Source organism: Mesoplodon mirus (assembly GCF_964341445.2).
Source record: "Mesoplodon mirus genome assembly, chromosome: 7".
NCBI classification, from domain to species: Eukaryota; Metazoa; Chordata; class Mammalia; order Artiodactyla; family Ziphiidae; genus Mesoplodon; species Mesoplodon mirus.
Window position 1 is genome coordinate 94911122 of NC_138983.1, and position 72089 is coordinate 94983210.

Sequence of the window (72089 nt, forward strand, 5' to 3'; positions counted from 1 at the left end):
GTGTATAGACTACACCTCGTTCCATACTGTGCCAGTGTCACTGCCCTTGTGCAGGGTGACCACATACCCCAAGCCGCCTTGGGCTGTTCCAGTTTATACCTGTTGTCCTGATGTTACAGCATTCGAGTGCCTCCTTACACTATTGAAGTGTAAGGAGTTTGGACAAGTTCTGGTTTGGACAACAAATTAGATACGTGGTCATTACCCCTGTGTGTCACTGAAAAGGGGGACATCTATAGTGTCACGTTGAAGTGGATTCTTCCTTTCCTCACCAATACTAGGTTAAAAATCAACCATAGTTTAGTTGGCTTTATGTTTATGTCCGTATAGCCTTTTCTCCTCTGGAGTTCAAGTTCCTTCTCCTCTTCCTCTCCCTCCTCCCTTCCAACAGTGCCTAATACCTAGTAAGTACAATATGCCTCAAGGTGTTTCTATGCTCTCAATCACACAATCAATAGAAGCCTCTCCACTCTAGACTAGCTGCAATCTGCACTGAATGCCCTATTACCTTCCTTCTTGGTTTATTGCCTCATTTTGCTGGATTATTTCTATAAATAGCTTAAGGTGTAGCACAGGAGGTCAATTTTTCAAATTTCTTTCTGTACAAAATATCTTCTTCAGCCTCCACTTATGACTCATAGTTTGGCTGGATACAAACCCCTAGGGTGAAAAGTATGTGCCTGAAAAACTTTGGAGGTATCTTTCTAATGCCTTCCAGGATCCATGGTGCTCATGACAAGTATGATAAAGTCAGATTTTAAATTTTCTTTTTAGGTAGCCAGTATTTTTCTCTCTGGAATGGATGTATCCTCTCAGTATTTTATTCTATTTTAATTTATTTTTTCAGTATTTTAAAGTTTCACAAGGAAGGGTGCCTAGGTATGAGGCTATTCTTGCTCGTCTTGTATAACTATTTTCAGTCTGAGGCCTGATGTCTACTTTCAGCTGTGGGGAATGTTGTTGCCCTTTGATAGCTTCCCTCCATTTTTTTTCTGGGTCTGGAGTTTCTAATAGTAACATGTGGGATCTCCCAGATGCAGCCTCTCTAACATATTTCTATCACATTTTCCATTGTGTCTTTCTTTTTTATACACTGAGAAATTTTTAAAATTCCTACTGAATTTATTTCAGCAACCATATTTTCATTTCCAGGAGACCTCTCTTGATTTCTGACCATTCTCTTTTTAATTAACTCCCTAGTCTTATTTTATAGTTTCTAGCTGTTTTTAAACCTCTCTCAGGATATTAATTAAGGTTTTTCCTTAAATTATTTTGTTCCCTAAATTGTCCCTGGTCCTACTAGGATATGTTTTCACTCTTTTTCCCCCTCTCTGATGCTGTAAGTTTTACTCAGCTATCAGGCAAATGACAGTTATTTTCTATTTAAGAATGAGTGCAGAGAGCTTCCCTGGTGGCGCAGTGGTTGAGAGTCCGCCTGCCGATGCAGGGGACACGGGTTCGTTCCCCGGTCTGGGAGGATCCCACATGCCGCGGAGCGGCTGGGTCCGTGCGCCATGGCCGCTGAGCCTGCGCATCCGGAGCCTGTGCTCCGCGAAGGGAGAGGCCACAGCAGTGAGAAGCCCGCGGACAGCAAAAAAAAAAAAAAAAAGAATGAGTGCAGAAAGCTCCCTGAAGTCAACGATTGATTGGCTTCTTATGCAGGAAGAAGCGGGGAGTAACTGTAACAGGATCCCCCCAAACACAATTTTCTCGGGTGTAAAAACTCACACTAGCTGCCCTAGATCTCGCCAGTTTCACTGTTTTCAAAATGAAATCATCTCATTTCAGGAGGGTGAGGGTGGGGCTGGGTGTCCACTCCTCCAAACACAACCCTTCAATGAGCTCCCCTATTTCAGTCACACTTTTAACTAACTCCACCCTCTCTCATACATGCGCATCAAAGCACGGAGCTACTTCTGCAGGTGGGGTCAGAATCCTCCTCAGTTGCACGTGGTCCCTGTGCATATTCTAGGTGATGCTTTTCCTCTGTTCTACTGCTTCAGTTTCACACTCTTCCACCTGTCTTCCGTCTTTCCAAACTATGTTGAAATCTCTTGATTGTTGTGGGCTTATATACTTAAACACTTTGATACCATCATTTTTGTGTCTTGTCAAAATGGAGAAGAGCTAAAAGGGTTCTCAGTGCATTCTGAATCTGCTGTTCTGTGGTCCCAGTGTTTAAACTTCTTGGTCTTCCCCAGTGTCTATCATTGTTTTTAGAAATACAATCTCCTGGTCTACTCGTGAAGGAAATGAATACACCACATCTAAAATGACAAGGAATGCGGGTTACATGCTCTAGGGTCTTGTCGTACTCTGCCATTTACTAATAAACCACTTACGTGCTACAAATTGTAGGTGCTCATTTATAAAACGAAAGGGGGTAACTCTACATGAACTAAAGATTTCTCCTGCTCTAAATCATAATTTTCTAAGTTCTTTTCTTAAAATTTCTCTATATTATCATTAATTTTCATTAAAAAAATAAAAATCGGGCTTCCCTGGTGGCACAGTGGTTGAGAGTCTGCCTGCCAATGCACGGGACACGGGTTCGTGCCCTGGTCCAGGAGGATCCCACATGCGGTTGAGCGGCTGGGCCCATGAGCCATGGCTGCTGAGCCTGTGTGTCCGGAGCCTGTGCTCCGCAACGGGAGAGGCCACAACAATGAGAGGCCCGTGTACTGCAAAAAAAAATAAAACAAAATAAAAAAATAAAAATCTAACTTTCTCTTTTGAAAATCAAAGAGTAATTCCCATAGTCCTACAATAATGGGATAATTAGTTCTGAAACCTGTCAAGTTTCATGTTTCATATGAAAAGAAAATCACATTAAATAATTTTTAAATTTAAATAATTAAATTTAAATAATTTTTAAAAATTAAACATGGACTTTGTAGCACAAAGACAAGGTCCCCCCAAATGGTATTGCTTTATTTACTAGAAGTGTTCAGCTCTGCATTGAAGTTGAAATAAAATAAATATATTAATTTTGAGGTGCAAAAATTTCTTATGAAAATCCATTTTTCTTTTCTGTCTATACAAACAAAAGTATGGAATGACATTAGAGGTCAGGTTTATTTGGTAATAGAATGTAGCTTCTTGGGGCTTCCCTGGTGGTGCAGCGGTTGAGAGTCTGCCTGCTAATGCAGGGGACGCGGGTTCGAGCCCTGGTCTGGGAAGATCCCACATGCCACGGAGCGACTGGACCCGTGAGCCACAACTGCTGAGCCTGTGCATCTGGAGCCTGTGCTCCGCAACAGGAGAGGCCACAACACTGAGAGGCCTGCACACTGCGATGAAGAGTGGACCCCACTCGCCACAACTAGAGAAAGCCCTCACACAGAAACAAAGACCCAACACAGCCGAAGATAATAAATAAAATGTGACACCTTTATAAAAAAAAAAAAAAAAAAAGAATGTAGCTTCTTGATATTTTTGATTTTAGGAAAGGAGAGTATCAACATCAAAACGTTTTTCAACTTTACTTTTATTTAAAATGAGGCCATATTTTCCTCTTACAAAAAGAGAGTTCAACTAGAACTGTCCATTTTCTCATCTGTAAAACAAGAGAACTGAATCAGCTGACTGTATTCATTCAGAACTCAATTTCCTTATCTTATGATCACTAAGCTTCTCCCTAAATCTAATATACTAAGGTTCTAAGGAAAGGAAAATATATTACTAACGACATGTTTTGATTTTAGTTTCTTAGAGTTCAAATGTCCACCATTCACCTTGGTCTAAGCTTAAGGAACCATTCAAGGGGATACAATGCAGGTGGGAGGAGAAAACAGAACCCTCACACAAGCTGTGCTGTGTTGCGATCAGCCTTCCGTTTGAAAAATAATCTTCTCTATAGCTTTAAAGTGATAACTTTGTACCTGCAATGCTTCTTGTTTCAAACGGATTTTCTCTGGCTCCTCCTGAACACGTTCTGAGGAATCATCGACCTCTTCGATTTCTGAGGAGGAAGGACTCTCTACTGCCACAGTCACAGGAAATTCTGATGGACCTGAGTGTCTGAGGAAGAAGATACGAAATCACAGAGTTGTTACACTAAAGTGCAAAGAAAGAAGACAAGATTGTATAAAAGACAACACAAGCCAGATACCAAATATCCAAATATTAGAGGACATTTAACAAAAGTGATCTGAGGTATCATTATTCATAAATGTCTCTCACTGCTCTTTAGTGTAAAACAGGCAATGACTAAGTAAAAGTACAGGAACTTATTTTTGCTATGTTACTGTACAGACCTCTGTTGTACGTGGTTAGGATTAGTAATGGGAATTGCCCATATTATTTTATTAAGCTTCTTTCACAGAAGCCAAGTGAAGATCCAAGGTAAACATTTCTTCTCAGATCAACTTTATACTGCAAATGAAAAATTTATTCTTCACCATCAGACAAAAACAGTCTGGAAGAAAATGTAGTTTTTCAGAGGAAAATACATCAGTAAAGGGACTGATGAATAATCAGGAAGTCAACATATCTAAGCTGTGAATAATAGACATTAGAATTTTAAAAGATAAATCACATACACACACACAACTAAAACTGACCCATCAAAAATTTCATCTTCTCACCACCCTTAAGCCAAAACTAGGGCAACAATTCTCCCAGCAAGCTTCACTGCCACTTCAATGTTGTTCAGTAGGACATTTCCAAACATTTAAAACTGACCTGGCCACAACCCCATAAAAGTCTACAGATCATAAAGAACTGTGCTGGGATTATATAACCACGCAGAGGACAAGTCACTAGGACATCATGTTGACAACAAGCAGCAAACCCTGCAGCCTAGGAAAACCCTAAAGGAGAACGAGGTGCACATCCCTCTCTCCGGGAACGCAAGGCCAGGACTGACACCCAAGATGCTCTTCTCTCAACCTCAGCAGTGGTGCCTTTCACAGAGCAACTAGGCAGTCTCCCAAGACCACTGGGAAGGAGAATCTGATACTGACAGTATTCGCTTGCCACGAGGCCATAAGCGAGGGAACGTGTGTGGCCTTGGTGAGAGAGCAGAGGTTTGGGAGGTGTTGCTTTATATTGGCTTTCAGATCAGGAATTTGTACATATAGCCCTCAAACAACGTTTCTTGAAAACATGCGAATATTCTTGAGTATGACAGCTCCATGTGAGGGGTCAGAAATGGCAGTCAAGTTCGTTTCACTGGGTAACAGCTGATTTGCGGACTGGAAAACAGGCTTCCTTGTTTACAGACATAGCCACAAGGCTGCCCGTTGTGTGCCAAATCCACACAACTACACAGTTGCATTGGGAGAGCGACCAAACATGTTTTACATGGATTTATTTCAGAGAGGGAAACGCTTCATGTAAGGCTCTGTCAATTTAAAAAGCAAGAAGAATGACCATCCACCTTTCCCAATTCAAGCCCTGTATATCATAAATATGATAGCTACACACCACCAACTGATTACATACATCACGAGCTTTGATGAATGGAAAGGCCCTAAAAAGATAGCAACAAAACGAAGTTAGATCTTCATGTAAATACATGACCAGTTAAACCCAGTTAATACAACTATTTAGTAGTATGAACAGTATCCATACAGAATTGTGTATAAAAATAAATAAGCTCAAAACAAGGACCTGGAGGGCTCTGCTACGGAGAAAACAGAACAGAATTCAGCCTACTGGCTTGGTAATAACTCTCTGAACTGCTGAGAGGCCCCTTCAGCTCCTATGTTCAGGATGGTTGAGATTTGTCTCTCTTCTTTAAATGGTGATATTAATCGTTCTCTAATTTACCACCCTGTGTGACGAGGATGGACCTGCGATTAAGTGTCTCAGGAAGAAGACAGGAAACCACAGAGCTGTGAAACTCAAGTGCAAACACTGGGGATTCAGCACTATAGTTTATGCAACAGCAATTCACATTACCATTTGCAAAAAAGTAGTCGGTTGTCCAGTGGGGAGTAGAAACATCCATTTAACATGAGCAACTGAACAGATATTTTACACAGGAACTACTTCAAGTACTATTTAAAATCAATTCTCTTTGTTTTCTTAAGCAATTGTTAATCCCCAATTTCCTGATTACTACCAAGTAAGTCACCTGAAGATCATCTAGAGCCATCTATTTCACTTAGCAAGCCTAAAGCTATAATTCAACCATTTTATTTACTGTTCTGTGACAAAAATTACTATGAACAGCTATCCCCTGGATAAGAAATCAGGTAATGCTAGTTTGACTCACTAAATCTGATTTACTGAGTTAATAAGCCAGTTCATTTAGAATAGCTCTAATGCATATTTTTCATCCATTCTGCATTAAACTATTTCCCATGCCTAAAATGTCTTTTTTCCCATTCGTACGTATCCAAATTCCTACTTCTGTGCTGTAGGGCTTCGCTCAACTACACCTGCCTTTAATCAAACTTTTCTCACATGCACAATTGGTGATCATTTTAGTCTCCTCAAGACTCCCACGGAGTTACCTCTGTTGTGACACTTGAGAAACAACTTGAAACTCCCAATTACTTTAAATTTTTCTTCCTTAGAGGGCTCATTAGGCAGAAGCCAAGCCATGTGTGAGTTACCTTTTTTCCTCTACACAAAGCACCAGAGACCACCCACATAATACAAGTTCCAAAATAAAGAACTCTAAATGACTGAAAAAGACAGGGAATGCAAACAGCTTACCTGTTGCTTTTTGCACTTTCTGCAGGACACAATGGCCGGAAACCAGACACTCCAGGTGGTAGCGCTTCAGGAGGGTAGCATTCTTTACCAGCAGAGTGTTTCCTTCCATTACTTACAGGCTTCTTTGCGGCCAAGACTATGTTTGACAAAGCATGAAAAGAAGGAATCAAGATGCACCAAAGGTCTACAGAGCAACTGTCACACGTGCACACGTCGAAAGGAATCAAAAAGGCACTTGACAATGATGCCAAGCCCATTAAAAAGAGGATCGGTTTTGTACAAAGGTTTTACATAAGCCAGCATTTTTTAAAATATAAGTTCTCTACAGTAACAAGTTATTTTAACTAAAACAAAAGTATTGAGATGTGCAGAAATGCAAAAATAAAGTTTAAAAAAAGATCCCAAAGTATGATACATTTTATGTATCATGCAGAAACACTCAAGTTTCCTGAATCGTAGAACACCTTTGGCATTTCTGAATCTCAAGGACACAGAAACACAGATATACCCATGACTTCTGCCAAACAGAATCTTCAGAAGTAGACCAAAAGTTAAATTTAAGACGAATTTTTCTATGTAAAAACAATACAAGTTATAAGGCTGCAAGTTGCTGGGGGGTAGGTGAGTCAATTTTACCCTCCTATAAGCCTGTCAACCTTCACTGCTCCTTTGATTTCATATAGAAAACAGAAAAAAAAACAAATGAAACCCACTGGATGAAAGAGTGAAATGTGGAGACTTACCCTATATTTCAGTAGTAAAGAGGCAAGTATCTTTATATGAAACATTTGGTTGCAGAAACTAGACCTACGTGTTAATATTTTACTTAGAACAAGCCATATATTAAAATTCACATTTAAATATTTAACTTGAATTTACTGAAAACAAACATCATAGGTTAAAATGGTTATATTTATCCTTCACAGCTACTGTATTTTATGTTATTTTATTTATTTATTTTAATAGATCTTGATTGGAGTATAATTGCTTCACAATTCTGTGTTAGTTTCTGTTACACAACAAAGCGAATCAGCCATATGCATATACATGTCCCCATATCCCACCCTCTTGAGCCTCCCTCCCACCCTCCATTCCCACCCCTCTAGGTCATCGCAAAGCACCAAGCTGATCTCCCTGTGCTATGCTGCTGCTTTCTACTATATTTTAGCAGCATTAGGATGCAGGGTAAAATGGAGTGTATGTGGTAATATAGGACAAATATTTCATAGAGTGTAGCTTATTGATAATCACCACACGATCCTGTGTGATTTACATGCCTCTTAAAAATATATAGGAGCTCAGTTCATTTTGTGCTATGTTGTTGTGTTTTTTAACTTCATTGCCATCAAAAAAAATGTTTGTATGCATATGGTTTGTATGTGTATACCCTTCCTTTACTTTCAGAAACTAATGCAAATATATTTGTATTAAAATTTTTTTAAATTACACTTTTCTTGTTAGGAGATTAAAAAATTTCTAATAAAAGTTCCCATCTTTTATTAGGCATACATAAGTACAATATAAATGTGACACAATTCACACCATTATTTCACTCCTATACTCACCTGGATCTAGGTATATACCCAGATACTGATTTGGCTTACCTCTATGTCTCCAAATAACTGAGGCAAATACAAAAAAAAGCCCAAGAAATAAAATTACTCTTAAAAGAGCTCAATGAGCTTGTATACTTCAGTTACATTTCCACTTTGTTTAATCATGCTAACTAAAAAAAAATGTTTAACTGTTCTCATTCCATGATGCCCTATTATTCTGTACTAATTTTACAGAATTCCTAATATGTTTTACATATACATGTTTTATTTATATATCTTTCCATTTCTAATATCATAGCAAAAGTCAATGTAGCTATTTTAAGAATGCTTTACATATGATATAAATTTTTAATAATAATATCTAATTAGTGTGATATCACAAATCTTAACTTCTTTGAATGTACTATTTGATTATTAAAATATCACTCTCTTGAAATAACAATGGGCAGACGATCATAAGCTTTTTTTTGACTTCATAAACACTCTTAACAACTTATTTAATACACTATTGTCCAAGCAAGTTGATTAATAGAGAATCAAAAACATACAACTTTAAGTAGAAAAAAAAAAGCTGTATTTATGAAGGTGTTTACAATAGTTTATTTGAGGTTATTTCCAATTTTTCACCAATTTAAAAAATTGACCTACTCAATGAAACCTTGTGAATGCAATGGTAAAAAGTATAACTATGAATCACAGAATTTAAATTTAGTATGAAAACATAAGAATGGCAAATTATATTGAAGCTATGTGGAATTATGTTTATAGACAGCAGGAAGAGAAAATAAAAATGTAAATATTGCTTGATAGGATAATGGGATTAGAGGTGGTCTTTTAAATTTTTCATTTTTATGCTAATACAATACCGTTATAAAACCCCAAAATCTTCAAACAACACATTTTTTAAAAATTGTGGTAAACTACACAAAACAGAAAATTTATAATTTTAACCATTTTAAAGTGGACCGTTCAGTGATATGAAGTCAACAAAGTTTTAAAACTTTCAGAGGGCACCTGAATAAAAAATGTGTTGTCCACTGGTGATTTTAATGTATCTGGTATATAACTAAAGTCGCCACAAAACTCTTTCTGGGAAATTGGCAGATCATAAACATAAAAAATTTATTTTGCTTTTTATTAAACCTTATTGTTTTGCTGTTTCAAAATTCAAATTTACTCACAAGAAAGGGTCAGTTTCATATTAGATTTGGTTTCACAAATGCTGCTCCTGCTATTCATTCTTATCACCAAAAAAAAAAGACTATTTGTGACTAACGATAATATGTTACAGAAAATAAAAAGTTAAAAGGTTTTCAATCTGCATATCTGGGAACCTAAATTAAAGCATCACACAACATTTTCAAAAACAGAAAAGCCATTTGATTTGACTCAAATCTTAGTTTTAAGATGGCAGAAAGTACCTTGATAATTTTCTTTTAAGAAAGAAAGAAAACCAAGCCATTAAAGAGAAATTCTTCCGAAAGAACTGAAACATGTTATATACCTCTGACTTGGCACTCCTTCCATCTGGAGAACTTTTTTGGTAACTGTTTTCATCACAGAATGATCTAAAGTAAAATGAATTGAAATTAGAGTAATTATTTTCCAATGAGTGGCTATTTCCATTTAAAACCAAAAGCCAACTAATTATTGCTTTTCCCATACATTTAAATATGAAATCTACATTATATAATTATACACTTATTTCCCCCTTTGTGTATTCTAATTTCTTCCTCAGAAACCTAAGATGCCATCTTGCAGACTGCCCACAGTGGCTACTATTTTGGCAGCAGCAAAGGTCAACTTGAAACATTTTGCATCTAAAGTGGCTTTGGATACCTTTGGATACAAAGTACAGTCTGAGCACCGTCCAGACGCTTAGATACCTAAAGAGCATCTAAGATATCAAACCAGGGCATCCAAGATAACAAACCAAGTCCTGATATTCCCTCAAAAGCTGCTCCTCCCATCAGCCCCCTTCTTCTAAGGGATACTACCCAGTTGCACACATAATCATCAACGACTTGTCTCCTTGGTACTATTTCCTTCATACCTCACATCTATCTGCAGGTCTTGATAGCTACACCCTCAAAACACAACCTGAATTCAACCACTTTTCACTTGCTGCAAACTTCCAACCTAACCTAGGCCATAAACATCTCTTATTTGGAGCACTGTGATAGTCTCCTAACTGGTCTCCCTGTTCCTCTTTTTTTTTTTTTTTTTTTTTTTTGCGGTACGCGGGCCTCTCACTGTTGTGGCCTCTCCCGTTGCGGAGCACAGGCTCCGGACGCGCAGGCTCAGCGGCCATGGCTCACGGGCCCAGTCGCTCCGCGGCATGTGGGATCTTCCCGGACCGGGGCACGAACCCGCGTCCCCTGCATCGGCAGGCGGATTCTCAACCGCTGCGCCACCAGGGAAGCCCCCTGTTCCTCTTCTTTATCCTCCCAAGTCCCTTCTCTATACCAGGTCACCTTATTCAGATACGATTTGGATCATGCCTTTTTCCAGTTCAAACCCCTCTACTCATTTAGAATAATCCGTATCTTTACTCTGGCCTTCAAGAATTTACAAGAGCAGACCCCTGCCTAGCTCCTTGACCTCATGTCCTACCACACTCTTCTTCACCCGGTACTCTGCCCAGATTGGCCTCCTTGCTTTTCCTTAAATACTCCACCCACCTACATGCCTACATACTCATTGCCTCCTTGTCCTGGAATGTGCTTACTCCACATCTTCCATGGCTTGCTCCTCTCTTCATTCAGGTCTCCGTTCAAATGCCACTTCTCCAGTGAAGCTGTCCCCTAACAAACCTATCCAATGGAGTCCTACCTGCTCTCCCTCACTCTCCTTACATTAAGATAGTTTTGCACTTCCTACTCTCTAAAATTATATGACTTATCTGTTTACTCATTTCTATCTGATCTCCTTCACTAGAATGTAAGCTCCATGAGGGCAAGACTTTTGTCTGTCTGGTTCACTGCTTTATCCCTAGTCCCTAAACCCGTCTCTGGCACACAGAAGATGATTACAAAATTACTTGTGAATCTGACAAATGAATAAAGTACTCCTGGCAAGAATTCAGAGGTTGCACAGGAAAGAAAGAATGCTCTTGGTGGAAGCAGGCTTAGTATCTAGGTTCACCTCTATTCAGAGTAGAGATAAGAAAAATTTACAAGTATAATTCACTTTAATTAGTACAGTAGCTGCTAAAATCTTAAGGGAAGTGCAACACTAGAAAAGTACAGTTGAAGCTTGAACAACATGGGTTTGAACCTCGCGGGTCCAGTGACACACGCATAGTTTTCAATACATATGTACTATCGTCCTACATGATCCAAGGTTGGTTGAATCCACAGATGTGGAACCACTGACTATAAACTTATACCCAGATCTTCAACTGCATAGGGGTCGACACCCCTAACCCCACGTTGTTCAAGGGCCAACTGTATATGATGAGGAAAGTTAAACACATTAAGTTTTAAAAAACTGTCAATACCTTAACAAATTCTTTTTGTTTTGCTATGTGTTTATCAATTTAAAAAAAGTGACCACATACCAACAAGCAGATTTTTTCTTATATCCAGAACGAGCAGAGTTCTGTTGGTTTCAAGGGCCTTTAGGAAAGCCTTTGCTCCTTCACTGGTGAGGCCGCACTGCTGCAGGTCAAGTGCTTTCGATGAAAGACAAAAGGTCACTTGCTAACTCTACAGATTTAACATATAGACAACTCTCGTTTTCTCACGTGTGGAAGAGTCCTGCACAAGACAAGTCATGGCAGGTTTGTAATTTTGGCTATGGAAAAAAACAGAGACATATACGCACACACATAATGCATAATCCAATTTAAAAACCTCTTCTTGGATGTGCAATAACCCTGGCTTTAGTACCAATAAATCAGACAACAGATTTTACAATTACAGAACTGAAGAATAACTGTGTATAACCTATGAGCAAAAAGCATCACAAAATGAATCTCAGTTCATAATTAGCAAGGGCGGCAGGGGCATGTAAACCTCACAAGCAAAACCTGGTGGAGCTCAGAAATGCACTGCATTCTTTTGATCATGATCTTCAGCTCCAAATCACACTTGAAACTAGTTCAAAGGGGAAAACAAAATAGAAGAAATGTAATAACTGTTAGTTTTAGAGGAAAAAAAGACAAGTCTAAGAGGATACAAATAATAAAAACTTTCAACAATGTGTGAATAGAGAATACATACTAAAAACCTATCATGAAAGTATGATGGTCAAGAACCCTCGCAGTAAAAGGTCAGACAAAAGCCAGAAAAACTGATCATGAATTCTAGTAGTTCTGGGGCTGAACAACCTACTCATTTAAACCAAAGGGATCATCACTAAAGCACAGGGATTAAAAACTATTACATGAAAGGAAACTATCAGGAGTCTTTTGTTTAAGTGTTGTGTGGACCATCACATTAAAATAACTGGAGTCTTTCAACACCCCCATGACACACAGAAATAGCAAGTCAGACATACGGATCTGACAGGATATGATACAACCCTTACAAACTCTCACTACAGAAGAATGGACACAGGGTATAATTAACCAAATAGCCAAATTAATACAAACAGCCAGTAAACCTCACCAGCCAATCAAATGAATACAAAATAAAACAAAGTGTGGTTATTCTCCTATCAGATGAAGCCAAGATTCTGTAAGAAAAGCCTTTAAATAATGTCTATACCCTTTGGATCCAACAACTCTCTTCTAAGAATTTAACCAAAAGAAACAGTCAGAGATATAGGTAAGGATATATATCAGAGTACTATTTGTAACTGAAAAACTGGATAAAGCTTATATACAAGAATGGATAAGCTATGTGCACTGTGGCATATTCATATAATGGAATACTGAACAATCACAAAAAATGATGTAGGAGATGCAAATTTACTGACTTGCTAAAATGCTCATACTAAATTAATTGAAAAAAGTTATAAAATTGGGAGTAATCCCACTTGCATAGAAAATGGAGAGGTACTCATTTTTGTAGTTTTACATTTTTTTACAAGTGCTACAGGCCAGTGTTTGTGAGAGGCAGGCTTCACATCTACTGTTGGGGTGGACTACAAATTGGCATAGCCTTTCTGGGTGGTAATTTGGCCATGTGTATCAAATGTCTTAAAAATAGGTCACACTTAGTCATTCCACTTGTAGTACCTTATTCTACAGAAGTAATCCCGATGGACACAGAGATGTATATACAACGTATTCACATTGTTTCTGACAGGGAAAAGCAAACTGTCTAAATAGAATTGCAAAGAATTGATTAAACTATGGGACATCAATACGACGCAATACTACATGATACATCATTAAGTGAAAAAAGCAGGAATATGAAATAGCAAGTATACTACAATTCTATTTTTGTAATCCCTAAGTGTACATATATATTTGTAGAAAAAAAAAAGACTGAAAGTATATACACCAAAATGAACAGTGATTATATCTGGGTATTAAAATGATAGGTAATTGTTCTCTTGTTACTCTGTATTTTCTATAAAGGATATATGCAACTCTTAGAGAAAGTGTAAAAGCAAAATAAAAGCTATCAGTAAAATGAGGCTTAAAAAAACCTATCACAATAGTATCATGCCAAAAGCTAAGCATATTAAAAATTCAATATTTTCAATTTTAGAATTTCCCTCTAAGCCATAAATCCTCACTAAGAGATTCTGCCAAAGCACTTGCACCCAGGTCACCAATGAGCGGGTTGCAGTTCAGAGTGATGCGCCTCAAACCAGCCATGCAGTCAAGATCACGTCTCCTGGAATGAAGACTCTCAGCCCAGGTTTCTTCATGCCTTCTGGTAGTCTGATACTTCAAAGATTTAATGGGATGAAATTAAGATGCTTGAATAAGGAAACAGGGTGTGCCTGAGTATGGCTTATTCTGTCAGAGATTTACACACACACACAGATCAAGCATATATGCCAGGAGCATCAACCTGAGAAATTCAACAGTCACTTCTGGTTTACGAGTCCAGTGACCCAGATTCTGCTCGGTCAGTGATTAGATTCTAGCCACTGCATTTCCTGTTTCTGAACACTTACGTAAAGTTGGACAACTCAATTACAGTCTATGAATTATTTTCCTTATCTTCTAAGTCAGGGAATTGGTTCTAAATTCTATCTTTGCTGAGGCCCTATATTTCATCATCCTGTCCTCCAATGGCCTCCAAACACCTCACTGGGCAAACCATAAGAAAACTTTTTAATATGCATCTTATTTATTAACAAATTATATACACAAAGTTCCATACATATAATTTATGTACATGATAAACTACACAGATTTTTAAAAATAATACAAAGGTAAAAATGTTCTCATATTTTCTTTTCCTAACTCCTAAGGCATTATTTTGTTTTACTTATTTTTTATAAAGATTTATTTATTTATTTGCTTGTTTGTTTGTTTGGCTGTGCCGGGTCTTTAGTTGCAGCATGCCGGATCTTTTAGTTGTGGCATGTGGGCTCTTAGTTATGGCAGGCACGTGGGATCTAGTTCCTTGAGCAGGGATCGAACCCAAGCCCCCTACATTGGGAGCACATAGTGTTAACTGCTGGACCGCCAGGGAAGTCTCAAGCATTATTTAAAAAACTATATTTACAAAATGTAGCTCACATGCTACCTAGGGTGTGCACACAAGCTTTAGAGGCCTGGACTATGCAGAGCCAGTTTGATGTGCCTTGGGGAAATAATGGTTTGACATTTAAGCAAAAGTACTGTCTTGAAGACATTCAATTCTTTATATTCATAAAGTAAATTTTGGTAACAGGGAACACTGACTGTAAATGAAAAAAGTCTTATTACATTCCTGAAAAAGTAAAAGACTCAAAGTGCCTTTGTTACTCTAAAAGGAAAATCATTAGTGTCATTTTTCTATTAACAATAACTTATTAAAGCTCCAAGCAGAAACAACAGCAATCACTTACACAGTGCTTAGTATGTGCCAGGCACTATTTATACAAATAAGTGCATTTAAACCTCATAATGAGGCATAGAGGTTAAGTGATTTGCCCATGGTCACTAGCTATGAAATGGGAGAAAGGGACTTTGAACCTAGGCCATTTGGCTTCCGCACCCAAGTTCCTGACTGTTTTCTACCTCAGGGGTCAATGGACTTGCCCTGTACAGGCTCAAAGAATTTTTCAATTTTTAAAATCTAAATTTAAACATTTCCAGATTTGTGGGCTATACAGTTTCTGTTGCAACTACTCTGCCCCACTGGTGTAGGGTGAAAGGAGCCACAACTACCATGTAAACAATGGGTGCGACTCTGTTCCAGAAAAACTTCCTTTACAAAGCCAGGCGACGGGCTGGATCTGGCCCACCAGCCAGAGTTTACCTATCCCTGATCTGCACCATCAAACTATTAAAAAGCCTTCATGTCAAATTATTAACTAACTTTAGGCCTAAATACAGTCATTATAACCACTGTAAAGTTGTTAAGGCATTATTTTAAAAACTGTATTTACAAATTGCTGATGTACTGACTTTTATTAGTTTAAAAACTACAACAGCTAATAAACACTTGATTCATTTAAGTCTTGAAGACTAGAATGGCATAGTTTCTTCACAGTATTACAATAAAAGTTTTCAGTAAAAAAACATACATAAAAGTATTATTAGGTATTATATATTAAATCTCTTATTTCTAAAATTAAGTGGACTATCTTTACTAAATGGTAGAATCCCAAACTGAAAACTGGTCATATTCTTTCAGCAAAATGAAAGCTACGCTCACATGTATCAAAAGACAAAAATTAGGGCTTCCCTGGTGGCACAGTGGTTGAGAGTCCGCCTGCCAATGCAGGGGACATGGGTTCGTGCCCCGGTCCGGGAAGATCCCACATGCCGCGGAGCGGCTAGGCCCGTGAGCCATGGCCACTGAGCCTGCGCGTCCAGAGCCTGTGCTCCGCAACGGGAGAGGCCACAACAGTACCACACACACACACACAAAAGACAAAAATTAACTGCCCTCTGTATCAATATATTAATGTGTTTCAATCACATATGTTTTCATGAAAGTTTAAACATAAAATCACCTTTAAGATCTAGGCCATGGGATCTGCTCCATGCCATGTCAGAACACACCCCGTTAAGTTTACTTAACTTGTCTTAAGTGTGATAGAATTCTTTATACCTTGACAAATAACTAAAAGGAAAAAAAAAAAAAACCCACACACACAATAAGATGAAGAGCCTATACATTTGTCAATCTTGACTTATTTGTTTTTCTTGAGTCAGTTGGAGGTTTATAGCCACATTCTCAAAATCATTAACTACAATCTTCCCAAACAGGTAATTGACGAACAGATGCATTCTAAAACTTGTCCGTAACAAAGCGCTATTCCAGTTTACAGCAACAGTTTAATTCTACTTAGATACTAAAACTGAATACACTGAATACTGCAAACATTATTCCCAACCACTCAGCAAGGTACTACATACCTTTTCAGATATAGGGAAAAAAAGAAAAAGCATACGATTCTTCCTATTTTCATTTCCAAAGATACATCCCAATCTTAATGATCAATCAGCGATTTAAACGTCAACTGTAAACCCAGTATACTGCTGCTATGCAGTGTACTAGAGCAAGAGAAGAGAGAGGACCTCAAACCCTCTGTTCCCTCAAATTCAAAGGCAGGCTTCCTGACCCCTCCAGACCACTACTGGACACAGGGAAGGCACACTAATGTTTCAGGACCCCAACCAACAGTCACCTGCTTTGTGATTACTTCCATGACACACCCTCACCAACACCACTGAGTTTGCTTCTCCTACGGGACGTTACATGTATTTACTATTTTAACACATACCACAGTGCATCATAATTATGATTGCAGATAGATGTTCTAACAATTGAAAGAGAATGATGACTTTTTTGCTCTTTACATCTTGCTATTTCCCGTCCCATAATATTTCTTGAAGCGAAACCATAAAATATAGACAAACACAAAAAACAGAAAATATACAAAACGTGTGCTTTGCACCTTAACGCAAACTTAAGTAAAATTAGTTCTGACAGTATCCAGCATGACAAACTTCCATGGTACAAACGAGAATGGACCAAGGTTTGAGCAGGTACAGGAGACAATCCAGGCATGAACAACACCAAGGCAAGGTAGACAGGAAGTAACATGGTGTGTAGGAAATCAAGAGACCAGTCTGATGGGAAGAGACTTAAACAAGACTGAAACTCACTTTCTAAACCTCCATCTCCAACTGGACAATTCGCAGGACACAGGTGCACCAAAGTGGCCAATTTATTCAATCCCTTTAATATGGAGGAAGAGTTTAAAATTTTACTGGTTTAATTTGCCCCAAAAGCAACTCTCAACAGTTATGGCCTCTGTCGTCGGAGCTTTGTATGAAATTAAGTCAAAGTGTGGAGCTCCTTTGCCTTTTTTTTTTCTCCTTAAAAAAGAAAAGAAACAATTGTTCCGAGTAAAAACAAACATATTCCGAAGCATGTGTACATTGAAAAGTAAAGAAACTTTATTAACAACTTCATAAAAACTGACTTAAAATTTTAAAAAGAAAAAAACATGTTTTGAAGTCCTTCCGACTGGAGTCGTGTCTCATAGTGTCCTTTCTTTACAGAAATAGTCGTATTAGGACACATACGCACAAGGATTAACACCATGACACACTGTACACGGCGGGCCCCGGCGAGCTCACCAGTCGTCGTCTGAGTCCAGGTCTCTGGGGAGGATCCACTCCACGGATGAGCCCAGCAGAGTCTGAAGCTCGTTCGTGAACTCCACCAGATCTAAGAGCTCCTTACTTTCTGGATTACAGGACTCCAGGTCTTTGGGGCAAGAGAATAAGAGACTTGCTGACACTTGCCGGCAGAACTCGGCCTCCGCGATGGTGACGATTTTCACATTTGGGAAATTGCAGCGGAATATGCAGGAGGACATTTGCAGTTTCTTGAGCAGGTCTGAGAGCAACAGCCAGTTACGAGGCCTACACAAGAGAAAGGACAGTGGTTTGAGTTTCCGGCAAAATTAGAGGCGCTCCCAACTACGAACTACCCGTCTCCTGGCGGTGAAAGGGCCTGCTACTTCCACTTTGATTACCCCACCCCCACCCCACTTCTCACTGTCCTTAGAAGGCCTACTTCTTCTTCTTTTTCTTTTTTAATTTTATTTATTTATTTATTTTTGGCTGCGTTGGGCCTGTTGCTGCGCACGGGCTTTCTCTAGTTGTGGCTCGCGGGCTCTAGAGCGCAGGCTCAGTAGCTGTGGCGCATGGGCTTAGTTGCTCCGTGGCATGTGGGATCTTCCAAGATCAGGGCTCGAACCTGTGTCCCCTGCACTGGCAGGCGGATTCTTAACCACTGTGCCACCAGGGAAGCCCGGAAGATCTACTTCTAGCGGGGGAACTCTGGACTCATGTGCATGTGTTAAGAGGCCACCTAGGGAGTTCGGGGGTAAGATGGCGGAAGAGTAAGACGCGGAGATCACCTTCCTCCCCACGGATACACCAGAAATACAGCTACACGTGGAACAACTCCTACAGAACACCTACTGAACGCTGGCAGAAGACCCCAGACCTCCCAAAAGGCTCGCCCCGCACTCCGTGCCCCTCCCTCCCGCCCGGCCTGAGTGAGCCAGAGTCCCCGAAGAGGCTGCTCCTTTAACCCTGTCCTGCCTGAGCGAAGAACAGACGCCCTCCGGCGACCTACACGCAGAGGCGGGGCCAAATCCAAAGCTGAGACCCGGGAGCTGTGAGAACAAAGAAGAGAAAGGGAAACCTCTCCCAGCAGCCTCAGAAGCAGCGGATTAAAGCTCCACAATCAACTTGATGTACCCTGCATCTGTGGAATACATGAATAGACAACACATCATCCCAAATTGAGGAGCCCGGAGTCAGTGCTGTGCCTCTGAGGTGGGAGAGCCAACTTCAGGACACTGGTCCACAAGAGACCTCCCAGCTCCACATAATATCAAACGGCAAAAATCTTCCAGAGATCTCCATCTCAACACCAGCACCCAGCTTCACTCAACGACCAGCAAGCTACAGTGCTGGACACCCTATGCCAAACAACTAGCAAGACAGGAACACAACGCCACCCATTAGCAGAGAGGTGGCCTAAAATCATAAAAAGTCCGCAGACACCCCAAAACACACCACCAGACGTGGACCTGCCCACCAGAAAGACAAGATCCAGCCTCATCCACCAGAACACAGGCACTAGTCCCCTGCACCAGGAAGCCTACACAACCCACTAAACCAACCTTAGCCACTGGGGACAGACACCAAAAACAACGGGAACTACGAACCTGCAGCCTGCAAAAAGGAGGCCCCAAACACAGTAACATAAGCAAAATGAGAAGACAGAAAAACACACAGCAGGAGAAGGAGCAAGATAAAAACCCACCAGATCTAACAAATGAAGAGGTAATAGGCAGTCTACCTGAAAAAGAATTCAGAATAATGATGGTAAAGATGATCCAAGATTCTATTTCCCAGATCCAAAATCTTGGAAATAGAATAGACAAAATGCAAGAAACAGTTAACAAGGACCTAGAAGAACTAAAGATGAATCAAGCATCGATTAAAAACACAATACATGAAATAAAAAATACTCTAGACGGGATCAATAGCAGAATAACTGAGGCAGAAGAACGGATAAGTGAGGTGGAAGATAAAATAGTGGAAATAACTGCTGCAGAGCAAAATAAAGAAAAAAGAATGAAAAGAACAGAGGACAGTCTCAGAGACCTCTGGGACAACATTAAACGCACCAACATTCGAATTATAGGGGTTCCAGAAGAAGAAGAGAAAAAGAAAGGGACTGAGAAAATATTTGAAGAGATTATAGTTGAAAACTTCCCTAATATGGGAAAGGAAATAGTTAATCAAGTCCAGGAGGCACAGAGAGTCCCATACAGAATAAATCCAAGGAGAAATACGCCAAGACACATATTAATCAAACTGTCAAAAATTAAACACAAAGAAATCATATTAAAAGCAGCAAGGCAAAAACAACAAATAACACACAAGGGAATCCCCATCAGGATAACAGCTGATCTCTCAGCAGAAACTCTACAAGCCAGAAGGGAGTGGCAGGACATACTTAAAGTGATGAAGGAGAAAAACCTGCAACCAAGATTACTCTACCCAGCAAGGATCTCATTCAGATTTGATGGAGAAATTAAAACGTTTACAGACAAGCAAAAGCTGAGAGAATTCAGCACCACCAAACCAGCTTTACAACAAATGCTAAAGGAACTTCTCTAGGCAAGAAACACAACAGAAGGAATATACCTACAATAATGAACCCAAAACAATTAAGAAAATGGGAACAGGAACATACATATCAATAATTACCTTAAATGTAAATGGACTAAATGCTCCCACCAAAAGACACAGATTGGCTGAATGGATACAAAAACAAGACCCATATATATGCTGTCTACAAGAGACCCACTTCAGACCTAGAGACACATACAGACTGAAAGTAAGGGGATGGAAAAAGATATTCCATGCAAATGGAAACCAAAAGAAAGCTGGAGTAGCAATTCTCATATCAGACAAAATAGACTTTAAAATAAAGACTACTAGAAGAGACAAAGAAGGACACTACCTAATGATCAAGGGATTGATCCAAGAAGAAGATATAACAATTGTAAATATTTATGCACCCAACATAGGAGCACCTCAATACATAAGGCAAATACTAACAGCCATAAAAGGAGAAATTGACAGTAACACACTCATAGTAGGGGACTTTAACACCCCACTTTCACCAATGGACAGATCATCCAAAATGAAAATAAATAAGGAAACACAAGCTTTAAATGATACATTAAACAAGATGGACTTAATTGATATTTATAGGACATTCCATCCAAAAACAACAGAATACACATTTTTCTCAAGTGCTCATGGAACATTCTCCAGGATAGATCATATCTTGGGTCACAAATCAAGCCTTGGTAAATTTAAGAAAATTGAAATTGTATCAAGTATCTTTTCTGACCACAATGCTATGAGACTAGATATCAATTACAGGAAAAGATCTGTAAAAAATACAAACACATGGAGGCTAAACAATACACTACTTAATAACGAAGTGATCACTGAAGAAATCAAAGAGGAAATTAAAAAATACCTAGAAACAAATGACAATGGAGACACGACGACCCAAAACCTATGGGATGCAGCAAAAGCAGTTCTAAGAGGGAAGTTTATAGCAATACAATCCCACCTTAAGAAACAGGAAACATCTCGAATAAACAACCTAACCTTGCACCTAAAGCAATTAGAGAAAGAAGAACAAAAACATCCCAAAGTTAGCAGAAGGAAAGAAATCATAAAAATCAGATCAGAAATAAATGAAAAAGAAATGAAGGAAACGATAGCAAAGATCAATAAAACTAAAAGCTGGTTCTTTGAGAAGATAAACAAAATTGATAAACCATTAGCCAGACTCATCAAGAAAAAAAGGGAGAAGACTCAAATCAATAGAATTAGAAATGAAAAAGGAGAAGTAACAACTGACACTGCAGAAATACAAAAGATCATGAGAGATTACTATAAGCAACTCTATGCCAATAAAATGGACAACCTGGAAGAAATGGACAAATTCTTAGAAATGCACAACCTGCCGAGACTGAACCAGGAAGAAATAGAAAATATGAACAGACCAATCACAAGCACTGAAATTGAAACTGTGATAAAAAATCTTCCAACAAACAAAAGCCCAGGACCAGATGGCTTCACAGGCGAATTCTATCAAGCATTTAGAGAAGAGCTAACACCTATCCTTCTGAAACTCTTCCAAAATATAGCAGAGGGAGGAACACTCCCAAACTCATTCTACGAGGCCACCATCACCTTGATACCAAAACCAGACAAGGATGTCACAAAGAAAGAAAACTACAGGCCAATATCACTGATGAACATAGATGCAAAAATCCTCAACAAAATACTAGCAAACAGAATCCAACAGCACATTAAAAGGATCATACACCATGATCAAGTGGGGTTTATTCCAGGAATGCAAGGATTCTTCAATATACGCAAATCAATCAACGTGATACACCATATTAACAAATTGAAGGAGAAAAACCATATGATCATCTCAATAGATGCAGAGAAAGCTTTCGACAAAATTCAACACCCATTTATGATAAAAACCCTGCAGAAAGTAGGCATAGAGGGAACTTTCCTCAACATAATAAAGGCCATATATGACAAACCCACAGCCAGCATCGTCCTCAATGGTGAAAAACTGAAACCATTTCCACTAAGATCAGGAACAAGACAAGGTTGCCCACTCTCACCACTCTTATTCAACCTAGTTTTGGAAGTTTTAGCCACAGCAATCAGAGAAGAAAAGGAAATAAAAGGAATCCAAATTGGAAAAGAAGAAGTAAAGCTGTCACTGTTTGCAGATGACATGATACTATACATAGAGAATCCTAAAGATGCTACCAGAAAACTACTAGAGTTAATCAATGAATTTGGTAAAGTTGCAGGATACAAAATTAATGCACAGAAATCTCTGGCATTCCTATATACTAATGATGAAAAATCTGAAAGTGAAATCAAGGAAACACTCCCATTTACCATTGCAACAAAAAGAATAAAATATCTAGGAATAAACCTACCTAAGGAGACAAAAGACCTGTATGCAGAAAATTATAAGACACTGATGAAAGAAATTAAAGATGATACAAATAGATGGAGAGATGTACCATGTTCTTGGATTGGAAGAATCAACATTGTGAAAATGACTCTACTACCCAAAGCAATCTACAGATTCAATGCAAGCCCTATCAAACTACCACTGGCATTTTTCACAGAACTAGAACAAAAAATTTCAAAATTTGTTTGGAAACACAAAAGACCCCGAATAGCCAAAGCAATCTTGAGAACGAAAAATGGAGCTGGAGGAATCAGGCTCCCTGACTTCAGGCTATACTACAAAGCTACAGTAATCAAGACAGTATGGTACTGGCACAAAAACAGAAAGATAGATCAATGGAACAGGATAGAAAGCCCAGAGATAAACCCACGGACATATGGTCACCTTATCTTTGATAAAGGAGGCAGGAATGTACAGTGGAGAAAGGACAGTCTCTTCAATAAGTGGTGTTGGGAAAACTGGACAGGTACATGTAAAAGTATGAGATTAGATCACTCCCTAACACCATACACAAAAATAAGCTCAAAATGGATTAAAGACCTAAATGTAAGGCCAGACACTATCAAACTCTTAGAGGAAAACATAGGCAGAACACTCTATGACATAAATCACAGCAAGATCCTTTTGGACCCACCTCCTAGAGAAATGGAAATAAAGACAAAAATAAACACATGGGACCTAATGAAACTTCAAAGCTTTTGCACAGCAAAGGAAACCATAAACAAGACCAAAAGACAACCCTCAGAATGGGAGAAAATATTTGCAAATGAAGCAACGGACAAGGGATTAATCTCCAAAATTTATAAGGAGCTCATGCAGCTCAATAGCAAAAAAACAAACAACCCAATCCAAAAATGGGCAGAAGACCTAAATAGACATTTCTCCACAGAAGATATACAGACTGCCAACAAACACATGAAAGGATGCTCAACATCTTTACTCATTAGAGAAATGCAAATCAAAACTACAATGAGATATCATCTCACACCAGTCAGAATGGCCATCATCAAAAAATCTAGAAACAATAAATGCTGGAGAGGGTGTGGAGAAAAGGGAACCCTCTTGCACTGCTGGTGGGAATGTGAATTGGTACAGCCGCTATGGAGAACGGTATGGAGGTTCCTTAAAAAACTACAAATAGAACTACCATATGACCCAGCAATCCCACTACTGGGCATATACCCTGAGAAAACCATAATTCAAAAAGAGACATGTACCAAAATGTTCATAGCAGCCCTATTTACAATAGCCTGGAGATGGAAACAACCTAAGTGTCCATCATCGGATGAATGGATAAAGAAGATGTGGCACATATATACAATGGAATATTACTCAGCCTTAAAAAGAAATGAAATTGAGCTATTTGTAATGAGGTGGATAGACCTAGAGTCTGTCATACAGAGTGAAGTAAGTCAGAAAGAGAAAGACAAATACCGTATGCTAACACATATATATGGAATTTAAGAAAAAAAATGTCATGAAGAACATAGGGGTAAGACAGGAATAAAGACACAGACCTACTAGAGAATGGACTTGAGGATATGGGGAGGGGGAAGGGTAAGCTGTGACAAAGTGAAAGAGCGGCATGGACATATATACACTACCAAACGTGAGGTAGATAGATAGTGGGAAGCAGCCGCATAGCACAGGGAGATCAGCTCGGTGCTTTGTGACCGCCTGGAGGGGTGGGATAGGGAGGGTGGGAGGGAGACGCAAAAGGGAGGGGATATGGAAACATATGTATATGTATAACTGATTAAATTTGTTATAAGGCAAAAAAAAAAAAAAAAAAAAAAAAAGAGGCCACCTAGGGCGGATCAGCCAACTTAGACAAAAGCAGGAGCAGCGCCCCTGAACGAGCCTCGTTGCAGGCCACCCCAGTGCTGCCTTGGCTCTGGTCACAACTCAGGTCACCCCTCTCCAAGTAAGTGCACCCCGTTCTAGTCACTAGGGAAAACCAGTCTGTATGCCAACCCAAGGGAGATGGCAAACACCTCTTGGACCTCTCCTCTCCTCCGGCCCTCACGGAGAGAGCATGAGAAACACTCGAGGTCACCTGGCTTTCCTTTCCTTTCCCACACCTCCAACCCGCCCCTCAATGCTGCCGGGAGTGAGGATTTTTCGAGAAGGGAGGTGGTACAATCCTTCCTGATATCCTGCCACGCTTTATCATCTCTATCCCGAATAGAATGTCACCACAAAGGCAGACACGTTCCCAGCCTCAGAGTCCAAGGAGGATGCTACTCCTTAAGCACCGGGGTCAACACACAGCAGAGCAAGGTCTCCTGATGTGTTCACTCCGAAGGGTTGGTCATGGGGCACAGTGGCCCGACCGTGGGGACAAGACTCGATCTAAGCAAATCTGAAGACACATAAGATCCCAGGTGCCACATACGGCTTTCTCTAATCTTATACAAGAAGAGGGTACACATCAGTATCGTCCCGTGGACCTCACGCGCCTTGGAAGGCCCCTATGGTAGCCGTTTGGGGAGGATCCCTTCCCCAAGAGTTTACTGACTGAAACTGCAATTGCAGTCGCTGACTCCCGTGTCCTTTGGGCTCTAGGGGTGTGTTCCAATGAGGGCAGTTGGCTGGGGAGCCCTCCCACCCCCCAAACTTTTCTGGAAAAGTTCCACTGCATTATGTGAGGTCGGTGGACACTTGGTGAGGAATTCACTCACCCCCCAACCCAGCCACCCTCATCTGCTGAAGGGGATTTCTAACTCCTGCCACCCCACAGAGCAGCTGGGCTGGCTCTCGACCACACGCTGGCCACGCTCACCCCTGAGCGACGGACACCTGGACGTTATAACACGGCAAAAGGGGGTCTTGGGAAAATTCAGATTCCAATAGGTCACCATAGGCCTCGTTGCTGTCATCCTGGTCCTCTGGTCGTGGGGGATTTGCTAAAACATCGTAACCACTTTCATCATCTGGTTCTAACCGGGGGGGCAAACAAGAGAGAGGTCAGTAAGCTGGAGCAAGATTCCAGCTGTTCGCCAAAAAGGACCCTGGAAAAATTCTTTCCCAAGCAAGTCCTGCTCACAGCACCACCCCCACCCCCACCCCCACAAGCCCAACTGAAACGAACAAGCCTGCTCACCACACACAGAGCTGCCAGAGAACTCCGAAGAGCAACCGGGGCTACCATCGTCAGGAGCCTGCAGGTTATTTAAACAGTCTGGAGAGAGAGGGGGAGAGAGAGAGAGAAAGAGAAACAAGATAACGCCTGCTGGTAAGAGGCAGATGCTGCTGGAGTTCGGGAACATCTCACGCTGGGGCTGGTGTCACCTCCTGACAAGTCCCACTGCACACGCCTCCAGGTATCTGACTGAAACCTCCCCACGCGTCCACCCGCCTTCCTGAGGGACTGCCCGCCTCACCGCCCCAGCCTGCCAAACAAAAGCTAGCCTGGCTAGCTAAGAGTTTTCCAGCCCCCCACCTCGCAAAACTCAAAGTATGTATCTCTTCTTTGACAGACTAACGTTGGGCCGCTTTTCCCAGTAAAGGGTCACTTAGAGTAAACGGGGGGTGGGGGTAGGGGGAACCCAGGTGAAAGGCTGTGAAGTCACCGTCTAGATGCTTCAACAAGACCGTGTCTTGACCTCTGCCGTACCTGTTAAGAACTTCTCCAGAAGTTCGCTGTGGTTCACTTTCTTGATGGTTCTACCTGAGTACGTAGCCAGGGTAGGATCAGCACCGTAGGAGAGGAGCAAGCGGACAATTTCGAGATGATCATTCTTGACAGCATCGTGGAGAGGCCTAGGAGAGGTGCGGGGGATTACACCTGTGCACGCGACGCTTGCTTCTAAGGACACGGGGCAAAATCGAGCGTGTGTGGCCAAGCCTCGTAGGCGCGCTATTTCACCGAGGAGGTGAGTGTACGGTCGCTGCGACAAATTACTCTGTTATTTCAACACATAACCCTTTACGGGACAGGTGAAGGGACCATCTCAGGCCTAATTCTTCAATGCAAATCTCTCTTAATGCATGGCCCAAGGAGGAACTCAGGCCACGATGAAAACGTTTCCAATGAACTTAAATAGTGACAGACTGTAAGAAGGTAACATACGGCGGGCTGGGGGGAAGAACCCCAGCACCACGGAAGCAGATACGACAAGCCATTGTTACACCATTACAAACAAAACCCAAAAAGTGCAGTTTGTAAAAGAAACTAGGGGCAAAGTGGAACCTCTCCTGAAACCAATTTGGAGATGAGTGATCAACCCTTTCGCCCAGAAGCAGTCGACAGGCAGGGCGAGTTCTCAGGAGGATACAGAGTCCTCCTGCTCGTGTCCGCTGGGGTCAGGAACACTGTCCACAGTCCCATCCAGAAAGGATGCTATTTGGAAACCATGAACCACCAAATACCTTACAGTTTTGCTCATTTTATGACCGTCAGGAAAGCCCCAGTGCCCTGCCTCGTGGTGGCATCCCAGGTACAACCAGAAGATGCTTGGGCTGACTCAGACCTGGGCCTCTGGCCAATAAACCGAGGTCAAGGACAGAGTGGGGGCCAGGCCCGGGGATGTGGGTGGACACGGCAGGTCCTATCAAGCCAGTTGCCACTGGACCTGTCTGTACTCCTGCAACTTTCAACTCACATATATGTTCAAGATTGAGATTCAACAGACGCTGGTGGAGAGTCCAGGGTCTTAAAAGAGAACACCCCTGATTATTCATGCAGGCTCAACATTTTCAGGGACTTCTGTCCATAAGAGCGTCACAGACTTTTAAAGTTCTATGTAAATTCGCCAGAAAGATCTGTCTGATTCCATTCTAGAGGACTCCGCCATCAGTGTGCTTACATGGCACTCACTCTCCATCTTTCCTTCTGGGGTTCCCTGCACACCCTAAGAACCACTGCCTATGCCCCAACAGGGCCAGGCCAAGAGCAAGACCGCCACTGACCCGGTTCCATCCTGGGCACTGCAGTTGACATCGGCGCCATATTCAAGGAGGTGTCGTACGATGTTGAGCCAACCTCTTGCACAAGCCTCGTGCAGGGCACAGTAACCCGCGTTGTCGCGGTGGTTCACATCACAAATCTTGTTCTCCAGGCAGTACAAGACCACTTCCTACGGGGAGAGGAGAGGAGAGGAGAGGAGATACCATCAGACCACGATACAGTGAACCTTGTAAGCGTGACCTCCCCATAGCTTGGCGGTGCCCACTTTCAAAGGCATACATCCTCGGGGCCAAAAGCCCACCATGGCGCAGGCAGGCGGCAGGCATCCTGGTGGGGGGCGAGAGTGCGTGAGAAGGGCTTGGAGATGCAGACAGTGTTGTCTAAGGCTCTGCTGCACCAGTGGCCTGGCCATGGGCAAGTTACCCTTGAACTTCTCCAAGCTTCCACAGGGCTGCTGAGAGGACGCATTCGGATAGCGATGAAAGCCCTCAGCCCAGGGGCCGACGTGACCAGTACAGAGGTGTCACGGCTGCTAACATCTTAGATGACACATTGCCAAGCACAGACCATTCTCACTTGATGGGTCTGTTCGGTCAGTGGCAGTGGACGATAACACAAGTTTAGATAAAAGTATGGATGACCAACACTTAAAGAGAGCTTAAATCAGCCGGAGAACATTCCCCAGCTTAGAGAAGCAGGGACACCCAGGTCAGCTACATCCTCGCGCCCCTTGTTAAGACCCCAAATCAGAACCTGGGCCTCAGATGCTCTTGTCTGTACGTTAAGTAGAGTTAAAGAGAAGCTCTCTCCCTCCATCCTCGAGGAATGACACAAAATGCCTCCAATAACCCCACCCTCTATTTTGCCTCACTCCACCCTCTCGAGTAAATATGAAAATTTTAGACTGATTCTGCCCCAAGTTAATGACAGGAACCTGATACACCACAGGCTGCAACCTCCACATTTCAAGAATCAAATAAAACGTTCACCGCCCCACCCCCCACCCCGGAGATGTTCTGTGTCAACACTGTGCATTAGAATCACTGTTATTAACCTTCTTTCTTTGGCTTGTTAAAATATTAATATGAACCACTCCCAGTAAGCAGAGCAGGAACTTATTCAATGTTTTATTACCTTAAGAAAGTTTTCAGACACATCGAAAGCATTTGCCACCAGAAAACACGTTATACTGTTTATACTGGGTAAGTCGTGCCCAGCAGAGAGCCGGCAGGTTCTGAGAGCTGGGAGTAGGCAGAACGTGCATGTGGCCCAACACATGGTCTGCAGGGTAAGGGGGGATGCGATGGGGTCAGAACAGGCCTCCTTGTGACATCTCTCAGGTAACTCATCTGTTAAACCCAAAAAGGGCGTCATTCTAGCCGCCCATAAGTGCGAGATGGGTTCTGTAAAACCTTTTATGCCCTTTGGAGGACACGCCAATCAAAGGTGACCACTCACTTGGGAGCGAACTAGAATGTTCCATTTGCTTACCACGTGAACCCAATGGGGCATGCTGGTAAACCTGGCCATCGGTGCCCTGTTACTTCAGGTCACTGCAGCAGCTCCCTTCCAAAACAAGAGGAGGAAGAGAAAAGGCACGCCCACGAATGCGTTTCTCCGTTTACATCCCAACCTGCCAGAAAGCCCACAATCCTCTGGGCTCCCAGGCCACCTGCCCCGAGCCCTGGTATCCAGGATACCGCATGAAGCTGCTGCGCTTTTAGCAGGCCCTCACTAGCCAGACTTGAGTGGACGGCTGCAAGCTAATGAGTTGTGTGCCCCAGCCAGGGAGAGGCCCTGTCACGTGGCTCTGGGATCAGTTCTGAACGCCACCAACTGCTGTGCACACATCAATTTACTCAACCCAGGGTTTATTTGCTGTGACAATCATGGCCTTCGCCTGGAAACCTTCATCACTACTAGGGCAGATTCAAGGGTACCTAGAAATGAAAGGCCGTCCAAGCTGGTGGGTAAGTCAACTCTCTTCTCCTGGAAGATGGCAGCAAAGGCAGCAGTAGCCCCACGGCCAGGTCAGACTTTTGGCCACGGGCTGTCCTAACTCAACCACGTTGATCCCACTATTTACACAGTGGTTCCCATTCCCCCAGATGAGGACGTCTTCTGTCACCCACAGGAACCCAGGAGATAGCAGGAAAGGAAGGTAGTACTATCCTCATTCAACACTTGGAAACTGAGGCCCAGAGATATTAAACCCCAAGTTCAATTAACATGAAGTACTAGACCTATAACTCAGGTCTTTGGTACCTGGTCAGCTGGGAAGATTCAAAAGGCCCAAGAGGGCCCCAGTTAGAGGGATGCAATCCAGCTGTGACGAGCATCCCACAGGCCTTCTCTGTTGGGGGTCAAGTGGGCTAACTACACTCTCCTAGCTAGGAGGGTGATGGCCTCTAAATGGATGGCGACCATCGCCACCGACACTTTCTCTAACTGAAAGGTGAAGAGGCGGGGCGAGTCTGTCGACGCAACACATTCCTTGGTTTTATTTTCTCCGCTAGAAATAAACGGGAGTGTCCGAAGGGCAGCCCAGCCATTCCCAAGCAAAGTCAAACTGCTTTTGTCGGACAGCTCTCTGTTCAGCGGCTATAAGCCGAATGCCATTACCTGCAAAATGTAACCATAAAGGCCATAAGCCCGACGTTGTTAGTTAATTAAATGCCTCATTAACTTTTTAAAAAAACATGACTTATTCAATTCATAGAAAATTTAATCATCACCGCTAAAGGCACAAGCATGTGGTTGCACACGGGCGCTTTAGCCTAAGAAATAGAAGCCTTTTTCCCAGGAGGGAATGGTTTGAGGTCTTTGGCCACGCAAGTGATCTATTTAACGCGGATCTGAAGCCAGAGTGTGTTTCTAAACTTTCAGAACCAGATTATCATGACATGAAGCTCAGACAGCCTTTATACTGCACATGGTATCTTTGGCTAAGCAGAAGAAAATAACCAAGAATGCTGAAGACAAAACTTCAGGAAAACCCTCCCAAACCACACCCTTATCTGCTTAAGCAAACTGTCCTTCAATTTTAAAAGGTTTAAGCTGCCACATCTCCCAACTGGGCCATCATCCCAACATTTAAAATTCTGCCCAGAGAAATCCCAGAAAGTTGGATTCAAAGTTGAAAGCGTTCATCTACTTGTCACAATGTTCAGCATCAACACTGGTGATCTGTGGAATCTACATATTGAAATTTACATTTGAAGAAAAAAACAAATCCCACTGTAAACATTCCCAAGGCTTCCTGTGCAATCAAAGGCCAGGTAGCCTAAAAAAGTATGGATCAAGTGCCCCTTGGTCCAGGCCTCAGAGCCACCAAACCAAAATGGAAACTGTCTTAGAGGACCAACGAGGGTCTTTTGACGTCTCTGGTCCCAAAGGGAGGCTGCTGGAAATGATGCCAAGTTCACAGGTGGGGCTCGGAGCCCCGCCCTCCACGGCGGGTGCAGCAGCACCCCGCCACCCCCATCTCCAGCATTTGCTGGAAGCGGGAGTCTACTTTCTCAACCCTAACACAAAAGTTGGGGTTAGGGGTCTCCCCCCCACCTCCAGCGTTTGCTGGAAGCAAGGAGACTATTTTCTCAACCACAGGGGGTCTAGCTCAACACTATGTGCAACATCTGCTCTGTCCTCCCAGGCGCCCGCTCTCAGCTCTTGGGAAACCAACTGGGTGCTCCTTGGACTTCACCTGCAAGTAACTGCGCTAACTACCACAAAGTGCTCTCTAGCTAATGGAGAGGTCTCCAAGAGACGTGTAGATATACACAAGAGCACATTCAACGCACAACAACAACAAAACACCCCCAAACTAAGCATAGCCCTAGTGCTTCCAACTTCCCACCCACAGTCAGGCCTTAGGGCCAAGGCAGGCACACTTCCAAGGGCTCACGGCACTATGGACCGGGGTGGGGGGACACGACGGGAGACGGGGGACAGGGGCACAGAGCTGGCTGAGGGTGTGGGCGCCAGGGCTCCGGGCCAGCCTGGGTCCTGCCACCCCAGTGCTCAGCCACACCTCCACGCTCAGCCTGCTGAACCGCGTTTTACTGTCACCATTCAACTCCCAGAGGGCTGATGCCAGCACAGAAAAATGCCTTTGCCCTGTGGGCTATCACATCACAATTGCTACTGACAAGTATGGTGGGGGAACTGCACAGGGCATGGAGAGGCATCTGTCTCACAGAGGTTTTGAACTGTAAAAAGGGCAATTCCAGTGTGAGCCAGTCTTGCTGAGGAGCGTGGTGGGCTGTGGAGCACTGCTGGATTGCTACCTGTACGGGGATCAGCTAACCCCTCTGAGGCTCAGTTTCCTCATCCGAGAGTGGGCTAGTACTCGTTACTCCCAAGTGAAGATGTTAACAGGGTGAAAGGAGTTACTACAGATCACACGGGCTTAGGCAGATATCAGCTCTCTTTCTATGTTGCTCTAGCAATAGAGGCTGTCACTGTCATCAGCCGTGCTGGGTTGGGATACAGCAGTGTGGACAGGGAGTTTTGTGCAAGGCTCAACCCCTGCTCCCCGCCCATCAGCCCTCGGCTCCCGTGCCCTCTCAGAAAGAGACTGCTCAGGTCTGCCCCACTCCCACCCCTACTCTGCACAGACACGTCCCACCCGCTACCCCACAGGGGCATCACTCTGCCCCAAACAGCACAAGTTAGTAGAGCTAATAACTACTCTCCTTCTTGCTATTCAGAATCCAAAAGGCTCATTAAAATTCCCCTGGTCGCCAAGCCCTGGGTTAGGTCAGATTTTGTATCAGAGATAAGTGAGCCGGACTGGCCGAAGCAGCCTACCTGCCTGAACGGGAACGGAACATCAGAGAGGCCTGCCTTTCTTTTCACACCACGACTGAACAAGCCACCAAAGAGCCCGCAGTGTGAGCGGGGCCAACGCAAACACCCTGCTGGAACACCCAGCCCAGTCCGCCACATGGAGGGGGCTGGGCTCTGAGACCCGCCCCCCATCCCCAGCCAGTGTGTCCCCCACCCAAGGAGCAGCAGCCGGCGGATCCTAATCCGGGGCACCCACAAGGATGCTCACCTCGTAGCCAAGCCGGGAGGCCTGCTGTAGGAGGGTCTCGCCTGCGTTCTTATTGACAATAAGTCTCCGCGCTTCCGGTGGCATCGGGCGGGACTGGGTGGTCTCTGGAGGGGAGCTTGAGCATGTCAGCTGCGAGACCTGGGAAGATGGTGACAATTGCTGCAAACGGTCCAAGGGCTTCTGGTCCTGCTTGGCCGGCGAAAGATCATAGTCGGAACTGGGCTCAGGCCGCTCCTGAGTGGAGGAAAGCACTTTTCCTCCTCTCTGTCTGAGGGAGGCGGGGCGCGAGGAAGGGGCTGCATTTTTACTCGCTGGAAACTTCACCGCCACCCAGGAGACAGGTCCCCTAGGAAGGGGCAGTGACATTTTTGGGGGAGGGGTTCAGGAAAAGGAAAGCTTTGTCCCCAGAAGCAGAGAAGTAGGCAGGCGGGATGTGCCTGCACAGGCCCGGGGGGCGGGGGAGAGCCAGGGGCAAGAGGTACCTTGCCATCCGCATTGTCCACGTAGGAGTCCCCTGGCAGCGACAAGCCCCGCCTGGGCTCCTGAGGGATCAAATGCTTGGTTTTGCACGGTCGCTTCGCGGATGGTTTCTCGCTGTTGTCGGTGTATTTCTGCGGCAGGGGCGAAGGCTGCCGATCCATTTCTCCGTCCATGCACAGCACATCTGTCAGGGGGAGAAGCAGCGGGCGTTACACAGTTGTAGCCGGTGAGGAAAGAAAAGCCCATTGTTAGCACTGATCGTTGGAGAAGATTCAGTTTTTAAAGATATACCAATTATGTTTTCAAAGCACTAATATTTTAATTATCCCACATTCAACCGGCAAATAGGCTAACCCACGAAACGCCAAATGGCAAGTCGCTTCAAAGGGCCGCAAGACAGGGCAGAAGCCAGCCCTTCGTGCGCTCCCGTCCCCACCCGTGGGGGGCCTGGGTGCTCAGGACAGGGCGACTGGGGACAGCCTGAGGCTGGAATGAGGGCACTGACAAGCGCCCGGGGTCACCCAAGACTTCCCTTCCTGCCCAGCTGCGGGCTGGGTGATGAGGAGCAGCCCAGGAAGTCGAGCTCCCGCCTCACTGTCCATTCCATAAGGAAGTGTGCAGGCTGAAAGGACCTCATGAAGAAAACTCCCTGCTCGCCACACGCTACTCTTGTCAACTTGGATGGCGCTCAGGTCCCCTCCAGGGCCGTTTCCCACAGAGGGCGGGTGATCCACCCTCCAGGAGCGCCCCCCGCCCCATGCGTACCTTGTTCATTGTCACTGCATTTAAGGGACTCCTCCAACCAGCTTCTGTTGCTTTTGGCCTCTGCCCTTTTCCTGCCAGGTTTCTCTTCGGAGATACTATTGCCCTGGGGGGTGACCGCAGGCTGGACCGCCTGAGTCACTTCCGTCCTGCCCTGCCGGCCAGGTTTGCTCTCTGCTGCCGACACCTGCTGCTCCCGCTGTTCTCTAAGGTGCAGCAAGCGGCGCTGCTTTCTGGGATGGAGCCCTGTTAATTCAATGCACACCTCAGGTTGGTCAGCTCACTATAATGTGGCTCTTCTAAACGGTTAGAGGAACTGTTTGTCATTTCCCTCTCAGGCCAGTCAGCTAATGGAGAAATAACTACAAATTAATGAAGAAGCCCCCCGGGGCGGGGAACAAACTGTCGTACACATCACTAACAGGAGTGGGGGAGGGGAGGGGTGTGGTCACTGTGTTGGCTGGAACTTGTCACCAAGTCTCGGGAGGGGGCCTATTTGCCTTTGGCCACCTTTGGGCTCCAGCCCTGGCACCTGGCTTTGGGGGGGTGGGGGTGGGATGGGGGTGGGGGGTGGGGAGGTGTGAGTGGCTCCCCCCAGGGATCCAGGGTGGGACTGGAACTTTCCACTGCTCCGCTCCAGGACTTCCATAGGGTGCCCTGCGGGCCCGAAGCGAAACCAAGCCCACCTTTGGAGACCCGTCTCGGCTTGGCTTTCAGCAGAGTGTCCTCCGGGAGCACAGTGGTCTCAGTGTGGTTCCTATTGCCAGACACCTTGCGCTTTCTGTTCAGCCTGAGGGTGGGGCTGCGTGACGCGTCCGGGGCCGCCTGGTCGGTGGGGGACTCTCTGGGGGGCTCCGTGTCCATGTCCTCAGGAAGATCACTGTCTTCTGGGGCTTCGAAGGGGTCAGGTTTGCTTCCATCATAACACTCCCCTAGGGGAGGGGAGACAACCCGGAAAGGAGGGAACAAAGGTCACCAGGAGCAGGCAGGACCCCCATGCCCAAGGCAATCTGCTACCAACAGACCACCCCCCTTTGGAGACCCGGGGCCTCACACGCCGGAAGCACAAAACCCTCAGAAAGACGTCCCAAAGGAAGGACAGCTGAACACAACCAGCAAAGAAAGCAGAAAATGAGGCGCGTAGCCCACTCACAATCCATCCTTCAAGGGTCAAGGTGAGGCATCTACACCATCCGTCTATAGGCATGTGAGATCACTCCCTAACTGCTTAACTCTCCAAGGTGGCTTACTGTTAAAGGGGGGGTGAGTGACCTCACAGTAAGAGCCAACCAATCAGGGCAGAGCTACAAATGACTATGGAAACAGCTGCTAGTCAACAAAAAAGGCTGATGTCATCAAGAGACCAAATAGCCCCCAACTGCCATCTACACAGACATAGCACCAATGTTCACTTGGGTCAGCAGGGGCGAGGGTGAAGAAAAAGGGTAGGGAAAGAATGGTGGGAGGCTGGGAAGCTGGGGAGACCAAGGCAAGAGGAGCCTGGCAAAGGGAAAGGAAAGGCTTCCTGGTGCACACACAAGGGTCAAGGGCAATTTCAAAGAACTCAACCAGATTGCTACAAGTCCGTCTGTCCTCTTTCCACACCCGTGGGGGAAAAGCATTTCACTGCCATCGAGGGGCTGCTCCTATTTCCTGTCTAGGAAGAAGGCCCTCAGTGACACCAGTCACCCACCTGGCACGTCTCCACGCCTTCCTTCCCAGGCAACAAGCATCTAAGGACATTTCAAAGACAAGACTCCAACCCCCTTCATGGGGGTGGGGTGGGGGGATGTGGCGGGCAGGGCTGAACTGCTCACACCCCAGCTCCGCCTGTGTTGCTCCTGCCCCCTCTGCTCAATCTAGCATCCACTTGGGGCTTTTCCTCCAATTACCCCAGCCTAACATCACTCCTCACTTTTGCTCTAGCCAAAGCAACAGTTCAACTGCTTTGCTAGTCACATTGTTTCTAACACACAAATAATTCCATAATGATCACTGTGCTGTTAAAGAGTTCCCCGAAGATGACCCTGTGTCCATCACCGGCCGGGGGTGGGGGTGGGTGTATGAGTTTGGTATTTCGTTAACACCTGAGCTAAGCTCCCACAGCCCGTTTTTCTAGATGAAATCATGGACACACCCCTCACATGCTGCTCGCATTCCTCCTCTCCCTAGACCACTTCAAGTATCACTCCCACTTCTGCCCAGCCGGCTGGTCCCCTGATCAGCCTCTCTTGGGGGCATTCCCAGCATTTAATGGCAGCCAGTTGTGGGGATGAACCTCACCCTGGCCTGGGCTAGCCTGACCTGTGCTCTCAATGGTGGAACACACTTAGCTTTTCTCCAAGGGTATCCCAAGGTGGGGCAGATCCCCATCTACTCTTGCCGGAATGGTGGAATCACCCCAACCGCGAGGGTCTCCTGCCATGGCAGCAGGAGAAACCCCAAACTCCTGGCCTGTGCTTACGGGTGATGCAGCCCAGGCTACCGCAGGCCCGGTGAAGACGGCGTGCTGCAACTCTCACTCCGGCTGCTCTGTGACCCTCTTAAACACTCGGGCAGGAATGGCGCCGCTTTACAACTCAGCCCCCTTCACTTGTAAAGTGGGAATGTTACTGCTAGCCTCCCTCCAGGGTGGGCTTCATCATCACGGGCCGGGCTCAGCACAGAGAAAGGCTGGAAAAATCCCTTTAACCAAAAGGTGCCAAGACTTTCAGACCAGCCTGAATCTCAGGCCTGAAATGTAGGAAATTTTAAGAGGTGAGCCCTGCTGGTTACACCATTGGACTTCTCGGGTCCAATCTGGTCCAATCAGCCTTCCCTAAAAGTTCCGTGGGAGGGCATCCATGGAGGAATGGAAGGGCTACCTTAAGAACCCCCATGTCCAATTTGAAAGTTTCTTTTTCCAAACTAGGTCCATCCACCCTTCCCCCAACCCCGGAGCCTTTTAGGGCAAAGATCTCAATTCCCCTCAGCTAAGGCCCCCCAAGACCTTACGCTAGTGTGACCTTACCCAGGCCACTAATAACCCTGAAGGACACCCACCCCGACTGCCCAAGATGCCCATGGCCACCAGCTATGGGGTAGAGGCTCCGTGTCACTTGGAGCTTCTCAAAGACTGTTCTAACCACGACCCACAGGAGGATGACTGACCCTTGAGGGCAAAGGAGATGGGGAGGTAAATAGATACACGGGGATCCTAACCATCAGGCTTTGCCATCATTGCTACTTTTGGCCCTTCTAAAAGTGGGAAGCCATGTGCCCTTGGTCACCCAGTCTAAGCAAGATGTGAACGTGGTCCCTGCAGCATGGTCCTATGACTCACAGCACCTATATCCCAAATGCATTATGGTTGTACCACAGCATCACCTCACAGAAGCATCACCACAGCAACATTTACAAGTCACTGTGGCAGCAAAGCACCCTCACCACTGTTGAGCCATGCCCAGTGAGGCCTAAACGAGGTGAGAGGGTTCTGAGTCGCTGGAAGGCTCCCCAGGATTAAAATCCCCTTCTCTGTAGCTTAACTATAGTAGCACCTCCAGTCAGGGCTAACCTTGTTCAAAGTTACACCCGCTACACAAGGGGTGCAGGGGACCTCTGTTCCAAAGTAGTTTACACACGTGCAGGTGCTCAGCTGGAAGAGAAGTTCCCTGAGCAAAGAAGTTTCATGAAGCCCCTCGACTGAGGCTTCCTCCAGCTCCTGGCCAGGCACTGCCACTGAGCAGGTCCTAGGCCTGTCCCAGCCAAGTGGTTGGCAAGGGAGATGGTTACTCCAAGTTTGAGAAGGAAGGGACCAATGCCTCCTTGCCCCGCCCCATCTTCAAATGCCACTGAGGGTTCCTAGTGATGAACTTCCAAGTCTGAGGAACCTCCCAACTCATTTGGTGAACTTCCAAAATAAAAATTTCACTCAGCCACCCATGTGATCATAAAGAATAAATGAGTATCTCGGCCACTGTGTTTTCAAGTTAATTCCTTTCTTTAAACAAGCCCCTAGCAACAAGATGCACCCGCACCAGGACAACCAGGGCCACGCAAACAGCACCCACCACCTTGGAAGCTCCTGGTCCCTCCATGGGTAGGGGCTGCCTCAGAAGGGGGAAGGCATCTTGAAGGCATCCTGGACCCTCTCTGGGACCCCTGCCCGCCCCAAATCCCCGCCCCAGCTCCCATGTGCTCACAGCTCGGCTCTCGGCCACACCGACACCCATGAGAAGGACCTGAGCCCATATCAGCTCAAGACATGATGGCCCGAGAACAAGAAGGCCCGTTCATATCCAGCTGAATGGAGTGAACACCTGCTGGGCCTTGGACGTGGAGGCCGCAGTAAGAACAGTGGCCCCTTCAGGTGACCTTTCCTGACCAGCTATTTACAAACCCCACGTCTCTACAAGACAGAGGGTGGGTGGGGAACCCACCTCCGTTGCCCCAACCTTTCAAACAGAGCCCCTCACCTTCCCCAACCCTACTCCTGCCCTGCCATGGTGGCGATTCATGGCTCACTGGGCCATGTCCCGGGTGCTCCAGGAAGAGACCCGTCGGTCGGTCTGAGATTGGAGGCAGGCGGTGGGGGGAGGGGGCTTTCGGAATCATCTGGGGCTCAGGCCCTGCTCCCCATCAGCCACACCGAGTTCTCGTCTCCAAGCTCAGCAGGAAAGACTGGGAAGGACGCACACAAACATCTCTGGGAAGAAGGGCGGGTGAGGCCACTGAGACGTGAAGGGCAGCGGCCACCCTGGGTTTGGCCACGTTGCTAGAGAAAAGGGCGAGAAGACTCGAGGCCGGTTAACTGCCCGCTCCCTTCCTCCAGCCTCCCTCACCGTCCACCCACAACACGCAGATCCCCTCCTCAGAAAAGTGCAGCCCTGTGAACTTGGCCTTGCCCACTTTTATCACATCTCTCTGAGAAACTTCCCCAAGAGCTGAGTTATGAGGCCACTCGGGAGGGTAAGGGCTGCGTGTCAGCTGTGAGCACAGGCAAGGAGGGAGGCCTGGACCCTCCGTTTTTCATTCCAATCCCGAGGGGGAGGAGCTCGGAATCGGCTACTCCAGGCACATCAAGAGCCCCATCCCTCGGGTAAGGCCGCCACTGACTAGCCCCAGAAATCCCCTTCTACGGGAGCCACGTAGGACAAACCGGTCCCGGTGTGGCTTACCCAGAACCCTGGCCACAGGCCTTTGTCTGACCCCAAAGATGAGCTGGGGGAGGGCAGTGCTCCAAGCAGCAGAGAGAAGCACACGCTGTGGCTGACCACAATTTTCCCAAACTGCATCAGGCACCCACGACCCAAGCGTGCGGGCGAACGCTGACCCTACGACTGGGTCCAAGGGCCTGGGCCTCCCAAACGTGCCCACCACCCCCGACTGTCCTGTCTCAGGAGGATTTCACGCCCACCCTGTCCTCGACGTTCACCTAGGTGCCCTCACTCACCATCACCGGTGAGGTTTCTGGGGTCCGGAGCAGGCTGCAGGCCACAGGCCACAAGCACGCACACTGAAGAAAGCGGGAGAAAGACCTCCACTTGCTGCCAACACATCTCATTAGCCCAGGAAGTCTCGAGGGCAAAGCCCGAAGTCAACCCCAGTGGGGGAGCAGCTGATGGGACCGCAGAGTGTGACTCGAGGCAAACACTAGCTTTCTCTCCAATTTGGCCTCCAAAACAGAATACACCCCGTCTGGTAGGAAGAACGCCCTCGTTGATCCCACGCCCTTGGAGCGTACTGTCAACTCCTAATGACTGCAAACAAGCCTGCCACAGAAAATAATTATGCTCGTCTTTCTGGTGCCTTCATCAGCCCTCATCTCACTTTAACGAAACCTCTGCCTTTGGAGGGAGAATCCGAGTACTCTCCACTCCCTCCCACAGGAGACTGTCACTCTGGAGGGTCTGGCTCTGGCTGCAAGTGTCATTCCACTGCTACCAAAAACCCGTATCCGTACCTGCTACAAAACAGAACACATACCTGCTACGCTGGAGGTCTTGCACCGCCATTCCTCTGCTCTACTGTATCAGACTATTACTAACTACAGGACTAGCATTGCTCCGGAAAAAGGAGATGCGTGCCAGGAAACAGCATTTCATAGGTGCTTCACTCATAGATGCCGCAACACTCAAAAGGACAACCAGCCTTGCAATCCACAGCTGGGAAGGGTGGCCAGAGCAGCCCGTTCTCCGAACAGCCAGCACCCAGACGCTGGGCCGTCGGAAGCGTACTGTTTCCTCTCACCTCCCTCGGCACTGGGAGCGGAACCGCCCCGTTCCCACCGACGTGGTACCACACGCGAGCCGCCTGGGTTCACTTACATCTCTCACTGTCGTTCTGGTCGGCAATGGCCTCCTCCAGGGCGACCGACTTTGCCTTTTTGTCCTGACTTCCTTTCAGCCTTTCCCAGCCAGCGGGGCTGAATTTGCGCACCTCGGAGTCTTTGGTCGTCGGGTGGCCACCTTCTCGCACTTTCATCTCCAACTCGGAGAAGCGCATCACTGCACGCTACAAAGAGAACGGAGATGGTAAAAAGACACACCTTACCACCAAAGCTATTTCACTGCCCTTACCTTAAAGGAAAGTATCTTCAAAGAAAAGTTTGCCCCAAACCAACCACAATTTATGATACAACTGAGATATTTTAAAATTGAACGATAAAAACGTAAGTGTGTCTATGTGTAACTAGTCACACACTCTTTCTTCGTAAAGCCATATGTATGTAGAGATATATGTGGTGTGTATGTATAGCCATACATACACTGTGGCATAGAGACAGACATTCTCTTTCGAAGGTAAATAAAACAAAACAAAAACACAACGCAAAGAAAGCGAAACAAAAACACAACAGAAAACAAATGCACAGTGAATAAAGACGACCATGGCCCACAAACTTCCCTTTGTATATTTGGAAATGAAATTTAACTCAAAAGGTTTATGTAAGATTCTAGTAATAAAAATTTGAAGAACTGACCTCACAGTAAGCAGCGGGTAGACATAAAATACTGTCCTCTTGTAATCCTTCCATCTATGTAATTAAAATCGGCACTCAATGGATCATTTAGATAACTTCATCCATTTTTATAAGCATAAACCAATTTTTTTCTTAACATTGCAGAACAATTTGGCTTTGTCTTTTAATTAAAAGTAAAATATCTTAAGGAAATTCCTATACAACATCTATCATTCACTAGCAAGTTAAATACATACTCTATCCCTTTAAGCAAGGTTTGTGTTTTTGTTTTGTTTGTTTTTTTGGTGGAAAAAAAAATTGCACGAATCTCACAGACATGCGGCCGCTACACACCTCCACCAAGTATCACGTAAGGCATTCTAAGCAGCGCTTTTAAGTATATTTGTTAACATACAGTAACGGCAGAGAAATCAAAGCGATTGATAAGTAAATGTCTTTTAGACATCCTTCGCAATAATTAAAACTTCCGTTATCAGCATTCGAGTGGAGTTCGCTTAAAATCTACAGAATAACTTCAAGTATCCACTTACGTCCCCTTACTGGACACATTTCAAACATTTAAATTATCCTAAGCTTCATTAACCAAATCAGCCCGGTGTCCTGCCCTATCATACCCCCGGCCCCCTCCTCTTCACACATTACAAAAACCTGACAACTGCTCAGGCTCCTGAAATTCGGGTGGGGGGGGCTCACCTGCAATGCCCGCTGCTCCCGGCCGAGCTGACTGGAGTCTGCGTACAGTCCGGTAGCGACACACTTGAACCGGTCACCCACGTAACCAGCGGAGTTTGCGATTCTCTTTGCCAGCTTAGATGGCTTCGGTTTCAGAACTTTGCCATCGGTTGATCCTGCCTCGTCAGCTCCGTCTTTGGTGTAGGTGGGGGTGACGTCCACCACGCAAAATGGTTTGGGATCCTCTTGGGTTTTCCCGAAAGTGACCGCAGAGCTGTCGCTCCCCAGGGTCGGCTCCAGGAATGGAGTCGAGACCGGCGTCGCCAGGTTCTCCTTGTTGGTTACCGCTGGAACATTCTCCTTGCTTAAGCCGGAGACTGGCTGGCCCGGAACCTGTTTGAAAGTATAGGCTTCGTGGAAGTCACTGATGCGCCCCAACTCCTCTCTCAGGGCAATGAAATCCCGGTGTGGCTGTAGAGCCGGGTCAGGCAGGCGTTTGGTGGGCTCGGCACTCTGGCTGACACTCTCAGCTGTGAAGCCGGGTTTGGACACGTTAGCGTCGGTTTTCGCATCTGGCTCTTCCCGGAGGAGGTCTACATAGACAAGCTTGTCACTCTTGACGACGGTCTTCCCTTGATTTCAGCTGGGGCTGGGCTTTAGGTTCTATGTCCGCGGGGACTTCTGGATGTAACTTGGTGCTGCCGGCTTCCAGCATCTCAGAAAACCGGTTCCAGAGGCTTGGGTCCTCGTAGCGGGTCCTCTCGTGGGACCGGTACCTCCTCTCCGGTTTCTCCTCTTTAGTGATCTCGATGGGCGTATGAGGTATCAACATGGGATGCACCATGCCCAACCCCAGCGCGTCCTGGTAGGTCACAAACTCCGGCCCGCCCGTGGGTAGCCCGTAGGGCAGTCCCGGCTTTGGGGCGAGGTGCCCAGGAAAGAGACTGCCATTGGGCAACACCGGGTGAGGGTAGACAGGGCCTTTGCCGTGTAAGGAGAGGGGACTTATGGCAATGCCCTCGGGCGCTGGGTAAGGCAGGTAACTCCTGGGGTAGGGGATTGGTGGGGACCTGAACGCCTCGTTTGGTGAGAGAAATACTGAGCTCGGCGGGAGGCCATTCTCATTCGCTTTGAAGCTCGGCTCTGGGTTGCTGGCTTTGGCGCCCTTGCTGCCGGTGCCGCCGCTGTGCTTGGCAGGTGTGGTCGAGGGCTGGCCCACGTGCTGGATGACGGATGGCGTGGTATCCACGGAGCTCCTGCTGGTCTCGCTGCCCTCGGCGGTGGCATTTGGGGCCGGCGACGCAGAGGCTGGGCGGCCGGCGCTCGACACCGACCCCGAAACGTTAGTGACCACGGCGTCGGCGGCACCCATGCGGGGACACGAAGAACTGCGCTGCTGCGGGATGGCCCAGTCCAAGGCCTTGTTTTTCAGCGGCAGGCCTTTGCCATTGTTCTCTTCGTTAGGACTTGGCCCGGGCACCACCCAGGACGAGGGAGCCGTGCTAATGATCTCAGATCTATAGATAGCACAGCCATTTCCTGGAGGAGACAGAGTTTCTTTCGGAATCTCACTTCCGGAGAGCACTAGGCCGCTTCCAGCTCTGCTGTGAACCAGGACGGTGGGAGCCACCTTTTTCATGTGGTCAGCTTTGGAAGCATCTACATCCACCACTTTACAGGACAAGTCTAGTGGCTTATCGGTGACGCCTTTGGTAACCGTCTGCTTCTCCAAGAGAGGAGGTGAGCTGCCATCTTTTCTGTCTTCACCTGCTGTTTTCCGGGTGTGCCCGGGAGCTGGCTGGGTGCTTTCGGCTCCTTCTGGAGCCTTTGGATACTTGCTGCTGCAGAGCCTGGCCGCGGGGAACTCGCTGCTGACCGTCATGTATGGCTTCGACAGGGTGACCGAGGGCGAGGTGGAGATCCTGGCACAGTGCTTATGGAACGCGGAGTAGGTGTCCGCAGCGGGCTGGGAGGGAAGGTGGACGCGGGGTGAAGGCCGAGGCGAGGGGGGCAACAGGAGAGCCGTGTCCCCCGGCAGGCCGCTGGTGACCGCCTTGGCAGAGGGCACCCTAGGCTGCTTACTGTTCTGGATGTGGGGATACGAGTGGGAATCGACCGGGTTCCCAGGACTGACGCCCATCTTCCAGGGCAGGCTTTTGTCTGCGCAGTGGACCAGAGGCGGGATGGCTGGTGAGGCCGAAGGCGTCGAGAGTCTCACATGGGCGAGGCCAGGGATGATGGGATGTGGGGACTGATGTGGTGAGGTGGCGGCAGGTAGAGAAATCGCTCCCCATTGGTACAGACCGGAGAATACAGCGGCTGGGCCACGCCGTAGGACTGCTGAGGTAGCAAGGCCTTGTACGTGTTCAGGGAATACTTCTTTGGCGAGTCGAGGAAAGGGTAGATGGCTGGCGTGGCCCCCTCCATGTAGGGATTGACCCAGGGCAGCCGCAGGTAACCAGCACCATTGATGTTGAGCGGGCTCTGTTTGTCGCTGGCAGGTCTGTCCAAGCCCAGTGTTTCTGCCGTGGGGACAGCACTTTTTTGTATTCTGGGTGGCGTTTTGTATATAGCACTGAAGCCATTTGGGGGTTTTCCGGAGACAGCGGAGGCCTCCACCGTCTCGGGTGTATTCGGTTTGAACTGCATCTCTGGGTTTCTTTCGGAAGAAAACCCCAGACCACCTATGGTTGTGGCAGCCTCCTGCCCTTTCTCTGAGCCCAGTCCACACGAGCTAGAATAGACGATGTTTCCGGGGACACGCAGCCCTTCCCGGATCAGGCCGGTGTGTGCGGTCCATGCTCAGCGCTGCCAGGCCATCGATCCGATGGGCCGTGGTCGCGTCCACCTTCGCAGAAGAAGAATATGGGTATTACCGAGGACATGCCTTCAAAGCAGCCCATCCCAAAGAGAAACCGCGGACTAGCTCAATAGGACATCAGCCTCAACATCTGAGCCGAAACGGTTAAAAACTAAAGGATTCACAAGGTCTTTGGCCCCCTCCCCGCTTATCCAGAACCCTCCTCTGCCTGCCGCCTCACCTGTGTCCAACTAGTGTCCTCAAAGCACGGAAAACGTTGGTCCCTGTAGACTTGAGGCCCCTGCATTAATTCAGTCATCTATTAACTCTGGAAGATCCACCTTCTCAGCAGAAATTCTTTGCTGCAACTGAGGTGATACCAACTCCACTGCTCTCAGAACCACCCTCGTGGGGTACAGAACTCGGACTCACCCTCCCCAGGCCCCAGTCAGGTTAGGGCGGGGCGATGTGCACTGCGGTTTTTCCCGGATGGAGCGGGGAGGCATTCTTTAACATAACAAAAACCAATCTTCAGGGGGACAGTAAGGAATGAAGGACTTGAGCTGTCTCATTTCTAAATCAATAAAGAGGCCACGGGTCAAACTGTAGTTGTGTCTTTTGACTTCCTCTCCCTGGTATCTGAAGACAGCTCTGTTTCATATTTTACTGGGAAGGGAAACCCTAAGGGTCTACTTGGAGGCTACACATTTATCCAGCTGGGAGCACTGATGTGGCACGTAGCTTATCGAAGAAAAGGCGGCACGTATCCCACCAGTCACCAGGGGACGAGGATGTAAATGGCGAGCACAGCCAAGAAAGCGAGCCAGGAAGAAATTGGGTGAGGCTTCGTCCTGCGGCCTAGGCTTTCTACTCAGCCCTGCCCTGAAACACCCCGCCCCGCCCCCAAAAGGCCCTTTAATGGTATGCAAATGAATGCACGATTGATTACAGATCACTGATACTCAGCACATCAACAGAAGCCATTAATCTCTTACCACGTTGTGATTCAAGGGGTTTTCTTCCCTTAGTTCCAGTACGGCCTTTGAAGTGTCACCTTCGTTTACAGGAATTTTCCTATTTAGAAGGACACACCAACTTCATGAAAGCATTCCTCACTTAATCCATCTTTCATAGATTGCCCCAGAATAGACCAGTTTCTAATAACTCCGTTTTTCCAACTGCCCTTAAAAAAAAAAAATCCTCCCCAATGGCCCATATTGAAAGTTGTCCCCGAATGGTGATTCAACGGGACTGGGAAAAACAAAGGAAAGGCAGGGCAACAGGGATGTGAAATCACAGATGCTACGTCCTCGAGGTGGGTAAGGCAGAAATTCTGCACAACCACGTCACCCTCACAATTTTTCCTCCAGAGAGGCCGGGCAGGACAGTCCAGGCTCTGCTGTCCTAGCAGACCCTTATAAGCTCTACCTGAGGACAGGAATGAAGTAATACAATGTCCAAAGCCAAAGTGGGGACCTCAAGGCTGGAGTCTGCGAGCTGGCTACATCAATCACTTCTGTGTTACCGGTGAGGACAGGCTTTCAAAACTTTTCCCCAAACCAAGTTAGGTACCATGTCCTATGAAACTGGTTTCCATGGTGATAATGAAGCCATATTTGACTGCCTCTATCAAAATGATGGGGGGATAACACACTAATATCATACAAATGTCAGCTGCTCCAGGGGAAGCCGCACATCTGTGCCAGGCTGCTTGCGGCTGCCCCTGGAACTTGTTATCAGAGAGCATCGATAAAGAAAGTGCTTGGTGCCAACTTCCAAATCCCCAGGATAAAATCACTGACAAGCGGCAGAGAGAAGTTTCATCATTACCCGGAAGAGCAGCTTCAATTATCTACTGCTTAGCTGCCTCTACCCCGCACTCCAAAATTACTGATGAGGAAGCATAACAGAGCTGCCGGGTGACTGAAACCAGGAGCCAGTGGCCTCGCTTAACAGGTGGCGGAGGATGCAGAGAAACCCTGGGCTTCAATGGTGTGAAGGGTGGCTATCGTCCCATTTATTACTGAGCAAACTATTTGTTTTAAAAGCACATCGAAGGCCGATCCACCTGGGCCCACACTCCTGACATTTAGAGTTAAAGCAGCATATAGACTGGGATTAATTCTCCTTCGTAAATATGAAATAATAAATTAAGGACGAAAGTGCACTCAAAGGCCGCTTTAGGGGCTAACCTCTTAAAGGGCGGCAATGCTTCGCTGAGCCAGGTTGCCTGTTAAAACTGTAAATCAAGGGCCACCAGCTAGGCAGGAGATCTCCCCCCTACCCCCTTAGGGCCCACTCTGGCTGTGAGGACATGAAGGGGGGGCTCTGCTCAGGAGCCCTGAGGAAGGACCCACGCTCTCCCCAGGCCTCAGCCGGACACGCGCATTTACCTGTCGTCGCTGATCCCACACATGCGGACCCTCTCGCTGTTCATCCAGCTGTGAACATTCCCATACGGGGGGGGGGGGTGCTGAAAGCATGTCGTCTTCTTGGATGGCAGCTTTTCTTCAAGCGTCTAGTCTGTTTAAAACAAAAAGAAGCCCAGGAGGTTGAATAAAAAAGGAGCCAAAGAGGGAACAAGAGAAACCCTCCTTCTAGGCACTTCATACAGAATGCACTTGGGAAGGCAGACCCTGCTCCATGTTCTACAGATGGCCAGAAGCAAAGGAACACACCTGAGCCAGAGGTTCAAGGAGGGAGGTGGAACTTCCCTGGCAGGAGGCGCTGGGGATGCAGAGAGTTCAAGAGCCACAGGCCACACCATTCAAGGTACAGCACATGACACCCTTAACCTGCCCTTCTCCCTTCTCCCTTCCCCTTTCCCAGCCTTTTGGAGAACACACTTGGATCGAAAGTGGACGGTGCTAGATTCCAGGGAGCCCCACATTGACTCTTCTTGTGGCTGAAAGGATTGGGGACAGGACAGGGGTGGGGTGTGGGATAAAAGGCACAACAGTCCGGTGTGGCGGCCCAAACTACGACTCACTTCCACGGCTGCGGTGCGTGTGACTTACAGATGGAGGGGTAAAAAGAGTCAGTGGGCTGGCGAGCCACCCCACCCGAGCCCTAGATTAGATTAAGCCCCAAACCTGGGTGGTTTGGCCTGGGAGCTGCAGAGGGAGGGGGCTGAGTAATTCAATGACGCCTGCTCGCTGGGGACCAGCAATCAGGAGCGAGTGCAGAAATCGTAGCAGCCCAGGCTGCCGGGCTGGGGCTGGGGCTGGGGCTGCAAGATTCCGGCCAACGGGGAGCAAGCAGAAGCCACCCGTGTTTTCCGTCTAGCGGGAGGAGGGGGGAGGCTGCTGAGGCACAGGGGAGAGCCCCGCCCCCTCCTTAACTTCCCGGCCCACCAGCCCCACCCACACCACATTCTAGTTTGCTGCATGAGTGAAGGGTCAGGACAAGCTGCATTTTATTCACAGGATTATCACGGCGCGTGATTTATCCTCGTGCAGGATTTTAATTGCTCTTTGGAGGTTGAGCCGTTTCTTTTGACTGCGCTTCAGCTCCATATCCTGCTGTTAAATGCTGGGTTAATAAGTAGGGGAGCCTTTAATGCCTGGGACCGATGGCCCTAGGCAATTCCCCTGCTCACAGACTCCCTTGTCCGGGGCGGGGTGGCGGGGGAGGGCCCCCCCCAGCCACGGCCTTTTTACACAGGACCCAAACCTGAGTGTGAAATCACTGGTGTGCAGCTCATGGGGGCAACTTTTCTTTCTCCTCCCTCACACACCCACCCACACAGCTCCCGAAAGCCCAAATGTTCCCCAAGTCGACACATTTCCTTTGTTAGCAGGAAAAAATACGCAAATGCTTGCTTTTACACTTTAGCACACGGAGCTGACTGCCAGGTCTGTTGGGTGGGAGCCACCAAGGACTGGGGACTCTTTTTCCGAGAGTGACTAGGGGTGGGGTCGGGGAGCACATGGGAGACCTGAATCCCAAAGCCAGCCAGGCTAGCCCTCTGCATTTCTTTGTCCTAACACAGGCTTTTGTCCACCAGCATCCCCCATCGGCCCCTATACAGAAGAGAACACCATCTGTTCATCAAGAGCCCCACGCCGCAGACACACGGCGCGTAGTTAGAGCTCAACGATGAAGCTGGAGGAGAGGCAGGGATCTCCCAGTTGTGTCCGGCCTGGTGGGATTCTAGAGAAGCTATTTCTTTAGGAAGCGTCCCTTTCTTTAGACAGACTGGGGCATTTCCAGTGGCTGGCCACAGTGCCCCGAAAAGGTGGACTCAGATGGACTTGGGCATCAAGGAAGGTTCTGTGGGGGGCTCACGGGCTGTTCTTCCGTGTTTCGAACATACAAATCAAGTTGGGGGCAGGCCACCACTAGTGCGGGGCCGACCAGAAGGCACGTTCAACAAAGCGTCCCCTCCCTAACCCCTGCAGCCCCTTCTACAAAAGGAAGACCAAAAGGAAGATGTCCAGGGAAGCCTCATCTACAGGTGGAGGAGCAACATTCCTCGGTGCAAGTGTCCTGGCCGCGGCTGCAGCGGGAGGACCACACCATGCCACCCCCTGGCTGGGTGTCATGATGTAATTTGGACATTATACCAGAAGCCAAAGGGTCACTCCATCAAACCCTTAAGAAAAGGATGAGGGACGAAGCGTGTGTGCCCGCGAAGCCCCAATCTTCTTCTGGTGCTCCAGTCTTCAAAACTTACACAAGCTGCCTCTTACATGTCTCCTTCAGTTGTCACCTTGGGACAAGGACCTCTGAGCACCTGACTGAGGAAACAGAAAGGCCCCTGCCACAATCATCCTACTGAACCCTCTCCCCTCCCCTCAAAAAGGGCCAGCAGCCCCTTTCCCTTGAAAGGGCTTTTCTTTAGAAAGGGCGGCCTGGACTTAGCATGACAGGGGAATGCACTTTAGAGACACCTGGGACCATGGGGTGCTTTCAAAGCCTCTCCCCGCCCTTCCAGGTCTTGACTGGTGGGGTTTTCAATATTAACGTCGCACAGATAAATAACACCCAGTGTCAGGATGAAGTGTTCTTACGTGCACAGGGTCAGATGGAGGGTTGAGGCCCCGAGCGTGGTCCGTTGAGGCCCCGCGCGTGGTCCGGTGTCACGGGAGTGGAGGCGGGGCGGGGCGGGGGGCTGGCCGTGAAGAAACAAGAGGAGGAGGGGCAAGGCTCAGTACTGGATCCTGCTGACTACACCCACACACACACACACACACACTTATAAACTTTAGCTGCCCCATGAACTTTTTGTGAACTGTTTAAAAGTGGAGGTCTGTTGAACAAACAGCGGCGCCACTGCCAGCCATAATTTCATTGCAACGAGCTAAAGACTTTTAACTCTTCAGGTTCCGGGCCAAAGATGGACCTGAGCGGAAAGGGCCAAGGAGCCGGGGGCCCTGCCTGGCGTGAGGCCCTTCTCCAGAGTGACAGCCCAAATCCTGGGCAGGAACACCCTCATCCTGGGCAAAGGCCATACTGCGTACACCCCACCATCACTGAAGAACGGGCCCACCCCCCATCTCTCTGGGATGTAGAACTAAACTAACTAAGGGGATCGTGGGCGCAAGGGACACAGAGATAGGGTCAGAGACACCGCCACGCTCACCCCATTCCTCTTCTAGAAGCGGCTATTGAAATAGTTGGGGGTCTTTCTTACTTTCTTCTTCTTCTTTTTTTTTAACCTCCAAGGAAAAGTTCTTCAAAAGTGACTTCCCTGACCCTTGGCTGTGGGTCATGCTGCAGGGTGCAAATGACGTGATTTAGATGACAGACAGAGCAGGCGCTTTGCTGCTGTATATAAGAGGCTCATCTGCCCTTATTTCTCAACGACCCCCCCCTTTTCTTCCACAGGTGGGTGATGCTTCTGGAGTGCCAAGATGTGTGAAGTCAGTCATGAAAAGCACTTTACAAGCACCAACCTGTTTCCAGTGGGAGCTGCTAAGCTATACCCTGGCTCTGGGTTTTAACCCTTTTTTCCAGCAGTGGAGAGAAGGGGGCAAGGATGTGGGACAGGGATGAAGAGGGAAGGTGGCCAAGAGAAGGGGTCAGCCGGGGAGACGGAAGAGCGTCTGGTTTCTGAAGAACAGACCAGGAATTGTGGTGGCTGCCCGCTGAACACCCAGTTCTGGGAGAGACCTGGCTTGCAAAACGCAGACTTGCCGCGTGGTCTCCGGCTTTCGGTCTGGCCCTAGGGGCAAGCACAGGAGAGCTTGAGTCTCCCTCGACAGACTTGGGCAGTCATCTGGTCCGGGAGCCAAGAGTTATGATTAGCATCCGAGCTTGGCCTGGATGCTGGGGAGAAGAGCCTGATTGGCAGAAAGAGGTCAGAGGGACCAAGATTAGGAGCTGTCCCCCCAACCTCGGCATCCCTGAGCGAGGGCACTTTGGCCCTCTGTGAAAAGACACGAGGGGGCACACGGGTCCCCAGCTGCACCCACCACCGTTCTGCCGATTCCTGCCATGAAGACACCATTATGGAATGAGGAGAAGGAGAGAACGTTTGTTTTGTTTTTTTTCTTTAAAGGCGACTTCCCTTGGCAGGCAACAAACAGGCTGCAAAGGAAGGAGCAGTGGCCGTGAGAGGCTGGCGTGAGCGCAGGGAGGAAGGCAGCACCAGGCCACTCCTGCCACCTCTCCTTTCTCTCCACCCCAGCTCCTCCTGGCACCGGGCCACTTTCCACTGCCTCCGCCCTTGAGGCGCTGATGGGTTGGTTCAAGTCTGCACAGCACGCTTGTCAAGTGACAGCGACGGAATGGGAAGCAGTGCCACCAAACCATCCCAACCCCACTCCAATACGAACGGTGCCCCTTCCTAGGGCCTCATTCTCTAGGCACCCCATGCCGCCTCAGGCACTTATCCAGTTAGTGACCAAGAAGACCTGGACGGGTTTTGGGGAGCTTCCGGCTCAGAAGGCCGGGCAGACGGCAGGGCTCCCAGCCAGCATGCCATGTGCCACGGTCCTCCGTAGGCTAGGGACCTCTTCGGGGAAGGGGTGTCTCTCGCTGCACCGGCATGGCTGGTTCTCTGTGGAGGACACGCGCGCGCGCGCGCGCGCGCGCGCAGTCACCACAGCCTCCCAGCTCCCACTCTCATCCACGGCGTGTCTCTGGGCAGGTGGCCAGACCTCTTCAACTCTGGCCCCCTCATCTGTAAATATTTGGCACCGTGTTTTCCAGAGGATTAAACTGCACTATGGACTTGAGTTCTGCCTGGCAATAGCTGGTGCAGGCCACATCTAACCCATTAAACAGCATCTGACTCCACTAAACATTCTACGTAACAAACAAACCCCAGAATGGCTACATAGTTTCCTTGCGGCAGAGGGAAGGCTGAGGCAGGGACACAGAGGGGGCCAGGGAGGGGTGACCTTCTGCAGAGTGTGTGGCTTTCATGGAAGCCCAAAGCTCATGGCGTGGGAGCCCTTCCTGGGACTGCTCCAAGCGCAGACTGAGTCACACACAGACACTTCTCTACTTGTGTCAAGGAAGGGAGGGAAGAAGAAGTTCCTATTTTAGCACTGGGGGCCGCGAGGAGGTGGGAGATGAGAAAAAGCGGTCCAGGGTGTGCAGTGTTGGGGCAAGTCCTCCTGGGATGTTTTCCCCAGTATGTGTAGCAGTGGGGAGAAGGGAACCCCAAGGATGCCCCCAGGTCGGGGCGAGGGTCGCAGGCTTCCTGGGGTGTGGCTGAAGGAGGTCGCCCGACGGGTCCTGCAGCCGGGCATGGGTGCTGGGGGGGAGTGAGGGGTGGAAGGAGTGATCCAGCCTGCCCAGGCGCTGTCTCTTGGCACACTCCAAGTCATGGCTGTCACCGCCTCCAGAGGCGTCCCCACTCACGACCCAAGTTTTGCATTAGTAACAGAGCTGCGGAGCAGGAGTGCGGGTGTGACGGGGTGGGGGACGGGAAACTCACGCGGCTGGCCCTGACCTTTTGAGCAACCAGAACCTTCCCTGCCTCCTCCCAGGGCGCCAGGATAGCGCCGCGAGCCACTCGGGTCTGTCGGGAGTGAACTTGGCCCGCAGCGGCAGCGGCGGCGGCGAGTGGGGGAGGGGCGCCCCCTCCCCCGCCTCAGCCCCGAGCACGGATCGGTTGGCAGCAAAGGGATTTCTCTCCCACCACACACACCCGCGCTGCCGCAGGCTCCGCGCCTCTCCTACGCCAGGTCCCCGCGCGGGGCCGCCCCCCCCACACGCACCCCCCGCCCGACCTTCCAGGACCCCCGGCTCTCTCGGCCAGCCCCCGACCCCAGCTCACCCCGCCCGCGCGCTCCTCTGGGCTCCCCCTTCCCAGGCGCCTGCCGCTGAATCTCTGACAAAAAGCAACTTTGGGTGGGCGCACGGAGAACCCAGGATGTGCGGCGGCGCGCCCCAGGGGAGTGGGCACTGACTGGAGACCGCTCCGGCCCATCGTCCTGCGCTCCCTTCGGCCAGTCTGGAGTGTTCTCTCCGTGGAAGCCTCCCCCACCTTCCCCGATTCAAAGATGCAAGCCAGGTGTAGCCAACTGTAAAAGGGGGCTCGGGGGCTTGGGGAGGGGGGCACCAGCAAGGATCGACCGGGAGAGCCGCTGCCAAACCGGGGCTGCCCGCCACACACCCCCTTTCCCAAAAACAGAGCCGTGGCCCCCCGTCAGCTCTTGGACCAACCTCAGACACTTCCCCTTCCCCCCGCCAACCCCCCCTCCCGACGCCAGGCCTCGGCTTTTTGTTCCTTTCACTTTCTTTCACGGTTGTGCCACACACAACCACGCGTGTATGCAAGAGGGGGCCCCATTTGGAAGCTGGTGTCCCTCAACAGGAGGCAGCAGCCCAGGACAGGAAACCTCGGTTGAAAGCAATCAATCAACCTGACTCCTCTCCTCCCCGCCCACCCACCCTCCACACCCCCTCGGGTCTGGTCCCTACAGGCTGGGTTCCCACTTGGAGTCTACACAACCTGGAGGCAGATCCAGAATAAACGATCCATAGACCACGACTCTAGAGGGGGTGTCACTGCACTGCAGCCTCCATCGGGGCTTTGTAGAAATAAAGTGAACTCACTGCAAACTCCTCCCCCCACAAGGAACAAGCTAGACCAGAAAGCTATTAACGACAGCTATCATTAGTACACACAGGAAGCACAAAGGAACTTTTTACGAATAAAAGATGCATAAAACACAGGGTCCTGTGACCTGCACCCGGCTTCCCTGCTGATTGTGTGCAGCCTGGGAGTCCCGGGAAGGCTGGGGATGAGGGTCAGAGGAGGACAGGGGCTCCCACTTTCTTTACGAGGAACAATAGGAACCCCACGTCTGTTCATCTTGGAACCCGGAACACCCCAAACAAAGCTGTGGGAAAACTGCGGTAGGCGTGGGGGCCCGTGAATTTTTCTAGCTGTTCAGAGCTTAATTACTCCTCCTTGACCCGTGGGACCAGACACGACACCACCAAGGTTAAAATGCCCCAAACAGCGCCCAGCAGATGTGAGTGAGCTGGCAGACGCGCAAATGAGACCTGCCTCGGAGCACGATAACAAGTGACTCATACGTTGCATATCGTTGAAAGAAAATTATTTTTCTCTAATTTGCATTTGCTTCGGGGGAAAAAAAAGCCAACTAGAGTCCCTCTTCACAAGCACGAGTCTAATCCTGGAAATGCAGCCCGGCTGCTTTAAGAGAGCTGGAAGGAGGGAAAGACTGCCAGCGCTTTGGCGTTGCAGGCTTGTTTATCTTTCCGCCTTTCCTCCAAGGCGAAACTCGTTTTGCAAGCAACATTCCTACAGAAAATGGCACACGTCCTAAAAAGAGACCAATTTATAGAACTGGCACCGAAGTTCATGTATCATTCCAGAAGCATCTCCCAGCTCCCCACTAGGGAACCCAACTAGATGTAGAAGTCCACATTATAACTCAGAGAGTAGATGTGGGGGCAGGGGGGAGCGGAGGTGGACCCGTAATTTGCAGATATCCTGCAAGCTGTACACTCAGGGGCCGAAGTCACACAGAAGGGCAGGATATAGAATTAAGTCAGCTCTAAATGATCCTCCAAAGCCCGGGGGCCAGGGCTGCGGAAGCCTTCAACCTTGAGGTTGGGGGGAGTGGTGCTTACACCCAGCTTGCCCCAGGACAGCCCAGGGGCAGGCCCAGCTTCTGGACCATCCTGAGGACCATCCTGAGCCCGCCAGCTTGGACCGGCCCAGCGGGGTATTGCTGCCACCCACCAACTGTTCTCCCTCCCACCCTGGCGCCTCCCCGCAGTGCCTGGCAGAGGACCAGGAACTCAGAGAAGGCCGGGCTGTGGGCATCTCGTTGATTAAGTCACAGAGTGGGTGGCGCTGTGGGCAGACCTCAAGACAGCACCGCTGGTCCTGCAGCTGAAAGGCAAGTGCGCTCTTAAAAACCGGGAAGGCAAAGGGAGGCGGGTGATCAAAAGCCGACTTGCACCCCTCCCCACCCCCATTCACCCCCCTTCGGGTCCTGAACCTACACACTTGTGTTTCCAATCCAGGAAACGGGGCCGAGGGCATAGAACACAGCGGCCGCCTGTCTCTTGAACTTGTCTGAATAACAGGGCCATTTCAGAGGAAGAACAACGGCCTTCAGAGCCTCTGCAATTTCCAGAAAGCCTTCAGTTAATACATTCTTTCCAACAGGCTTGCTTTAGGGTGGAAAGTTACTTCCCCAAATCTTAACAACCCGGTCACAAGCCACTGAGGCCCCAGGTCAACAGATCCCGGCCAAACCCCTCCAGACAGTTGACACTCATGACCCCGCAGGCCTTCTCCTGCCACCTCTGCCTAACAAGTTCCCTAATCCACAACACACCAACCAGCGCGCACGTCCACCACGATCCCAGGAGCCAGAAAGATGCGTGTCGCGGGGTGCGGGGGTGCGGGTGCCGCCGCCGGAGGGCTCTCTCGCAGCGCATCCGAGGGCTCCCGGGCCAGCAAGGGGCGGCCACCTCTGCAGCTCTCCGCGGGCCTGCACGGTGCGCGCACTGTGTGGGCGCCGAGGAGGCACAGCGCTGCTCCTGCATCAACAGCTGTCACATTATTTGCACTCGCTGTAAACAGCCTTCACACTCCCCCCTCACCACACAGTTAAAGCCAGACTAACAATCCAGTTAGAGGTCAAACCAACAGCAGCATTGTGTCTGCCTTCGCACCAAGCCCAGCAGCTGGCAGGTTTCTCCAGAACAAGAGACCCCCCTCCCCCCACCCTTCCAGGCTCCAGCCAAGGCTAGCCGAGGCAGCAATGCGTGTGTCGCTGCTGATTGTTAAAGCAAGAGAACACAGCCATTTCGCGCAGAGTTCTGTGGGGTTCATCAGCTCTCTCCCAGAGTTTCCTCCTCTCAGGCCCCCTCCCCCATTTCCTCAGCTGGGAATAAAGGTTGTTCAGACTCCCAGGGTGGGTTTCTCTGCTCAGCAAAGCGTGGGTCGGCCTGCCCCGGCCAAGCCTGGGGTCCTGCAGCCCTCTCTACCGTGGTCCCAGAGGCTAGGCAGCTCGGCACTTTCTGCAGCCCAAAGCCTCGTGTTTCGGAAAACCGTCCAACTCCCTGAATCCTTCCTGGTCGCCCCACTGATCAAAATGTCTCCTTTTATGATTCTTGGTTAAGTCGAACATTTCCATCATCGTCATTATTAGCGCAAATTACACGCCTAATCGGTCCTTAAATAGATTTTAATTAAATAATCATACAAGGCTCATTTTATGACTTAAGAAAGGCATTAGTTTTCCTTATAAACTTTCCACCAGGATATAGAATAATGATAGCAGACAAATACTTATTCTTTGAAAAGCACCAATAACTGATGGGCAGAGTATTGGGAAAGCAGACCCTGCTTCACACCTTCTGGAATCCAAGTGGAGACTAGACAGACCACATCTGCACAACTTTCCTCCGGAGAAGGGAGAGGGGATTTCTTCCTCCAAAGCATTACTTTTGTCTTCTCTTTGGGGCCAGGATAAAGGAACCCCAAATGTTCCTTTTCCTTGCCCATCTGAAGAGATTTCTCCAGCTTAGAAGTCTCTTCTAGAGACCACTCCTCGCCACCCCCATCTGTTTTCCACCCCTCAGTCTGCTGAGAGCCGTGGTGGAAAGCAGGCAGGCTGTGCTTGTTAAATGCTCTGTAAAATGCTGTTAATAAAATAATAAATACAAAGGATGGAGGCTGCTGGTTCCATGGGTGTTTTGACTGGAAATGCCTTGGCACTTGTCATGTGTTTACGGGAGGGCAGACAACTCTAGGAATTACATAGTTTGGACATCTCTGTACTTCATTTATTCTTTCCTAATTGACGTAGGCCTAGAGCTATGTCAAGTTTGCATTTGTACAGAACTGTTAAATGCCTAAGAGTTTCTCCAATTAAACCAAGTTTTAAATCAGACCCAAGGCTGGAACGTACTCTCGGCCTCGCCCCACTCCACCCCTCTGCCTCTGTGGCTGGAGAAAACAAACAGACCCTCAACAAGATCCCCTGTCCTTGCTCTCCCCACCTTCACCACCCCCACCCGCGGGGGGGCACCTAGGGCAAAGGTTAAGGTGTCTTCAGATTACAGGCAAGGCCCTGGCTACACACACTGGAAAGCACTGCAGTTGGGCGCATCCTGGGCACACTCGAACCTCTAAAATAGTGAGCTAAGATCGGGGGAAAACTGCTGGCCTGGTAAAACCCACTGTTCACAAAACAATGTCAGCAAAGACTGGAAGGCATTCTTTAGAGAGGTACCAGGGACTCATGCCTACTGAAGCTCTTTCAGCACAAAGGCTTTTAGGGGAAGAAGGGAAAAGGGGGGTGGGGGGGAGGAGAGAAAGGGAGGGCTCCTGTTTCAGAGCAGGCATCCCCAGAGTCAAGAACCAAGTGTAGCTTCAATCAAACGCTGACTTCCCCTCTGGGAGTCTAGTAGGAAACCTGATCACAGTAGCTTACTACCGGCCTGGATCCATACAGGTCTGGTTTTCTTCTCATGCTAGTAAATTTTTTAAAATACATATCCATAGAAAAGAAGCAATCCCTGACAGACTTTTATTGAAAACCACACTGAGACCTCATAACATCCGGACTTAATCCCTATCAGACAAACCACAGCACCTCTGGCCTCTGCAGCGGGCCAGACCCTTTCACCTCTTCCCACAAGGTCTCTCCCCTCCAGCCGCTACTGTTCCCTCCCCCCAAAAGAATGACGGGAGGACTTGCCAAAGAGCACCTAGATACCGGTTCTGGAATCAATTCCTAACCATATAAATGATCCCACTTAGGGGGAGAAAAAAAAATCCCAGCCTTTTCATATGGATTCCTTTAAAGCCCAGAATGCAAAGAACTGTAACAAAGGGAAAGAAAGAGGAACCCACGGAGGCAGACCTGGAGGAATAGCCTCAGGAATACCCTTGGAGGGGAGCTTAACCTGCAGGTTGGTCCCCAGACACTGGCCTACGCAGGTCTTGGCGGCGGGGGGGGGGGGGGGGGGGCGGGGGCGGCGGGCATCTCAGGGGCAGCAGGGAACGGAGAAGCAACCTATAGGAATCTGACCAGTCATTCAAAGCAATTACTAATCCTCCGGGCCTACTATGTGCCAAGTATTCTTTGATCCTAAAGGTGGAAAATTATACCCAGTTTTACAAATGAAGAAACTTACTGAGGCTCAGAGGCCATAAATAACCTGTCCCCAAGGTCACACAGCTAGTAAAAATGGGCCACGGTCAAACTCAGTCCTGGAGTTGCGGAGAGGAGCCAATTATCGGTCAAATTGTGCCATCCAGAATCCCCAAGAAGTTCGGAAGGCTTCCTTAGCCCTTGTACTCCAATACAGAGTAAAAGGATAGCACTTAACACCTATGAAATTCGGTCCACAAGGAGCCCGCATCCTAGTTTCTCCTACATCCAGAAATCTCTTGGTCCATGTGAAGTCTTTCGAAATTTCTGCCAACATCCTACCCATCTCCCTACACTGGAACACCCTGCTGTGAGGCCAGGGATTCCCAACAAGGCTCCACTTTCCCCTCCTCCACGAGCCCAGAACAGGCAGTGGGAGGTGGGTGCTACTCTTAGGTCTCTGGAAAAAGTGCTGACACCTGGAACTACAAGAAGGCTTGCCACACTAGTTTTGCCACATAAAGCAATCAATCAAATTATCTAGACAGAGCAAAAGCCCTTTGGAAAGACTGCCTACATCTACCTTTCCTAGGACTTTAATGAAAAACCCAGGGACCAAAGTGGGCTGGGGAGGCAACTGAGGGGGAAGCGGCTTGCAAGATGCTGGACCCTCCTGGACTCCTGGGGGTCCCCACAAAAAGCCAAGTCCCGAGACAAGCCGGAGGTTGGGGTTCTCTCTCCTCTCCCCAACTTCTCATCCCAGCAGCGCAGGGTCAGCGCTCAACATCCCCTCCCCACCCCATCTTCAATTTCCTGCTCTGCCCCGGGCTTTCAGAAGCTCCGGGAACCATCCACACCCGATGCCACAGACGCCACAGGCTCCACGACCCAGGGCCGTCTCCAGCTCAGCTCGGTGGCAAGGGGAACGGGCAGGAGCGCCGGACACTCAGCCGCCCCTGCGGCTTCCCGGCCCCGGGCGGGTGGCTCCTCCAGTGGCCGAGGCTCCGGATGCGTGAAATGGCTCCAGGAGCGCCTGGGGCAGGCCAGGGCCTCCGCAGCGGGAGGGACCGAGGCGATGGCGGAGCCGGGTCCTCATCCCTCTAGTCAGCCAAACCCGCCCCGGCGGCCCGGCAGCCCCTGGCTTGCAGCCAGTGGCTTTCTCTCTTTTTTAAACCTTCCGGCCTTGCCGATTGGGACAGGATTTCCAGCCCCCGCCTTCCCTCCTCCACACCCTCCGTGCAGGCCCTTCCAACCTCCAGGGAGGTGACCCCCGCCCCCGGGCACCGTGAGTCCCTGGCCCCGCCAGACCCTCCCCCGCCCCCGCCACTTGGGCCACCTGGAACGAGCCGCTTCCCAAAGCGATCGGCGTCCGGCCGAGTCTGGGGCTGCTGCTGCGTCCGGGGAGGAACTCCCGCAGCCTCCAAAAGTCCAGGCCTGCCCGCAGCGGCATGCAGAACCGCCCCCTACTCGCGCTCTCTTCGAAAGACCAGACGCGGGGGGAGGGGGGGCGGGGAAAGTTTAAGGCCTGTCTTTAAAAAAAACATTTAACTCTTCAGATGCAAGAATTTGGGTGCCCTTGGCACGGTTATGAGCGCTAGGGTAGAACAATAGAAATGGGGGGGGCCGGAAATGGTGCAGGAAGACCCCTATAACCCTATAAACCTCTCCTCCCCCCTCGCAGTTACTATTAGCATTAAAAGATCCCAGTGCCTTCAATGCAATAATGCCTGTTTATAACTTTTCCCTGCTGGGTCCCCATACCCTAAACAAGCCCCCTCCTCACGTTTTGCAATCACCAGGGCAAAGATCGCTCCCAAATCTGTGACCTCCCGGAGCTCTTGGGCCTCTCACCTGCTCTGCCCCTGGCACCCTGACCTCACTCACCCTCTTCCCCCACAGTAGTTCCTCTGGTTTGCACCTAGACAATAAATTTAGTTTCATTTAGCTTCCGGTCTTTAATTTTAGCAGGTCTCCTTTTTGCATGCAAATCAATATGACAATTACCATCTAAAAGCTCGCCCAGCCCCGGGTCAATGTAAATAGATCATTGTCCGCCTTCCACAAAATAACACCGGGAGTCTGTGATGCATAACGAGATTATACTGGAAACTGTCTTTTAGATCAAATTCTATTTAATGCTGTCAGGATCTTCTCCTAGCGGACTTCCCCGCTAGTCTAATCACGGGGCGCCGGAGCCCATGGGTGCCGAGGGGCGATGACTGGCCGGGGAGACATGGTTCTAAGAAATAACAAAGTGCGGGGACGCCCCCCCCCCCAATTCCAATACCCTCGACTAGAGGCCGGCGGAAATGAGCCTGCGCTGGGAAAGGGGGCCTGCTACAGAAACGTTGCGGGGGCGGGAAAAGCTCGTTGGTTAATTCCCATCCAACAGAAAGTCAGCTATCCCTTCCGGAGGAACACATGGGGGGCAACCAGCGAAAGCCGACGGGCCGGGCTGGAGGTTGGGAGACGTCCCCGGCCAAGTGCTCGGGGCACAGGCGGCTTGGCTGCCACGGGGGTGGCCTGAGAAGACCTGAGAAGACCTTCCACTCCTGCCCCGGCCGCTTCTCAAGCCAGCGCCACCATCTAGGCCCCGGCAGCGCAGCCAGCCTTGCAAACAGACGGAATCCTGCCGGCCGTTCACTCGGGCAAGGCAGCCTGCTAATCCTCCCTACGCTGGCCGTCCCCGCACGGTCTCCTCGGGGGGGGGGGGGAGGGAAAGTAAGCATACCTCCCCTTGATTCCGCCCAGAGGCCGAGCTTCGCACTTCTTTCGGTTCAGTCTCTCTCAGTTCACTAGGCCCTGCGCCACCTTAGCAAACAGGGCTTAGAGGAGCGCAACATCCCTTGCTTCCGACCCAGAATGCAAAGCTACTCCTCTTTTTCCTCCACCATCCATCCTCTCAGGGTCCAGAACTCAAAAATCTTTCAGAAATCCTCCTACCTGCTCAAGACATACTCTCTTCCCCACTCTAGATGGGAAGAAACTATAACCAGAAGCAATCTTAGTAACCAAGGGCCATCCACCCTTAGCTAGGCACCGTCGCCCTCACTTTCCCTCTAGCCGAAGACACAGTATTTCCCAGTGAATGAGTGTGCGAATGTGGTTGTGTGGCCCACACTTCCGTGCCCTGCTGTGTCTCACCGGGCAGGAAAATCTTCATCAGGCACTGAGGAGTTTTTGTCGTTCAGCCTGTGTATCTAAGCATGGATGTATGCATGTGAATGCTTTTTGTGTTTCCAAGCGACCCTCTTCACACCTTTAAATGGGCTTTTGTCTCTCGAACGAACTTACAGAAATTCTGCTCCAGTTTCCAGCTCAACAAAGTCTGGGATTTTCTCCTAGAATCTCGCTCTAGGTCTCAGTATTTGCATACCCATGTTTACATTCCTCGCGGCCAGTTCTTTCTCTCTTCTCTATCTCTTGTTCCATGTGGGCACCAGAGCCCAAGTGTCTTGATTTGTCTCAGCACATGTCATTCAGGCGCACATCTTAATCTGTGCATTCCTGTCTAACACGTACACCTCCCCACGACTTACATTCTTGCTTTGCCTATAATGGGGCTCGTTCCCAGACCAATATGGGTTTGCAGTTTAATGTAACTAGAGGATCCCCTAAGACTACAAACCCTAAAAGGAAGAGGAGGGGGAAGGAGAGAGGAGTGTGACTAATGATTCATTTCTCTATAGGGTAACCCACCTACCTCAGGGGTCTACCTCAGGGAAAGAACGAGACCAATGCCTGCAGAGTTGTATTAAATTTTTAGACCCATTCAATGTTGACCCCATGGATGTGTATACAAATGATCGATCTTGTACACATCGCTGTCCAACTCCTGTTTGGAGGCTGCCTCCCTGCACATATCTTATTTGAACTCTCCACAAGTTCATGGTTAAAAGTGTTTTTATTTCCATAGACAACTCAAGGACCCCTTTGCTCTCTCCGACGCATACCTGTACGCACTGGACAGGCATTTCAGGCTTGGGTCTTTGGTAGGCAACACTCTCGGTCAGAGGCCCCACTGACTAAAGCTCTAGCAGACCTTCACATACTGGGCCGCTGGGAACGGTAAGGTCTAACCTCTGCATCTCCCCAACTCAGTTCCTTAAGTGAGGGTGCCCACTGTGTGTGTTCACACCTTCCCCATTGAGAAGTATCGCGTCAAATTAGATCACCTAGCAGCTGCGTTTGGTTCGTCGAAGAATCGAGCCCAATGTACCAGGATGTGAGATTGCATACACAGAAGAGAAAGGAAAACCCTAAGCCCAGACTCCCGCCTCCTCTCCCCAGGGGGCTACTTTGCCTCCAGGAATTTCTACTACACTCCCCACCCCCACTCTCCCTATCGTCTTTAAAGGGTTAAGAGAAACCCTCGCAGCCTTCCCTCCACCCTGGTCGCTGGGCCCGAAGGCTCGCTCGCTCACGGGGGTCTGCCGCCGCCTCCGCGGCCCGCCCCCCCCTTCCCGTCCTTCAGCCGGGAGGGAGCCTGCATGCCTGTCTAGACCCATCTATCACAGGCACACCAACAACACCCACGAGAGCGCGGAGACCCTACCCAGGTCCCCCTGCCCGCACGGTTCCCGGTGGACAGAACGCTGGAGCGTGACCGCGCCTGCAGGGTCGGGGTGGGACTCTACGGGCTCGGGCTGCCCCGAGGGCACAGCGGGTCCGCCCCGGCCCCGGCCCACAGCGCTCCCGCCAGCCCGGCTGCCGGGGCACAGTCACAGCTCTGCGCGCTGGGCAGTCCTATTTTTATCTTGTCTAATCCCAAACTGGGCGGGGAGCAGCAGCCAGGCAGCGACGCGAGCGGGAGCGAGTTAAAGACACAGTCGAGGCGACCGAGAGCAGGAAGAAAGAGCGGGCTGCGCGGGCCTCGAGGCGCCGCACGCAACGCGCCGCCCGGCCAAGCTACACTCACCTCCCGCTCGCCCCTCGCCGCCCATCCCTCCCCACTTCCCAGAGGCGCTCTCCGCAGCCCGGGCCGCGGGGTCCCGGCCTGTGTGGGAGGCACAGGCCCGGCCGGCCCTGCAAAGGGCTGGAGAGAATCGCTAATGAGCTGTGCGGCCCATTGATCCGGAGAACACTTCCTAATTAACTCTCAGTCACCTACTGGTGACAGTGCCTCAAAGGACAGCGCTGGGGCCGTCCGAGCCCCAACCCCGACCTGCCCGCGGAGCGCCTGGCGCCCGAACCCCGCGCCCCCCCCCACTACCCCAGGCAATCCCGGTGAGTGGCGGCGTAAACCCGCACACTAAAGGCCAGCCTCGGATTAAACCTGGACGGCATATTAATCACCGCCATCTCCCCGCTTCCTCCTCGCGGTGAAATCATGCCCAAAATAAACACGGGAACCGACACTGCAAGGCCCAGACCAGATTAACGGGTCGGGGGTGGAGTGGGAAGGGTCGAGAAGCAAATGTGTTTTCCAAGTGCCCACGTACAGGAGTCTCGGAGGCCGACAATTAAAATGCCTTCCACACAAGCAATTCTGTTGGCCAAACCGAATCCAACACCTCCTAAGGATTGATTTCGGCCCGCGGTGTCCGTTTCCAGTGCCACAGCAAGTGTCACATGGCTACAAATACCCAAGTCTGTCTGCGTTCACCACCCACCACCTTCTGGGGTGGGCCTTTTCCTCCTCGTTTTTATTCCTAAGTCATTTTAAGGATTTTTCTCCAGAGACTACCCCTAGAAGCAAATACCACTACCCCTCCTCTGGCCTTCTCTCAAAAAAGAAACAAACAAACAAACAAAAAAACAGCTAAAACCCTGAGCTGTCTACTCTAGACACAAGAGGCTGTACGAATACCTATTTGAAGCGCGCTGGTTTCTTTTTTTAAGGTTTGCTTTTAAATACACATAACCCTCCCCCCTCCTTCGCTCTTCCATCCCCGCAACCCCCCAACCCTTTAGACGCCGGCGGCGCGCGCCCTCGCGCGCGGGCACTCACAGCCTCTAGCTGGAGATCACGGACTTTCTGGAAAAGATTCATTAACTGCAAATTAAGCCTCGCCCCGGCTTCGGCCTACACGCGGCCAGGCTCAGCCGTCTCAGGGACCCGGGGACGTGCCCACTCAAGAGTGCAGGCGGCGGGAAGCCCGCCGGGACCACGCATGCCTCGAGCCGCCCTACTCCGCACACGGCGCCCCGGGGCTTGCTTGGTAAACAGCAGGAGCACGTCGCCGCCGCCCCGAGCCCCCTAGTTGGCGGAGGCTCTGCAGCGCAGCCGCCCGCCTGCTCCGAGCGCGGGCCCCGCGGCGCAGCGGCGCCTCGCCCTCCCCGCCTCGGCCGAGGATCGCGCCCTGGTGCGCAAGTTCCTCTTCCAGCCTCTGCGCCGCACGCCCTCCGAGTGGGACCAACTTCCTCCGGCCGCAGACTCGCACACGCCCTACAGGGCTTTCCACCAGACTCCACGCTACCCAGAGGAGGACCCAGGTCTCGCCCCCCCGCCCGCCGCCGCCCCCGCCCCCGCACGATCTACCCCCACCCCTGGGGTCTCACAACTTAAAACCAACCCCACGACGTCGCGGGGAAGGTGGGGGTGGACCAGGGTGGCAGATTACAATTTTAAAAGAACATTTACAAAACAAAGCGTCTGACCTGACTGGCTGGCGGGCGGGCGGAGTCGGAACCCCTCGCTCTGCTCCATTTCCTAGTATTTTTGTTTTAATCCACGTGATTCACGCTTTGGAGCAAGCCAAAAAAAGCCAAAAAAACCCCAAAAAACCGGGACTCCCCTCCCGAGTCGCGCGGCAGCGGCGGCAGGTCGAGCTCGGCTCGGCCCGGGGCGCCCGCCACACACACCCTCGCGCACGCACACGCCGTCGTTCCACGAGCAAGAACGAGCTGCCCCCGGAGAGGCGAGACGAGGCAGCGGCGGCTGGGGGTTTTTACAGTTCTTTTCCGAGTCGAAAAAGAAAGCAGGCGGGAACCCGCCGCCCTCCCTTTCCTGCTAGCGAGCTAACGCCGAGCCGAGCTTCCCAACTTCCAGACCAGCTCACCCCCCCCGCCCCCCACGCCCGACTCGCGGCACTCAGCGACGACCGCGCTCCCGCGCACACAGGCACACACTGCCTGCAAACTTCCACTCCGCGAACTCCCTGCTCTCCTCCCAGCCCCGAGGGGGGCGGCAGCCCCCCCCCCCGCCGCGCCCCTCCCTCCCCGAAGCCCACGCCGGGCCGCTTAGGTTGGCTGCATTTTTAATAACTTACAGCTAGGAAATAAAAACGAAAGCGAGCAAAGCAGCCAAAGTGAAGCGCGAGGCACAAGCTTCGAGGGGTACGCGAGAGAGTCAGAGGAGCCACCCGCCGCTAGTCTGGGCCCCGAGGGAGGGGGCCGACTGCAGCCCGCCGCACGCACGCCCGCCAGCCCGCGCGGCCTACGCGGGAAAAGGTGTTCCGGGCACTGACCTGAAATCCCCAGCCGGGGAGTAAGCGGGGAGCCTGCGATCCGGCGCTTTGAAGTTTTCCCTGGAGCAGAGTCGAGGCGGCGAGGAGGAGCGACGGGAGGTGGGGTGGGTGGGGAGAGGTGTGCGGGGTTGGAGGAAAGTGGGGTGGCGACGTTGGCGATGGGAGAAGGGGCCGGGCCGGGCCGGGGAAGCGCGGCGAACTGCAAAGTTTGCCGTCCCCCGCTGCCCGCAACCCGCTCGCGGCGCCGCGCCCGCTCGCCTCCCCCGCCGTCTGCTGCCAGCCGGCTGCCCTCGGGGTCGGCCCCGCCGAGGGGTGGGCTCTGGGCCGGGTGGGGCCGGGGGCGGGGCAGGGCGGGGCGGGCTCAAAGCTTCCGGGCAGGTGGCGACAGCCCCGCGCGATCCTCCGGGCTCCGGCGGCTGGGCCGGGCTCGGCCGGGCTCGGCCGGGCTCAGCAGCTGTCGCGTCGCCGCTGCTGCCGCCCGCGCTCGGGCAGGAGCCCCAGCGCCATGCTGACGATTAGCCGCGAGCGCCAGCTCGGGCTGGGTGTGTGAACGTGTGTGTGTGAGTGTGTTGGCCAAGTCTTCCCTGCGCGGCGACAGCGCGGCTGGGGCTCCCCGCCCGGCAGCTCGCGGGCTCCCCCTCCGCCGCCGCTGCCGCCTCGCTCCCGCTCCCGGTCGCGGTCTGGGCTCCGGCGCGTCTTCCCCGCTGCCGCCGAGCTCGGTTCGCGTTCAGCAAGGAGCGTAGCTCCGCCTCACCTCGCCGCTGGGAGCCCAGGCTCCGTCTGACGCCGCGCGCCGCGATCCCAACGCGTCCCCCCTCCCTGGTTCCCTCCTCTTCCTCCTCCCCCTCCCTCCGCCCTCTAGCTCGCCCTCCCTCCCAGCAGCCGCCTCCCCTCCCCCCGCAGGCGCAGCGCTCGGGCGACAGCCGCCTGCCCGACGCCTCCTCCAGCTCTCGCAAGTTTGAGCTCCCCCAGCCTCCGCTCACCCTCCGCTCACCCTCCGTTGCAGCGCCTGGGCGGTGGGGTGTCGGAGGGGTGATTCCCCAAGAAAGGTTTGCCCGAGTTTCCCCAGCCGTCATCGATTCCCGGCGCGTTTCGCCTAGCTGGGTCCGAACCCCAGACCACTTGGGTGGCGTCCCCCTCGCCCCATGTCCTCCCCTCCCCCGCTTGGACCGAGTTGGCTGCGCACACCCCGCCCGGGCGCGCGTCCTGGGCGAGTGAGAGACCGACTTGGGCGGCGGCGGCGGCGCGGGCGGCCCGTTGATCCTGAGCCGAGGGGATGGGGGGCGGCGGGGGCGGCTCTCCCAGCCGCGCGCCGAGACCCGGAGAGTTACAGAGCAGGCGTACATTGGAGAGAGCTTTCCTATATAGGAGAGCCAAGAATTTCTTACTTCTTGAGGGGGGAGCATGAAGGTAGGGGACCCTATAATGAGAATCCTAGGATTGCTTCTAGATTTCTAACTTGGATAAATGACAGGACGGTACTCTTTGGTGGATACTAAAGGAACAGTAACAGCAGCAAAAGTCTAAGAATGGAACTTTAACATATCACAATGCCACCTTTAAAGTAAATTTGGCATTCTCCTCCTTTTTGAATAAAAGAAAATGCATTAATTCAAGACATACACATTCACACACCTGCTAATATCTGCTCTTCTGCAATCATGTGTTTTCTGTATAGTGTCTAAATATCTATTCCAGTTGAAGTAGTGCTTGAACACTTCAATATGCCTCTTTCCATCCAAAAAGAAAAACTGTCTATGACTGTTTCAACGTATTTTAAATATATGTATAATCATTGCCAACTTATCTGCTTTGCAGATTCTCGTTTCCTATACAATATTTAATATCTCCCTTTATTGAAAATGTCATTGCTCAGTATTATGATTGTTTTTCATTTTGATTATATGTCTGAATGTTAGAATTATTGATGAATCTCTTTATTAATGGAATAATCTCAGCACAATGTTAAATACACTTCTTCTCTACCATTATTATATGTTATTTTAACGATTTTCCATACAGTTACTTTAAATGGGATTTTCAGAGTTTTCAGGCTTTTTGAAGTCAGTGGGATAGGCTCCAGTGAGTAAAAGAAATGCTGAAGAACAACAATATGAATTAAACAAATTTAAGTAGTTAAGAAAGCACTAATCTAGTCATTGAGAAATATATACTAAGATTTACATAGTATGTATATATAAATCAATAGTTTCAAAATGAGATAATCTACTGAACAAAATATCTTAAAATGTGAATGAAAAGATGTTGTAAAATCGCTATATGATTAAAGTACAAAAATTTTTATAAGCTTGGAATATCAGTAATAAGTGCATTTTTGTCTGGGAGACAAGTTGTTATCTGGGAAACCTCAAGACATTTTGTAGATTATCGAAATCACTTTACTATCAATCTTGAGCATTTCTCCTATCAACTCTATCATTAGTATTGGAAATTAGCATGATGACTCTATTTCACCATCAGGAACATTGAAGAAACTATTTAAAGTGCTAAACATTGGTTTTAACAAATAAAAAACAATTCATCTGAAGAAGATGTTACAATGAACTGAGGAATTAAAAGATCTCAAAGTAGAGAAATTTCACTGACTGCAGTATAAACAACTTGAGGGTAGAGAGTGTGTTTTTCCTGTTTGCCCTCCAAATTTGGGAACGGTGTTATATGCACGGTGCAGGGTAATAAGCAAATATTTAACAAATGCAAAGTACTGAATTCATTACCTTGTGGTACAAATTAGGATTTCTTTTGTACTGTAACTAGAAGATTTTAACTTCAGCATTATGAATTATTAATGTCTTTATCTGATTCCCAGTTCTGTGTCAACCAAACTTATTTGAGTGTTAATTAGAGGACTTCATGTTTATCCTATCTTCTAGGATTTCACTTTTGCATATCTGTTAATTCATAATTTTGACATTTTTATAGCACAACCAAAGACTATAAAAACACAGAGCAAGCACTTGCCAAAGAACTCTAAATAAAACAGGTCTCAGATATGAAATTAGAGCCAAGCTTGGTTATACTTCTAAGTGCTTCATCTAAAGAGAAGCGTGCAACACTGCTGCATGAATTAATCATCTAGGGTGACTTTTAAACCTATCAACAGCTGGCCCCTCTATCATATCTGATTTTATTCAATAGTCTAAGTGATAATAATTTTTTGATCAAGAACTTTATTTTACTGGTTGTAAAGGTGCGCGCATGAACGTGCACACAATCCCCAGTGCTTTTAAAAATTGTGGGACAGAATCATAACTATTGAGTTTAAATGTCATTTATCAACTTATTAAAGTGCAAGCATGCAGGGAAAATAAGCTAAAGACAAGACTTTCGTTTTTCAATTTATTTTTAAAAAGTCTCGTAGAAATCTTTATGAAATTAACACAAAATGGTGGTACCAAAAATCTTTTTGCTTTGTTTATTCCCTAGTCTGTGGCAATGTAAACAGTGGAAGTTAACCCGGAATTTAAGTTAAGGAAAGCTATATTGTATTAAGTGTAGCCAAAATTCTCTAACTTGCCATCATATTTTTTCAAATAAATAAAATTTCTATTCTCTTCCTTCTCTCCTCATCTCCCTTAAGGTATGTCAACTCTAACCCCGACCCCCCCCCATACACACACCTTGTTGCCTCTGACACTATCTCCTCTACTAGACGCGCTTTTATACTTATTGCTACACAATAGTTCAAAATAAAATGTGATAAATGCAGGCAAAGGTGTTTCAAGAAAGAAGGTAAATGTCCTTACACATTTTCAACATAAAAACAGCATTCTTCAAAAATGAGTTACAAAACAGCAAAATTTAAAAAAAAATAGTTATAGATAAAGTTTGCAGATAATGTTGTCATCCCTCTTAAAAGAAGAGGGATAAGGCGCAGAAGAAATGTAGTGTTGAGGACAATGAAAATCAGCAGTTATTGCAATCTATTTATGCTGCATTCAATGGATTTAGAAGACAGAGGCTTGGGTGCTGTCGTTATTACTTGTTTGCCATTTGATGGTGGGCAAAATATTTAATTTCATTGGGTTTCTCTTTCTATGCCTCTAAAATGTGGATTCCCAGGCTAAGAAAATATTTCAAATCTTTTCTAGGTCTAAAAGTCACAGACCTTAGTGTACCCTTTATAAAGGCCACATTTTCACAAAAGATAGCATTCTTGTAAAACACCTTTATAGAAAGAAAAAGCTATATTTAGAAAGTCCACTCAGTGTCCAGGGTTTTCTGAAGTCGTACTGCTGTTTATAACCAGGTGTAGGCCAGTAGGACAACACATTTGCTTTAATAACTGTCCAGATTTCTTGGAGTTAAAGATAAGTTTTTCATTATTCTAAGTGTTGACCTAAGAAATTATTGAAAATAAGAATTGTTCTAATTTACTTCTTGAATTGCCCAGTTCTTACATGGCCTGACATGAAAGGTGATTTAAAAGATTGCATTTAAGTTTGGACATATAGCCTTCATCCTGCTGTTTCATCACAGACCTCTTACAGGATAAACACGTGCAACCATTTTGAGTTTCTGAATGGGAGTGCTCCTTATAGTATTTTCCCCTTATAAATTTTTTGCCAACTTACTCCAATTTGAATGCAGGTAGAAATTTATAAATTTCTCCAAGAACTTATTTTTATTTTTATGAATCTTACTGATTTTGTGTTAATACCGAGGACTTTATCAAATTCATAGACATTTGATAGAATAAAAAGCAAAAGCATAATTAGGAAAAATCCAAAAACCTCAAATAGAAAATAAGATGCTATGTTGTTAGTAACAAAAATTAGCACAAATAGACTGAAAAACTGACCACCATTGTAAACTGAGCTTTTAACTATGGGAGTCGCCAGGAAAAGGAGGGTTACCTGACTCAGGGGTCTTCTCCTTTGTTTGACTTCTTTTAACAATCTCGAAAATTAAAGAAAGGTTGAAATGACAATAAAAATAATTTATTTCCCAAACCATTTGAGAGTAGTTGCCAACACAATGCAATGTCTCCCCCAAATCCTCTAGTATTTCCTACAAACATATATCCAAATATAATCATGAAAATCAGGAAATTAACACTGACACATGACTACAGAGCTACTAATCCTCAGACCCCTTTCAAGTTTTGTCAATTATCCCAATCATGTCCTTCATAATGAAAGGATCAGCCCAGTGTCGCATGTTGCATTTAGTTGTCCTGTCTCTTTAGTTTTTTAATCTGGAAAATTTTCTCAGGCTTCCCTTGAATTTCATAAACTAGAAAATTTTAAAGAATATGGATCAGCTATTTTGTAGGATTTAGCTGTTTGTATTTGTCTCATGATTATTCAGGATATGTGTAGTTGGCAGGAATAACACAGTGGTGAAGCTCTGTTCTTCTCACTGCTTCCTATCAAACAATTTCGGCAAACTTTTAACTTGTAACCTTACTGGAATATTATTTTACTCATTTGATTAAGGTGTATATCACCCAGTCTTCTCCATTGTAAAGTTATTTTTTTCTCCTTCATTATTAATAATTTTTGTGGTAAGGCACTTTGTAATTATGTAAATATCCTGTTCCTCATCAAACATAATTTATTCAATTTAATTATTTAAATCAGTATGAACTCATAGACTCCTATTTTATTCAATTGACTATAATACGTTTCTACCATTATTTATTTTGAGGCTTAGATTGTTCAAGATTTGTCCAGTGGAAACCCCTTCAGTTTGGCTTCCATATCCTTTGATGTTTCCCAATTATTCTTTGATATCTCCCTTCTTCTTCTTTTTTTTAACATCTTTATTGGAGTATAATTGCTTTACAATGGTGTATTAGTTTCTGCTTTATAACAAAGTGAATCAGCTATACATATACATACATCCCCATATCCCCTCCCTCTTGCGTCTCCCTCCCTCCCACCCTCCTTACCCCAACCCTCTAGGTGGTCACAAAGCACCAAGCTGATCTCCCTGTGCTATGCGGCTGCTTCCCACTAGCTATCTATTTTACGTTTGGTAGCGTATATATGTCCATGCCGCTCTCTCACTTTGTCACAGCTTATCCTTCCCCCTCCCCATATCCTCAAGTCCATTCTCTAGTAGGTCTGTGTCTTTATTCCTGTCTTACCCCTAGGTTCTTCATGACATTTTTTTTTTTAGATTCCATATATATGTGTTAGCATACGGAATTTGTCTTTCTCTTTCTGACTTACTTCACTCTGTATGACAGACTCTAGGTCCATCCACCTCACTACAAATAACTCAATGTCGTTTCTTTTTATGGCTGATCCCTTACTTCTTGAAACAATAGTATGTTCTAGGGTCATCTTATATTTTCCCTATAGTGGTTCTAGAATCAGCCATTTCTCCAAAGACCTTTAGTTCCTTCAGTTGGAGAGCTGTATTTAGAAATCAAGATCTGGACACTAGGTGTATTCATTGCTCTTGGGAAGCAGTGGTCCCAGGTACTCTCAATAGGCAGAGCTAGGGGATTTATGGACATATATACATACACACATATGAAAACACATATTCATAACCATTTACACATATTCACAAACACGTTCATAAACATATGCATACATATAGTCTATGTTTATTTCTAT

General features: G+C 48.4%; 1 protein-coding gene and 1 long non-coding RNA gene across 2 annotated transcripts; both read right to left on the minus strand.

Annotated features, from left to right (window-relative positions):
* Nucleotides 1–3986: 3986 nt before the first annotated feature.
* Nucleotides 3987–10757, minus strand: LOC309807718. Its single transcript, XR_014294659.1, has 3 exons — nt 9727–10757; nt 6667–6802; nt 3987–4012 (listed from the first exon to the last, which is right to left on the minus strand). It is a non-coding gene; the product is annotated as an uncharacterized lncRNA (long non-coding RNA).
* A 6689-nt stretch (nt 10758–17446) lies between these two features.
* Nucleotides 17447–47191, minus strand: LOC309808886 (BCL-6 corepressor-like; the record flags this gene model as incomplete). Its single annotated transcript, XM_082629458.1, is given in 20 exon segments — nt 17447–18216; nt 25692–25848; nt 26013–26090; nt 26526–26671; nt 27821–27987; nt 32875–33012; nt 33357–33538; nt 34120–34362; nt 34803–35048; nt 39548–39610; nt 40422–40608; nt 41075–41128; nt 41768–42385; nt 42389–42409; nt 42411–43961; nt 43964–44533; nt 44535–44594; nt 45542–45620; nt 46940–47064; nt 47159–47191. Coding segments are annotated over 20 exon segments (5010 nt in total). The 3' UTR covers nt 17447–17924.
* Nucleotides 47192–72089: the final 24898 nt, after the last annotated feature.